Source organism: Lycorma delicatula, chromosome 4 (assembly GCF_047948215.1).
Source record: "Lycorma delicatula isolate Av1 chromosome 4, ASM4794821v1, whole genome shotgun sequence".
In the NCBI taxonomy this organism is placed as follows: Eukaryota; Metazoa; Arthropoda; class Insecta; order Hemiptera; family Fulgoridae; genus Lycorma; species Lycorma delicatula.
In genome coordinates, this window is record NC_134458.1 from 57,508,571 (window position 1) to 57,580,659 (window position 72,089).

The following is a 72,089-nucleotide window of genomic DNA, read 5'->3' on the forward strand; positions in this document are numbered from 1 at the left end:
CTCAAGTCCTGTCTGTTTCATTGCCACCAAAAGGTGATAGTTCCACGGAGGGGTGTCGCGCAAGGGGGATCTGATGTCCCGGGAGCGTCATTACCGCCATCCACCCGCGCTTGTACGGAGAGACGACGGCTCCATTGCCAGGCTGACCTCTCCCCCGAATCAATCGGCCCCGCATTGTCGTTCCTCGATATCAGGTCTTTATGAGGTCTTCAAGGCATCTTCTTGGTAGCCGGCATCTTCGCTCTTGGCGATCAGTGCTGTACTAAAACCAAATCATGTTGCGCAAGGTTCTCGGTCCTTACATCGCAATATTTCGTGGACAAAATTTTTAATGGTATTGAATGCCTCGTCCGACTTAAGCATTATTTTGATAATAATGCTGGTTTCTAAGGACCCAGTAACTCTGTACAAGTCCTGTCTTTGGGCTTCACATGTGTAACAGTGTAACATAACATGTGCTGGCGAATACACTAGTAGGCAACAGGAACACCTGTCGTCTTCTATACATATCTTCCGATGCAGGTATGTAATGAAACGGCCATAGCCCGTAAGGAACTGCGAGAGCCAAAAGCTCAGCTCTTCAGTCTTCCTCCCTCTTTCCTGTCGCTTGGTATATACTCATTCTTCAACATCCGGTTGAAGATACCTAAGATCTCAGTCGGTGTTTGTTGTACTACAATTTTGGCTACTGCAACTGGAATATTGTCTGGACCCGGGTTCTTCTTATTTTTAAGTCTCCCGGTCGCTGCAAACAACTCTTCGTGAGTAAAAGAGGGTATCTCCTCAGCCACCGCCAATTCTCGCCTTTTTGTCTCCTCCACACGTGGGAAAAGTCGATTCACTGCTTCATCAACGTGGCTAGGAGTCAGGGCCGGAAGTCTCCGATCCAACCTTTCAGTCGCAATTCGATATCCTCGCCCCCAAGAGTCTCTGTCTATATCTTCACATAACTGCTGCCAGGATTTACGTTTGGCTCTCAAGATCGCAGTTCGGAAGGTTTTTTTTGCTCGACGATAGATTTCACGAGCTTGACTAATCCCACATCTCTTAGCTCGCTGACTGGTTCTCCTCGCAGTCCAGGCGTTATCTCGGGATACCTACATCTCCGGTCCCCACCAATATGCGTCACTAGTCATCCCTTCAATTTTCTTGAAGAAGCCTATCTGATCGCATTCTTCTAAGACGATGTCTATCAGTTGTGAAGGAGTCTGAATACCACACTTGGCACTCCCAATTCTTCGAGAGAAGCGTTTGATCCCAACTTTAGATACGATGGTGCGTGCCGGCGGGAAAACTCCCACTTTAGTCGTCATCTCGAACAAAGTGAACCTGTGTTTTGAGAGGCTTTTACAGTCAAGAACCTCCCATCCCACAACACCGTCCGTCGAGGAGTCTGTGACGAAGGAGAGATCAATACAAGTACCGATCCCGCCCCTCTCAAAAGTTGAATCCTGGTTATTGACATAAGTACGCCCCAATGAGTGTATCACCTCGGCCAAGTGGAGACCTCTCACGTCTCTCCTTGAATCAGAAAACTTTGGTCGACTTTGAATTGAAGTTGCCCGGAAGAATGACGGGTCTTCCTTAGGTGGCGTGCACCTCTTCCTGTGGTAAGTCTACAAAGTCCTGAAACTCCTGGACCGTTGTGTTGGGAGAGTGGTAGCACGAGAATACCGCCACTCCCCCCAAGTCCGCCCAGACAAAACCCACAGAGGCTTCACTACTTACAACAGGCAACCCGCCTTTGGAAAGCCAATTGCTGCTGCCCTTCTACGTCCTGTAAGCCAGTGTGCTCCAGTTTTGGCAGCAACATTCGGCTCTGATAAGATTATTATATCAACTTATCTCTCTAGCGACAACTCTCACGCTAAGTCTACTGAGGCACGACTCCGGTTTCTATTGATTTGGAGGACCTTCATTTTTTATTCCGGCATTCATCCGACTTATGGCCATCCTTACCACATGCCAGACATGCCGCATTATTCTGACAGTCTGCCTTTCTGTGGCTAGTTCTGCCACAGTTGAAAGTTCGGCCCGTCATGTCAGGTCCCTCGCAGTTCTGGGGGTTGTCCCATCCTCCAGTACCTATAACAGCGGGCCTAGGGCTTTCGGATGTAGGCCGCATTGGACTCACCCGATCCGCACCCGCTTTTCGACCAACCTCTTAGCTGATCCAAGACTCATCACTAATGTGACGTTTTGCGTCAGCCCGTATGCCGGCCTCAACGCGGTCAACTTGAACTCCTCGCTAGTCTCTATAACCTGGGCTACTGCCTCTCTGACGTCATCCGTGGTGGCGTCTGCATCTAAGTCCTTCATGTGGACTACCGTTTGCTTCGAATCTCTAGTACAAAGATCCACATTAAAATCACTAACTTTATCCTTGAGAGGGACTGTTCCGACTGGCGGACCCCTTTCACCCACATATGTAAGTCTTCATTTAAACCTTTCCTGAGCGAAAGGATGTTCACCGTCTCCTCTTTAGGTACGCTGTCTTTAAAGGTCAGCGTAAGACTTCCCTTCAGCCCTGGCCATGACAGTTCAGCTGTCTGCTGGCACTGTCGGTGTCGCTCTACCTCTACTGAGGCTTCTTGCACCTGATCTATTTCTTAAGACTTTGTGTGCAAACACTCTACTCAGTGCATTTCCAGGTTTGCACAAGGATGACAAGATGCGCCTAACGATAGCTCCAGTTTTTTCTGCCGGTAAAATAAAAACCTGGTTATTCGCTTCTGAGATAATTTTTCTGAAAGCCTCTAGCAATGACAAACTCATTCCTTCCTCATTTGTTGAGTCAAAGAAGTCTGTTTACATACTGCCAAAAGTGGTGTCACCTCCAAAGAGCACCAACCTTCCTTAATCACATTACCAGCGTTGACCTTCCCAATTTTCAACAGCCGGTCAGCCACATTACCAATTCTATGTTTGCCAGCCATACCTCCACCACAAGTGGCGAGATCGTAAAAATGAATAATAACTAAAAAGTCCAGATAACCAACCAAAAGCAAGGAAAAATACAGAGCACTAAATACCACAACCACACAGACTGAGTATCTTAACTCAACTAAATTAAATATGATTATGTCAAATTAGGTGACCAATTTTCATCTCTGATAACTAATGATGCATTTGGATTTATATTCTTACTGGTATTTGAAATAAAATAACCTTTATTAAAGTGACCATTTTCTTTTAGATCTAAATAATTTTGCATAGCTTTCTCTCTATAATCAACTTGGTGTATATTATTGTCAGTTTCAAAATCACAATTTTTATTTATTATTTTCAATTTCTTTTGAGTATTAAATTTACCTGCTTAATAAATGGACAAATATTCTTGATAAATTTAAATCTATTATCTTCTATAATTTTATTAGTATTATTAACTGCTTTGTTTGTTTTAACTTCATCCATTTTTCATCTAATAATGTGTTATATTTCAAACAATGAGGGAAATAAAGCTCAACTGAAGGGATAGAAGATTAATTCTGAATCTGTATAAAATTCAGAAAACGGAGATTGAAATCAATGGCTTAGAGAAAGAGGCCAAAATAAGAAGGGGAGTCAGGCAAGGTTGCCCACTACACAGTTTCTGTTTAATTTGTTTATTGAGAAAGCTATAGTATAAATGAAAGAAAAAACAAAAGGAATCGGAATTAATGGAAAATCCATACATTGTATTCGACTTGCAGATGATATGTTACTGAATCAGCAAGAGGAATGGAGATTATGTTAGAAACACTATCTAAAGTACTAACAAAACTTAGACTGAAAATTAATAAGGAGAAGGCAAAGATTATGATTGTAGGAAAAACAAAGGAAGGTACAAAGGTTGACATTAAATTAGACGGTACTGTTGTAGAGAAGGTTGACAGTTTTTGTTGTTTGGGAAGCACCATCACTAGCCATAATAAATGTGCCACAGAAGTAAAAAGAAGAATAGCGCTGGTAAAATGAGCTTTCCAGGATAAAAAGAATATACTGACTGATAATGAGTATGCAAATAAGGAAACAGTTTCTGAAACTTATGTCTGGAGTGTTCTAACTTATGGGTGTGAAACATGGACACTTGGGAAAGCAGAAAGAAGAAGACTGGAAGCAATGGAAATGTGGATTTGGAGGAGAATAACAAGAACAAGCCGGGTGGATAGGAAAAGAAATGATCAAGTGTTAGCAGAAGTGAGTGAGAGGAGGCCTTGCTAAATGTTATACGAAGAAGAAGAGCGGAATTGATAGGACATATAATACGACATGACCAGTTCTTGATGAATATATCTGAGGGCAAGGTTTTGGGTAAAAAACCTAGAGGTAGACCAAGAGAAGCCATCATCAATAATGTTAAAGAAGAGGTGGGCCTTGGTTCATATAATGACTTGAAGAGAGAAGCGGACATGAGAGTGACATGGTTAAATCGACAAGGTGTAGCCTTTAGTGAATGATGATGTGTTATTTGTTTTAAAATAAAGAACTGGTTTTGGAGCTGTTTTAATATTTATCTCGTTTAAACTCCATTTGAAATTGATTTAAAGTTCAATATTTTTCTTGAAAAAATCATTAAATTGCAATTCAAGCTGTGTTGCAACAATGACATGTCTTCAACACAGTACTTATTTCATATGTTAAATCTTAAATTGATCTGAATATCTCCTTTACCTTTTCGTAATCAACTGAATACTGAATAAAATGAATGTGATAATTAAGTTTTTAACAAATGATTATTTGGCATACCAGTGTACAAATGATAATTTTCACTCAAATCATAAATACATTTTATTTCTAGATCAGGTTTATAAGTGTTCAGACCCATTTCTAACCTTAATGGTCTTTTAACATTAATTATTATTGTTAATTCATTGTAACTGTTTTCTTTTGCCCATACTGAATTTACAAAGAATGTATTTTCTTTATTGTTATTTAAATAAATAAGCAGACCTATATTGATACTCCTTTGACTTATTCATAAATATTTCATAGGCAAAACTTGTCATGCTTTAAATTAAAATCTAATGCAGATGAAATATTATTTTCTTTAATGTTTCTATTGTTCTTCATAACCAGTTGAAAATGATGCGGATTAAATGAAATGGTAAATTCAGTAAAAACCTTTATATTTGTACATTAATTACAAATTATACTTACTAAACAACACAAAATTCCAGTAATTTGGGAACTGAACTACTCCAATGGCACAATTTTCTACATTTGATTAACAGGATGCAGCTCCAAAGACACAATGTGCAGTATCAAATACTCTACAAAAATAGTCAGCATTTGCCAACAACCTTGTAAAAACATATCACAAAAAAAAATATCAAAATGTATTTTCAATACACAGTTCAAAAAGTATCACACCTTAACACTTTTGAAATATGCAGATACGTAATTGTGATGTACATTTCTAGAATAATACACTTTTTGACCACATTCTAAATATGTGTCTTTGTAATTTAAAAAATACATTGGCTAGAGGTGAGTCTATTAAAACAGGACTGGTCACTGAAAGGTACCCCTGAAAACATTTTGACATAAGTTAAATTTACATCATGTTTCACTGTTTTACTTTAAAAAATAACTATTTTTCTAATTTTGATTACTAACCTGTCATGAAAAATAAACTTTTTGAACTTAATTTATGGCAGTTTTAACAATACACAAAATTTAAAAAATTAATTAAATTTAAAGTTTAAGAAGTTAAAAAGTTAAATTTTCTTCTTTTTCTATTTTAATTTAGCAGAGGAAAATGCAGTAATGATGTCATTAGCTCTATTGGTAGATATAAAATTCTGGTTGGATGCTTTATTTGGTCATTTGTTTGACAACATTTAATCAAAACTAACAAATGGAAAATGCGATTTAGTCGTGATTCCTGGAGGTATGACAAGACAATTACAACCACTGGATGTCGGGGTTAATAAATCTTTTAAAGATCGTATTCGTACATCATACAATAAGTGGTTGGCTGAAAACGATCATCTAAGTCATTCTTGAAGTGCTGCTTGTCGAATGCATTGGATGGGTCTGAAGACGATGTACTTTAGAACCACAATGACGCAAATGAATCCGACCCAGATGAAACTGACAGACAACAGCCAACTCGACAGTAATACAGAAAGCTAACGAAACTAAGTGTTATGTCCACCATATCGGACAATCTCGCTGCTTCGCAGAAGTTCTGATTTGTTTCGAACATTCGAAAACGTGCAAACGTGCACGTGCATTGTGCAAACGTGTAACAATGCTGCACCTCGTTCAATTCCATTCAGTTTCAGTCGAATCGATCCTTCTACTGCTATCGAATCTATCGTGAATGTGTATGTTGTAATTTGTGTGTTAATTGCAGTTCACGGTATTATATATTCACAGCAGTAGATTTATACAGAATCATGGATAAATTTTTGAAGTGGGCGTAAGCGAGCATTAGACGATAGTGAAACATCAACAAGTGGACAGACGAGCGAGGTTCCGAAAAAGAAAATCAAGAAAATATTCTCAAGAATACTTAAATTTTGGGCTTACCAGTACTAAAGTAAATTAAGAAAGGCCCCTGTGTGTCATTTGCTCAAAACTTCTGGCAGCAGACAGCATAAATCCTAATAAACTTAAACGCTTTGGAAACGCTTCATAATGAGTACGTTAACAAACCTCGAGAATTCTTCGAATTAAAATTAAAATCATATGAAAAGCAAACATCAGTTTTAAAAAAAACTGTCTGTGATTGATAAAGCTTTACTTGCCTACAAAGTTTCATATAAAATAGCCAGATGTAAAAGGCCTCACATCAATGGTGAAGGCTTATCTTTCCAGCTGCAATTGAGATTGTATAAACTATGTTTGGAGATAATTTCGTCAAAGAATTGCAGTCCATACCTCTATCAAATGATACTGTCACCTGTTGAGTTGGCGATATAACTGAAGACATACAGTATCAGCTTTTCCGGAAGTTATGTGACAAATTGTTTTCAATTCAGCTTGATGAGGAAACATATAACAATAAAGATGCTTATTTTATTACCTACGTTCGTTTTTGTGATGGTATGTTTCAACATCCTACATTTGCAAAATCGGAATTTCTGCGGTGCCTGCTTTGAAGAAAAAATATAGATCTTAGCTAAGTGTAGAAAAAGAACTCAGAGTGTCTATTTCTAATATTAAACCTTCCTTCGAAAACTTTGCTCTGCCAAACAGGCCTAAAGGAGTCACTAATAATTATTAAACTTGTTTTTAATTTAGTATTGGTAAGTTAATTATTAAATACATTGTGCAGTACTGATACAATCCCATTTAAAGTGCATAACATCAGTGTAAATGTGTATTTTATTATCTATTAAGTCAGAATGTATTTTGTTTTGCTTTCCTTTCAGGAAATTAATACATTTTTAAAGTTTTACTGCTTTTGGCGCGTTAGGAGAACTGATCAAAGTGTATTTTCAGCGAGTTACGAAAGTTGCGCGCGCCGATGTAACACACCATGAAGATTTGCGTAGGCCCAAGTGGATCAGTTTGCACGCACATGCGTGTAGCGTCTAATTCAGTCAGTTGTTCAATGTTAATTAAGTGATTAGTACGTGTTGTAAACATAAAAGATATAAGACACAAAAAGAGGCAAAAGACAGATATTTTAAACTGTGAATATTGTTCATATACATAAAAAATTATTTATATTGCAGCGTATATATATTTTTTTTTTGAAGTTATTTTGTGAAAATTGTGTATCAAGATTCGATGTTATATTTATATATTATTTTTTATGAGTTAAATTGAATTTTTTAATGACAGAAATTAGCACACATCAGATAAATTCTTGATTTGGCATACATAATTTTAAATTTACCAAAAACAAATTTTTTGATAAAATATACTATTATAAAATAAAACTATTTATATCATATTTTTCATATCAGAAGCCGCTGGTAACCCTCTTGCCAATTCAATCGTCATCGGAAGAATTAATGGAACTAAACTAATCGAAATATATTCGATGAAGTTTGTTTTACATGACAACGAATACGTCAATACTTTTAAACTGTATAAAATAAACATTATTTAATTTAAGTGTTATTTATTTAAACTTTTATTTATGGTATCTAATGTCGTCTATCGATCGTTTGACTCAATTCAAATTTGTTTGAATGCGTAAAATAATTATTTTTTTATTCACGCCAAAGAAGTACAACTTCTTAGGTGGGTACATAAGACACACGAGCATTTTTTAATAATGTTTTCTCTTTGATATGTTCGTGCCCCTATTTGGTGTTATCATGTTCCTCTAGGGGAGCACGCTCCACAGGTTGAGAAACACTGCCGTACTTATAAAGCTAAATACGTACCTAGCTAAACTACATTACTTTTGAGGTACTATAATATAAAATAGTGTTAAGTGCTTTCAATTTAGGTGTTTTACTGGATATTTGGCTTATTCAATAAATTGTTGGAAGTAGCTACTATTTAATTTTGTATATTCATTTTTCAAAATAGGATTAACTTAATGAAAAATACTGATAAAAAAATACAAAGTACTATGTGACTTACTGTAATTTATAATAAATAAATTTTACAGTATTTTAATTTTTTTTTTCCAAAAATTATCTACTAAATTTAGGGTGTGTCTTAAATTTGAAGAATTACAGTATATTCATAAAGCAAAGCTTTTTCTTACAGTAAATAGACAAATAACCTGATAATGAATAAATGAATTATACTCAGTAGATAATTCATATAGTTTGTATAAAATGCAATATTTACAAAATAAAAATAGTATTTAAATGGGGGTAAAACTTAAAAGGAATGACACAATATTATTGAGAATTATGTAGAATAAAATGATCCTATAATGCAACGTACTGCGTAGATCACTGATTCTCAAACTTTTTTGCACACTACCCTCATTGAGAAACAAAGATTTTCTAGCACCCCCAAAAATTTTTTATTTACCATCTGTTAAAAATAATAATTGCAATTGCTGTTTTTAAGATGTGCTCTTAAAAACAACAATTGTAATTATTATTTTTAAATATGGCATATCTTGGGTTAAACTGAGAGCGAGTGATACATGTTGCAGTCTCAATCTTTAAAGATCTTAATATTTAAAGATTTCTTTCAAAAGAAGAAAGACTTTCAAATTTTGAAAACTTTTCTTCTCAATAATTTTTTTTTTAATTTGATGATTTTTGAAATCTGAAGTATACTGTCAAAAACTAGAGTATTGAAGCTTTAATTTTTTTTTATTCATCTTTCTAAGCCTCTTAGTCTCTAAATTAAGTAGTTTGAATACAATCATATTTTACCATAAAATATAAGTGTCCCTTTAATTTGTTGTACTAGTGTAGTAGGTATTTAATTTTAGTTTAAAATATCAGGAAAACATAATTTTTGCCTTTTTTTTAATCAGCCATTGCCTTCCTTGACTACCTGAATTCCCGCAATTTTCTGTGGGCCTTCTACCGCCTCTCCTGAAGGCCTCCAGCCCCCACAAGGGGGCATTATCACCCACTTTGAGAACAAATGGTATAGATGAACTGTACTTAAATTTTTAAACAGAATTATCTGTTTTGTTTTGCACTTTATTTATTAATATAATTAGTTCAATTTATTACTGATATACCAAGCAGTTTTTTTTTTTAAAACATTGTTTAAATTTTATATAGTGCTGGTGTATTAAGTTGATTGTTCTGAACTTGATGTGGTATTTTTTGTTAAAAAGTTGATAAAGAGTGGTAATGTTATTTGTATGCTTGATTATTTTGTAAGCAATTTATTGTATTCTATTTTATAATGTTGTGTATCTATTCCCAGATTAAAAAATGCCAATGAATTGATTGTGGCAATGTGTGTAGCAGTGGTGTCAAGAGATCACACATCCATATGTTGTAACAGTAGATATTGTAAAAATTATCGTCAGATTAACGTCCAATCAGCTCAACACAATTTACATTTTGTTGAGCTGAACATTTTGTCATATAAAATACAGGAGTGATATCTTCAATACATAAAAGACGATTTTGTTCCTACCTCTAAAATCAAACACCATAAAATAATGCTGACAACATGGTTGTAAGACTTTCCTGGAACCCGTCTTTAGCCGCAGGCAGCTTTGTCAACCGCAGAGGGCTGGATGGACATTCAAAATTTAAGGATTTCTGTGCCCAAAACGAAGTTTATGCTTCTTAAGGGTGCAGACAAATTATCGTAAGTCGTAAGTGGTATGCATGATAGATATTTGTTTGATAGGAGAGAAAAATAAGAAAAAAATAAGTAAGAGAAAAAAAAGAAAATGAAACATGACAAAGAGGAGGAATATGATGAATTATATATTAAGGTAAACGAATATTATGCACCAATATTAAAGAATTTTGTTATTTAGGCACTAAAATTATGAAAAAAAGACAGAGTAAGAAAAACATTAAATCAGGTTAGAGCAAGGAATGTGAGCTTTTATAAAGAAAATAAATTTAGAATTATAATCTGTAGATTAAAGGAATTCAGAAAAGTTTAAAAAATGTATGAATTGTATTACTTTTTTTAAAAAGAAAAACATGAATACCAAAGAGGTAGAAAGTACAGGCTTTTGAAATATGTTATAACATTCAAATTTTGAAATCTAAAAATGAATAGCTCCAAAGATGAACTGAAGAAAAAAGGTTTAGATTTATTCTTACTGGAAGAACTAGGTTGATGATATTTTAAGACATTCAAACTTAATTAATTTGGTAACAAGGGAATATGGAGGGAGGTAAAAAATTGTAAGATAACTAATAAATTAGAACACATCAAGCTATACTAAAGAATGTTCATACATACTTAGTATATGACTAAAATTTATTGACTTAATACTGGAAGGAAGTATAGAAGGTAAAAGTCGTAGGTGAAGATAGGGGTTACGAAAAAAATATATTAATTAAAGATGTAACATTTAACACAATAATTTTTGTAAATTCACGCATATATTATAATTGTATTTGATCAAATGATTTAGTTAAAATTTGCCTACCTCAATAGTTTTTTCTTCATTCCCTAATATATGACAGCAGTGGTACCAGACCTAGGTAACAGACAGTGGTCTGTCAGTCATACATTTATGGTGAAAGAAATTATTGGTGAGTTTTTTAATATGTTTCTTTCCTAATAACATAAACTATATGACAAAGGATTATTATAGTTGAGGTATATTATGTATACAGAATCTGTTAAGGATTTATAAGAGTATCACTAAAAGGTTTCCTATTGATATGATATAAAAAAAACTTTATTTTATTTTTTTTATTTTTTCTGTAAGTAAAAGTAGATTTAAAACATTAAATATGCTGCATTTACTGTTCTCTCTGTAATGTCAAAGCATGTGAAATTAATTGGAGACAGATTACTTTTAAATGAATTATTTTGAACATTGCACTGGTCCAGATCAGACTCATTTCTTATTTAACTTAAATGAATAGAAAAAAAAAATTATAGGGACAATATACTGATTAAAATGAAAACTATTAATATTTTTTTAAACATTAAAATGTCAACAAAATTTTCTCTTTTTCAATACTATGTTATGATAATTTAATTGAGAGGAATTAACATGATGTGAAAATTATTCCAAGCTTATCAGTGCCAAATCATTTCTTTCAAATATTTCACCGGTTCAATCTATTTAATTTTCTTTTGTGAAATCTAGAGTTGAGTTTTGCTAAATCTCAAATCAGTTGCAATATAGCTAATGCATTGTAAAGTCAAGAAAAATCTTCATTGACAATTTAGACATAGCGAACAATCACAGATATTACTAAACTTGAAGTTTTTACATTTTTATAACTAATAAATATTTAATCGATAACTTCATTTCTACTTTATTTTTTTAGAGTAAGGCTTCCCTTTGGAAAAGAATTTGTCAAAATTACAGAAGAGTGAAAAAAAAAAAAATCCTTTTATTTGATATAAATATTTATTATATAAAAAAATATTTAATTAAATAATAACAAAATTAATTACTAATATGGCTCTAATTCATATTTCTACTTGAACATATTTCTAAAATTTGTAGATTTTTATTTTTATTATTATACATTTTATTAGATTAATATTGATTTTGGCTACACAACCATCTTCAAGAAATTTATTATTTTTTTTACAAAATTTCTTAACTACATGAAGTATGTAAATTGACATATAAAATGTGCTTGAAAATACTGACTGTTTTGATCCCACCTTTCCTTTTCTGAATAAGACTCAAAATTATTTACTTTTTGATAAATGAATGCTAATGTTAATTTTAAGTAATAATTTTCAATAATAATGTGAGATTTTAAATTTACTTGTATAATGTAGCTGTGGAAATTTATGGAAAAATAACAGATTACCTGATGAAGGTTATATAGTCTAAACTAGAAGTAAAGTAATAAGAAAGTAAATAAAGATAAACAAAATAAATGACTGCAAACCATAAGTAAAAACCAAATATTTTCAAAATTATATATTTAAGAATATTATGCGTATGATATTTAAACCATTTATTAGTGTGTAATAATGCATCCGAGCAGCAGAATAAGTTAATAAGTAATTTCAAATTACTTACTCTTTTGCTGTATACTCTTCCTTTTTCTGATTTTAATGCTTTATGGTATATACTACTTCATCAGATAACAATAACGAATTATTAAAAAGTATTTGAAGTTATATGTTAACAGAACAGACAAAGCAAATTAAATAATCAATTTTTAATTAACATGACAGAAGGCATGTTCGCCGTCTCTACTCATTTAATCTAAACCTTTACTATTATAAAAGTATGAATTAATGTTATCAAATGATGAGTATACTATATAAGGGTTAACACAATAAAAAAAAGAACAAGAAACATTTTTAAAGTAATTCAGACTTAATAGCCACGTAAGTATGATGGTTGATGACCAGCAAGAGTAAAAAAACAAAACCCTCAAAATGAGAGGCACGTTTAGCTCTTACGTCATCTTCAGTCATGACTGTTATAACTTACAGATTTTTAATTAGGTATTCGTCACAAGGTGTGTTTAAATGATAAAAAAGTTTTTAAATTGATTAAATAAATAAAGCTTGATTACGAGTGAAAGCTAGTTCAGAATCAAATAAATTTTAATAATTTTTACCTTAAATTGTCAGTTTAAAAATGATTTCCTAATCTATATATTATTAACACCATAATATTTTTATGAAGAGAAAAATTTATAATTGATCACAGTGTTGTCTGATCTACCGTGCACAGGTTCAAAAGTGATAACTATAAATTTTAGTAGAATAATTGATGGAGTTGAGGAAGTGTCTTGTGAAATGTTACAATTGGATTGCACTTCTGTATCAATGTGAAACATGGACTAAGAAAGAGAAAAAAAAGTCTGGATACATTTGAAATATGGTCATGAAGGAAGTTGATGAAGATAATTCTACAGACAGCAAAAAATGAGGAGAGTGAATGAGAATATAAGCTTAATCAGAACAGCTCTAAGTAGGAAAGTTAATCAGCTGGGGTGTATCATGAGAGGAGAAAGATGGTTAAAAGAGTAGCAGGCACACAGAAAAGAATTTGGAAAAGATTACAGATGATAGATGATCTAATAGGAAACGGGGTCTATCAAGAACTAAAAAAAATCCCTTTTGGCCCACCAAAAGACGGAGGTAGATTTCACCAGTACTAAGTAGGGGATAAAAACGATTTCCACTTTAAAGTTAAGAAAAACTCCAAATTTACTCAATACGACAATGGTTGCATGTTAAAAAAGTTTCACATGTTTAGCATACGACAAGCCAATTCTTCTTACAATTCCAGCAAAATGTTGGTCATCCCTTGCCGTAAGGGTTGGTCATATCAAAAATTGTTTCAGACAAAAGTTTAAGGTAATGTTTAGAGGACTAGAGCCCAATTTAAACCGATTCGATACTGTGCCTACTAAGGGAGGTATGATTTTTTTTGTCTTTGAAATCCCATTTTTTCCACCCCCTGGGCTAATGGTTGGTGATATCAAAAAACTTTACTTTGATAAGTTTTAGGCCCTTATCCAAAGAATAGTAGGAACTTTAAACGAATTCTATATTTTACTTGATAAGAAAGTTATAGCGATATTTTGTTTTTTCGAAAAAGCTTCCCCCATTTTCACCCCCATCATCCGATTTTGCCCATTAACGAACTCGACCGAGATTTTGGGTCGTTATATTTTATGTATCAATTTGAAAGTATTGGTGCAAAATTACGGCAGTTATCGTGTCCACAAGAAAGTGAAATATATATATATATGTATATGTATATATACACAGTGTTTCTAAAATGGTGGGCTATACTTTTTTTTTTTTTTTTACTTATAAAACTAAACAAAAAATATCCTAAGAGATAATGGCAATTTCTCCTTCGTTCTCCCCCGTCTGCCATTTTGCTATTTTTATATAAAAATTTATATCTCAAGATTGGATAAACGAATCACATTAATAATTTGGTAAGCGTCTTGGATATAAAGTGTTAAAATTAGCAAAAAAACAGGACTTCAATACCTTCGCAAATTACAAAATGGCGGCTATGTTTATTTTTCAATCCGTTATATTTCCATAAATATTAGTTTTATCAAAATTATTGTTATTGCTAAAATATTAAGCCTTTTATTTTGAACAAAATGACATTTTATTTTTTTAAATCGGTTAACAAAGAGTCGAGTTATAGGAAAAAACTGATGTAATTTTGTGTCATAATTATTAGGTCTATTATTGCTTATATTATTACTTAATCTGATACTAATTTACAATACTAGAATTAACAATTAATATTTAATCGAATTGAATGTAAAGTGGAGGACATAAAAACAGACACAAAATTACAACAATTTCTATCGGTTATAATTTTTTTTCTATCTATTAAAATTTATTCTTTCTACTCATATTAAATTTATTCTTATCTGCCCTGAGGCAGCTCCCATGCACCATGTCTATTTCCATTCTTCTACTTCCAGCTAAGCTTTTAGGTAGATTTCATAGGAAAGCTACCTATTGTAACGGGTACTATGATTAGACTTCTGGAAAATGTTGATATATCTTCACATTTCACATCCCCCAGACCCCAAAACCACTGTCAGTTCAAAAGTTTACATATATATAAAAACACTCTGTATATATATATATATATATATATATATATATATATATATATACACAGTGTTTCTAAAATGGTGTGCTGGCTATACTTTTTCGGTTTCTACTTGTAAAACTAAACAAAAATATCCTAAGAGAAAATGGTAATTTCTCCTTCGTTCTCCCCCTGTTCGCCATTATGTTATTTTTATATAAAAATTTAATCTCAAATTCGGATAGACGAATCACATTAATAATTTGGTGTCTTGGACAAGAACTATTGTCTGATGTATCATAGAACGATCAGTCCTCCATGATCAGATACAATAGTGATAGTTATAAATTTTTCCCTCACAAAAAAATGATTAATGCATTAATAACAAATCCAAAATTTTAATAATTAAAACTGAAGATGATCTAAGGATCTTTTTCTTTTGGCTTTCAACTTGTGAGTTCTGTTTAAAAATGTATTTAGTAGTTCATTTATCAGTATTAATATCGATATATATGTATTGCTAATGCATACCGTTATTTTATGCTTGAAATGAAGAGAACAAAATATAAAGCTGTATAAAACCAATTTGTCTGTACATACAAATTTATGCATTAAGTTCAAGGCATATTTTACTGAAAAACTTTATGAAAAATAAAATATCTGCCAAAGAAATATAAGACATAACAACTGTTTAATAAAAAATATAAGTAAGAAATAATATATAATTTACTGTATACCAGCAAACAAGCAATGGGGTAGTTGTAACTAAAATAAAAAATATCACACTAATCCAAGAAAATATATATTTGATAGAACCATTTTTATAACTAGAGACAACCAGGACACTGCTACAGCTGAATTAGTGTTTGTAAGCCAGCAAACATTCTATTTTTCTCTTTACAAAGAATGCTGAATGAAGCAGCCTACTCTTTTTGTTAGTTTTTTGTACACAATTTCCTTTGACTGCACTCTCTGAGATCAAGTGCTGGATATGTCATGTTACTCATACATATGAGACATAAATATACATTATGTTTGAATAGCAAATGAAAATTAAAAATTTTAATCATTCTTGTCAGTTTAATTCACTCAGTATCCTCATTACAAAATGAATTATAAACAAGTATGTTTCATTTCTTTGATCTACAAGTAAACTTTTAGTCATAAGAAAACCAACATTTAGATTTGTCAGTTTTTCTTTCTTTTAAAATATCTTACTTTAAAAAAACTCATTTAAAAATTATCATTAACATCAGTAAATCATTGTTATTCATGATAACAGAAGAAATAAGTTTGTTTAATGGTTAGCATTATAATGAATACTCAGAGAATTATTTATACACACGACTGTAACACTATTCTGCTCCAAGAACAGTCATAACCTTTATTTCATCTTATTTGTAGAATTTTTAGTAGCAGAAATATACCAAGAAACTGTGCAATTTTGTGTAGCCAGAATAACCTGAAACAATTATTTTTTATTTTATTATTACAACAATATTATAAAAGTGTAAAAAATCAAATTGTAAAAAAAGGAGTGAAATACAAAAATTATGCTCTTTTTATTAGACCTTTATAAACTAATAAAAGTTACAAAAAAAGAGTATTCTAGAAAGAAGAAACATATTGAGGTTGTGATTCATTTAAATGAACTCTTTTTGGTAAGCACATACTGATTAAAAAAAGTACAACTTTTTGCAGTTCTGAAGAAAGCAAAGACAAATAAATGAGAGAATTGTTATGCTATCAGTTTAAAATATATTGCATCTGAGTTACTTATTAGGATGATTACTTTTTGAATGTGTTCATAAACCTATCCAATTTCAGAAACTGTATCAGTACATGGGAAGCATTATGGTTTTCAGATTAAGTTTGAAAAACAAGTTGAAGAAGAACCTGCATGACTTTTAAGACATCAAACCTGTGTGACTTGTATTTTTTCAAGGACTCTAACATTATTATCTTTTCTTAGATTTTAAGCATTTTAGCAAACCATTTCAAGAAAAAACTGGCAGAAAGAATTTGTTCAAATTTTTTAATTAAATTTTATTTAATAAAAGGATTTTATTATTAAAAAATAAAATGTTATTCAACATGTAACAACATCTTGTTAAATTAAAAAAGAAATGTGATTGGTATTAACAGTACATTTTTCAATTAACAATCTCAGTTTCTTCTATCAATTAACTGTTGCTATGCTTGTATTTTAATGAAAAAAGAAAAAGCAGAGTAGTAAGTAGACTATAATATTATAACTATTTTACTGAAATTAATCTTTCTAAGATTCATATTATTCTTCTGTACTGTTAAATTACATTTAAATTCTATTAAATAAACTACCTAGTACACAATATTGTGATAAGATAAAACTTAATTTTTCATGAAAGTACTTTCATAGGATACCACACCTTGTCATGATTGAAATATAACGGAGTTATTTCAATCATGACTGAGGATGTGGGATCTATGAAAGTACTTTCATGAAAAATTAAGGTAAGATATGTCTGATCTCAATATTCTGTACTAGGTGGTTTATTTAATAGAATTTAAATATAACATTTTAGTATAGCCATGTTTCTTAAGATTTTAAATGTGTTGTTAATGTGAGTGTTTTTCATCCTAGTGTGGTGTGCAGAACTACTCATTCAGAAACCTTTCATCCTAAGCACAAAAAACCCCAAGATTGTTATAATAGCACCTGATCACAAATGTAACAAAATAATAGTGGTAAGTACAAAAGAGAGTTAGTAACAGTCTATGTCTGTTGAAAATGTAATTGAAGGCCAATTTTGCACCAAACTCTTCAATTTTGGAAGGTAACTAATGTCTCAGTAGATATCAATTTCCTTAAGTGAGGATTAAATCATTATTTAATACTCACACATTTAGTAATTAAAGAAACTTTTAAATATATTTATTTGAAGTACAGTTTTTAAAATAATGAAGTGACAAGATATGTTTTAAGATACTCGAAAAAAGAGAGTAAAAATGGCAAAGAAATAGGTTTTTGAAATGTGGTATCGTATGAGAATGCTGAAAAACATGTGAGTTGATAGTTTGAATTTCAAAAGGTGCTTGTATAAATCACAGAAAAAATAATTTTGTGTTAATTCTTATAAAAAGTAGAGGAATGTCAGGTCATCTGTTAAGTCTAGAAGGTTTACTAAGATATTCTAACAAGATAACTAAGTCATGATCTGACACTGTATTAAAGAGTAATTCAAACAATTTTAAATTACAGTATAGGCTTTAGATGTGTATACAGTTAATCAGAAATAGTGACCACTGCATCATGCCACTATTTTGTTGTGTGCATGGTTCAAAAGAAGAAAATTATTAGCAAAAATATCAGATTAAACAAAATAATACTTCTCTGCCCCATGGGAACAGTGTGAGTATTGGGGTATGTGTATGATACTAACAACTATGTAACAGGTAGAAAGGCTGGGTAGAACTGTTTTCCACCCAGAATTTTTTTGGGTTAAATTACATAAATAGTGCATGGTATTCCTATTGTTAATTCTGAATGTTTGAAAACAAAAACTACAAAGGCTGTTGAATTGGTCAAACCTAATGTGCTTCATGTGTGTAACAAGTACTGAATTATCATCTAGCTGTTGCAATGGATTGATCACAAACTACAATTAATTTAAATCGCTCTAAATATAAAAAAAAAACTTGCTGAGTTATTGTTTATTCAGAACATATATGAAATGTCATCTTCAGTTAAAAATAAATAAATAGTTCAGAAAAATTCCATCATGACTTTATAGACACACTGTGTATTGTGATGTCAGTATTAATAAATATCATTATGTAAGGAACAATCAAAGGTGTATGTTAAACAAGGTATGATTAACAATTTGTATAGACTAAAGGAATGGTGAAGTAAGGGTGTTGATAAAATGACAACTGAATAACTACTTGAAATAATTTTATTAGGTGAGTAAGATCTAGTGATGGATTGCCACCAATCAGTTGAGGAAAGTATTAGAGGGAGCTGAATCAGTATAAATTCTAGCCAAAAAATATCAACTAATGTAAAAGTTATGAACAAAACCTTTTTTTATGTTTTTAAAATGTATATTCATAAAAAAAAATTAAAATTGTTTTCAATTGTAAGTGAAAAATAAAAATTTATGTACCCATGAGGCAACAATGCACATATAGTTCCAAAGGTTTGAAAGAGGGAAAATTATCAAACTATCAGTTATCTGCCTTTCACCTAATTAGTAATTGAAAAAAGGAAAGAAAAAAGACACATAAACTATTAGTCAGGGGATGTTCCCTTCTAATATTTGGTTTAATTTACAGTTTAAAATCAAATTTCTTTACTTGAAAATAAATTAAATTACAATTGATATACACATGTTTAATATCATATGACTGGCATAGGCTATAATCTGTGGTACATATGACCTAAATTTGTTATAATATCAACTAATACCAAAATTACATTATCTGATTTTGAAGAAATATTACAAAATAGAATAATTTTGATATATATCTAATTTGGCCTTTTAATGAAGAAAAAAATTTCAGTTTTAAATGTGAAGGACAGTCATTTGATACCAGTGCTATATTGCTGCTTTTTCATTAAAAAACAGTTCAGTTTTTCAGAATTTCCATTTATTTCAAATAATCATAACTGCAAGCAATTTTTTTTTTATTTCATTATAAATAAATTTTGAATGAGATCATTGCCATAGTATTAAAACAACATATACATACATAAGAAAAAACAGTAAAGTGGGGGGTCAATTTTAAAAAAATTTACTAAATGTTATTAGAAGTTAGTATGAGGAACATGTCAAACTTTAGTCAACTGACTTACAAACCAACTTACAAGAGAAAGATGTTTAAATTGCAATATTTTTTGAACATTTATATGTTTACAAGTTTGAACAGTTCTAGTAAGTATTCATATGGAACAGGTATCAAAGATGAAGAGTTCACAAAAACAAATTTTTTCTGTAGATGATTTTTTCAACAAATCTTCATGGTGAAAAAATACTTTTCTTAAAACACTAAATTTAAATTTAATTTTGGAAATAAGTAGTGTAGTTTATTTACCTTTTAAGTTTCCTTTTAGCAGAAGGTAATGAATCCAATGAATCTTTCAGTACAAATTTTCTGATTCCAAGCATGTAGTTTTTGACATATTCATCCCATTGCACTATACTGACATCAGTTTGAAATTCGGATCGATCACATTCAATCATATCTGATGCGAGTGATTTTTGGTTGTTACAGCAAAACTTCCATTCATTTAAAGCAAAGAATTCTCCTGTTTTTGCAGCAGACTTGAATCTACGAAATATCTTCATCATACTGGAAAAAACCTAATACTTCAGTTCTAAACCGATTGATGGTAGTTCAATTGTAGGTACACAATTAAACATATACATTATCTAACATGTGATAGGAGTATTTAGATTTTTAATTTGCATTCTATCTGTTTTTTAATACTATCTGTTGAATAGATAATCTAACGGTCATGCTTCAGACTTACATTAAACTTATGTAAAACATAAGAGCATCAGTGAGTGAAACCAAAAATAAATCCAGGTGGTAATTGAATTAGCAGGTGGTGAATTGAAATGCAGGTGATATAAATGACAGTTATCTAAACAAAAGGATGTCTTTAATTTTTTTCTCTTTTTGGTTATCACTATTTCAGTAGTATTGTTGCTACTTAGTTTTTTTATTTCTAATTGTGAAGAAAAATCACAGAAAAGGAAATATTGACGTTAAATATAAAGATAGGAAACAAAATACAAGAACCAGATGGATTGTTTATGTCAGTCAGATGACTGATGACAAAAAAGAAATGTTTTCACTCAATGATCAAAATATCAGTTACAAATTTCAGAAAAAATGAAGTAAATGGGAAAAAAGCAGGTGGCAAAAAACTTCCGATCTGCTGTTTTTAGAATAAAAACAGATTTTCATAAAGAGAGATGTTGTATCAAAATTGTCTGAATTAAAGAAAATTGTTGAAAAGAAAAGAAAAATTTAACTTTTTGATATAGCCAACAGTTATAAATTTTGTAAAAGCATATGGCAGGGGGCAGAGAAATTAATTCAGAAATAATAGTTAAAAGAGGATATGCAAAACATTTAATACATGAAATTAAAGGGAGGTATAATGACACAAATTTTGTTGTACAAGCTGGAAATATATTTTCTGAAAAAATTCTACTTAATCAAGGAAATTAGCAAGATTGTTGCTTGTTACTAACTTGTTCAGTATTTATCTGTAATGACTAATAAGATATCAGAAAAAATGAGTCCAGGGATGTAACTGAACAAAGAAATAATAAAATACACAGGTCTGTAAAGATGATCAAACGATAATAGAGTTCTGAGGACCACTTACCAGCAGGTAACATTTAATTTACACCTGTTAGGCTGAAATTAATAAATAGAAACATCTTGTTCTAAGACTAGGGCAATTACTTTTTATGTTGACTAACTAGTAAGAGTGAAAATTAAAATTATACACAATAATACAAGTTTGATTTTTTAAATTATCTCAGGATCTGTATAACATATCAACACATCTGAGATATTGTATTGATTTTAAGTTACAGTCCAATTTATATATACTACTGTAGGCTACATAGTACTCTCAAAGGGAAATCTACAGCAGTAGAGGAATTGAAATTTTATCAATTTATCACTGTACCTATAATTATGTAATGGTCAGAGAGTTGGGCCATTTTTTGCAAGCAGTTAAACTCACAAGTTACACAATGTATGAGATAAAATTAAGAATAGAATGCAAGTTTGTCGGAGGGGCTTGCATTACCCCTATATATTGCAGAGACTGAATATTTTTTCCTTGCTGCTGAATGATTATTATTTAATAGCAGGTAATGCAATTAAATAAAAAAAATGTTAAAATAAATAACTCTATCTTTTACTGCCTTTACACTTCAGCTGATAGACAATGTGATGTTCTTATAGTTCATTATGTTAATTTATATATACGATTCACTCTTACTGTTGTATTTAATTGTTTCTTCAATTATGAATTGTAGTATTTTGACAGGTGTTGTAGTATTTTGTAACTTTTTTGTGGATGGATGGTTGGATAGTTTTGATTCTTTTTTAGATCATAGATCTTGTGAAATTTATAGGTTTTGATCCAGTTGAAGAGTTGCAAAAGTTGATTTATTCTCCTTACAATATTCCCTTTCACTCTATCCTTTAAAATCCATTTTGGTTGTAGGATCTTAGGTGTCTAGCAGGAATGCGCCTGAAAGGGGCTGTAGTTTTGTGGAAGTGCTTATAAACTCTGGTTGCAGCGAGAGAGGTATGTGGTGGCTGGAGAGGATAGACTGCCTCTAAGTTCGTGAGTTTTGGGATGTTAGGAAGAGAAGACTTGGCTATAGGAGGTTCTTCTTTCTTTTCTTCTTTCAATCTTCAAAATTAGAAGAACTTGACACTAGATATTTTAAATAGCAGTATTTTAACAGCTGTGGGTGAGAAGATATAAAATAACCACATGAAAGAAAAAAGTAATTTTAAAACTAGGCCTATCTGATGCATAATCCTGGATGGAGAAGGGGATTTAAAAAAAAATTGCATTTTCTGCTAAAATTAAACTGGACAACAAAATTTCATTTTTCATTTGTTACAAGAATGTTAATAGCTGTATCTTATAATAACTTTCAATGCTGATTTCAAATACATAAGTGGTTTCTTTCTACCAGGCATAGTTATTTTGTAATTACCATTTTTGTTGTAAGAAAAAAGCATTGCAACGGTATTAGTGTAACAATATTATACATGTAATTTCTATATGTCTAAAATCTGCTTCTTTCGGATTTTCTGGTGTAGTTTGTTGTAGGTACATCAATCTTAAGAACCCAGCACTAGTCAGGTAGCATTCTTGGATTTCGTTTTAACTGGTAGTGTGTTTCCATGATGGATATTTCCTGGTGAAAGAGTTCTCCATGTTTGTCACTCACAGTTCAAGGATTGGTAACGAAAAAATCCAGATGAAAATCTAAAAAGTGGATCTTTAGTGACATTTCACATCCTAGAGTTTTATAGATTTTAAGAAGCTCAATTTTAAGTTTTTTGTAGTTATCTGTTTTGTGATTTACAATGAAGTTGTTTATAACCTTTTTGAAAGACTTCCATGCAGCAACCTCACAGTCATTCAAACTGTCTTCAAATTTAATATCATTCATTAGTTTTCTTATTTGCGGTCCAACAAATATATCTTAATTAATCTTAGCATCACATATATTAGGAAACTTGCTTTTTAGAAACTGAAATCCAGTCTTTAACAAAACTTTTCATTAAATCTACCTTAATGTGTATTCAGGAAAGTAAACTTTTTCAGGTTTTATTAGTGCTGGACTCACAATTTTCTTCTCTGCCATAGTCAATTTTTCTCTTTTTGGCTACTCTTTTAATGTAATGATTCTTCCTATCTCTGCAGTTGGTTTACCCAAGTTGTAAACCAAGTAACAGTGCTATCACTTCCAGATCTCCACAGATATTTCTCATACTGAATCATATCCAACACAAGTTTCATATTTTCATATCATATCTTCATGTGTGCTGCATGAGCTAATGGGGTTGATAGAATATTATTTACAAAATGAAGGACTGCTCTCAAACTATGCTTTCAGGGAATCTATGAAAATACACCATTCATTAGAATAGTGCATATGTCCCAAAGCTACCAGTAAAGATTCCACATTATTAGAGTAAACTAAGTCCTCATACTGGAAGAAGAAATGTTCAAATTCACACAGCCTGTTATGGAAAGCACTTATTTTAATACTGTATTGTAAAAGATTACATCCTTTCAGTTATGATGCGAGATTGTGTCTGCTTGATTCTTGGATAAAATTTAGATCACGAATGAGATCATTTAAATCTGACTGATTAAGTATGCTTCAGCATTTGTGTTTTCTTGAAAGTCTGGGTCTCTCCTTTATTTATCACCTGATAAATCTGCACAATCTTCAACATCAACAGCTATGAGTGAGTTATGTATAATATTTAATAATTTAAAGTGTTATGTTTTGGTATACTGTTCAGCAAATAGAATTATGTTAAGCCTGATAAATCTATACTAAAACAAGATGAATTAATTTGTTTCATAATATTAAAGAAAAACAGAGCTTTTTGTTACATAAGACTATTTGTTTATTATTTTTATTAAATTTTTTAGGTTCTGTATTTCTGTGTTAAATTTTAAATGTATTTGTTTATAATGGTGTAAATGAAATTATATTAATAATATATAAACATAAAAAAAACCATTAAAAAACACATGTACACAAAATCAAATAAATTTAAATTATATTATTGTAATATCAATACTCACATCGGCTTAGCACCTTGCGCTTTCAGTACAAGATCGATAATAAAGGCAGGAAGGAAATGAAAAAAAATTTCATACAAAAAATGCACGAAACGATTTGTTCTGAAACTAAAACCTGGGTACCACTGGACATGTCTTGAAGGTAACTCAAGAGCATGATGCTGTGTCATGTGTCCTAGTTGTTCCCATCGAATACCATTTTGAGTTCCTGAAGTACAGTTGTAAACTCTTACATCATTATACCTGGTTTAAAGGTACAAAGAATAAATTAAACATCTAAAATCAGTACACAATTAAAGCAGTACATCACTGAGAGTGTAATGCTTCCAAATTATAATTTCTGTTGAATATAAAGGATCCTGTAATTTTCTCTGGTGGTGTAATTTTATTTATCTTGAGACATATGAACTTCTTTTGAACATTATATTACTATGGTTTGTCTAATTACATACAGCAGATTATATAACCCAAATATAAGATTATTCTGCTTTTCTAATAGGATTTACTAGAAAAAACAATAGTTTGATTGTGTATTTAACCAAAATGTTTTTAATAAAATAAGAGTAAACTTACACCAAATTAAGCTGAAGTTGTATAACCCACCGGCTTGGTCTATTGGTGAACGCGTCTTCCCAAATCAGTTGATTTGGAAGTCAAGAGTTCCAGCGTTCAAGCCCTAGTAGTCAGTTATTTTTACACGGATTTGAATACTAGATCATGGATGCTGGTGTTCTTTGGTGGTTGGGTTTCAATTAACCACACATCTCAGGAATGGTCGAACTGAGATTACAAGAGTACACTTCATTTACACTCATACATATCATCATTTATCGTCTGAAGTATTATCTGAAAGATAATTACCAGAGGCTAAACAGGAAACAAAGAAGAAGCTGAAGTTGTATGGAAAATATTTGTTAAAAACAACCATGGATATAAAAGAGAATGGTATTAATCCACATGAAAAAGAAAATTTCTGTCATAAAAATAACAGGAAAATCAGAAGATTAGTAAGAAGATTAGTAATTATGAAGAAATTTGGATTAAATGTTGTATATATTTTGGTTAAAGATGTAAAAATAAATTTATCTAATAATATTAATTTAATACAAAATAATTTATGAATCTCACAAAACTAAAACTGACTTAAGTGCTATTGACAACAACAGTATTTTTAATAAATAACATTATGATGGAACATTCAAAGAAATCTGGAAATTAGGATACTAATGCTTTATAACATTTAAAAGTTTTTAACTCCTTAGTTTCTTCTAGTGTATTTGCATTTTATCTTATATCACTGAAATTGTTTCTTGTTTCATGTCAATATATATCTTCTTCCTGACCACCTACAATTCATTTAAAAAAATATGTTTAGTAAAAAATGGATTTTTAAATTATTTTATTGGGTAAGTAATTTAGTATTGTCTTTTGATGTAATTGTTATGCACAGTTACTATTGTGGTCTATGATTACTCCAATTTAATGACAATTGCTTCAACCCCTACTGTGGTCAAGGGCACAACATAGTTTTGTCTTGGTAAAACTGAAAGAGTTCACCCCTTTATATTCACTTTACACACACACACACACACACACACACACACACACACACACACACACACACACACACACACACATATATATATATATATATATATATATGTGTGTGTGTATATATATATGTGTGTATATATATATATACAGAGAGAGAGAGAGAGCGGGAGGGAGTGAAATATTAAGATCTACAGGAGTTCCGTTTAACTAATTTTGATAATGCATAAAAACTGATTATTGTAATTTGTCTAGTTTGTAGTTCTAAAATGAGAGCCAATGATGTAAAACACTGTTCATTATCTTTGCCAGATTATTATTATTTTATATTAATTTTCAGGAAATTATGGGCTGATACTTAAAATAAATTAAAAAGTTTCATATTTATCTTGTAAATTTAAATAATAAAATTTTATTAAAATTGGTCAACAATTTTTTGAGAAATTTATTCCTAAATTTCAGCAATAAACAAATATAGAGAAGGTAAAGTATTTTCAAATTATATCATAATGTACACTAAATATACAACAAAATTATTCAAATGATCTTAAAAAAATTTTTATTAATTATTGAAGCACAAACTTTGATTTTATTTTATTATCTATAGATCCATAGTACAATATTTTTCAAAAGACAGAAAAATTAACAGAACAGAGAGAAAAGTAAATAAAACTATTTCTTGTAATATTTTTTTTTTTTTAAATCATAGGTTCTTAAAATAATAGAAGAAATTTAATATTTCTTATTATAAAGAAAATGTTCAAGCCAACTTTGAGAAAGATAATTTTCAAAACTATCATCATTAAAATTTAGATACCAATATAAATTTGTATTATATTCAACCTTATATATAATTTTATGAGTATATAATTAAAAATTCACCCTTTATCAACAGCTTGTTAACATCTGGATAAAAAAAAACTATCACAAAACACTGGACAACAGCCCTCATTCATTTGCTTCACAAAAAAGCAGACAAAACAGATCCTAACAACTACAGGGGAATCTCACTTTTAGACACAACATACAAACTTCTTTCAAGAATTATCCTCAACAGGATCAGTTTACAACTTGTGAAAGAACTAGGAGATTACCAGGGAGGTTTGAGATTCTGGAGGAGCTGTTCAGACCAGATCATGAATGCCAAGCTAATAATGGATTACAACCAAAAAATAAACAGAGACATGGTGATAACATTTGTAGACTTCAAGAAAGCATACGATTACATCCACAGAAAATCCCTAAAAAATCTAAGACACCTCAGACTAGAACCCAAATTAATAAACATGATAAAACTGACTCTCACAAACATGAAGTCAAAACTGAAATTCAGAGGCGAACTCTCAGAACCATTTGATATCAAAACAGGACTGCACCAAGGTGATGGACTTTCACTACTACTATTCAACTACAATCTGGAAATGGTAATGAGGGAATGCTCAAAGAATGCCTCCCAAAAATAAAAATAGACCAAAAATCAAAACTAAATGCCTTGGTTTTGCCAATGATTTGTCACTGCTAGCAAATGAAATTTTTGAAGGTAAAACATAGACATTAGAACTTCAAAACATTGCAAATAAAATTGGTTTCAAAATATCATTCGAAAAGACAAAAATTATGCCCCAAAAAACCAGCACAAGTAAAAGAAGTAAACATAAATGGTAATAAAGTCAAAATAGTAACCCAGTTTAAATACCTTGGAAAAATAATAACAAACAATCTAAATGAAAAAATCTCAATCCAAACAAGAACAGAAAAACTAGCAAAAGCACATAAATTAACCTGGTACACAAATAGTAAAAAATGTCTATCCATAAATGTAAAAATAAGATTACAACACATTTATAAAACCAGAAGCCACATATGCAGCAGAAACACTGTTCCACCTGAACGAACAATCAAAGACTGACAGACTCCAGAAAATCAAAAGAAGCATTGGAAGAATCTGAATCAACAAAAAGTACCAGAAATACAGGCAGTATTGAACTGTGCCCAACAAAGATGTATACAAAAACTTAGAACCATCACTGATACTCTGAGTAACAGAAAACTAGGATTCTTTGGACAAATCATGAGGAAGCAAGATTCGAAACTTCTGAAACAGCTGGTACAGTATAATCTCGACTTGAAAAACATCAAGACAGTATGTGGATGGATCAGAGAAATAAGAGAGGATCTGAAGGAAATTAGCCTTACATCAGAAGATACCACAGACAAGATAAAATTAAATGAAAAAATCAAGGATAAAAACACTTGCTTCACACTCACAAGAAAGAAACTCACAACATGAACATTTTTAACACCTGGATAGTCACAGAGATCAGAATGTACAAAAAAATGCTGGAAGGGCTAGAAGGCCTGAACAGTCCCGTTGAAGAGACTTGGATAATGGACTGACAATAGTGATCCTATATAGTCATAAAAGATGAAAAAAAATTCTCCAAGTGAAATATACCCAAAAGGTATATTTTATTGATCTTAAATTAACAAAAAGAGCTGATAATAGTTGTCATTCCATATATTCAGCTAAAGCTATTTTTCTATAATTATAACATATAGAAAATCTTAAACTTGATGAGTTAATCAGTAACTACATGTTGCAGTAAGTCTCAATTTTCTGTCACTTAAGAATAATGCTGGCATTAACATAAAAATCTGGACATAGGCTAGATTAAATTCTGAGAAACATTTATTTTACATAAAAGATCAACATCATACAAAGGCCAAAAGAATGTAAATAGGAGTATGGTATGCAATTGCTTAAAAATGTAGAACCCCTGGGAAAATATAGTATTTTCACCTACATTCAAGGTAAAGGTATTTATTGAGGAATGTTATCAACCATATTATCACATATTCATCTACTGTAGATTGAAAAGTAAACTTTATTAACATCAGTGAATCTTTTATATAAAATTAAGAGGAGAAATAGTTGCATATATTTTTTGTTGTACAAGTTCAGGTAAAATCATCATGAAAATTAAAAAAAAAAAATCTTTTTTCAGAATTAATCTCAGGTGAAAAAATATTAAATATGATGATTACAAATGTGGTAGACAATTGTATTATTACTTTTTTCTGTTTTAATTTTCTCAAATGATTTTTTTTTCTAAGACATTAATTTTTAATAATATTATTAGGTGTTTGAAAATGTTGCTGCTGTAAACATATTATGATTTATTTCAACAGCTCAATGCTGTTTTACTTTCATAAATCTAGGAAAATTAAGTTGTACTTATGAAAATCGTCATCAAAAGAATTCTTGTAATAACTTCACATTGCTTATCATATATTTTTAAAACTCATAGGATGTATTAGATTTAATAGCATTAAAAGTTAATTGCAACTACCTGTAAGTTGCTGTGTGCCAGGCTGCAACTACCAGTGTATTGACAACAATATCAACTGGAATTATATCTACAATCAATTTTTGGTCACAAATTATACTTCTTATTGTCCCTCTACCTATTTCCATCATGATACCAGTGATACCACTGATATTATCTACCCATCCAGGAGCTGGTTCTTTCCAAGCAGCAGTAACTGAAGAACAAAAGAAATAAATTTACATAATTTTAATTTCATAAAGAATTTAGTAATTAATAATTTTATTTATTTCAAAATATAAAATTCATTGTAAATTAAATTAAACATGAATAGATTGGTTTTTTCTTATAAAACAACACAACTGAATTTATCAAATATGAATTTTAAACAAAAAATAAATTACTCTGCACTTTATTTTTTTGTCATCAGTTCGGTTGATAATTTTAAAGCGCTTCATCATTATTTTTTTTTATTTTGTACCAACTTTTAAGCTAAACATATTTTCTTTATCATACCTCTTCAGTTGTTGTTTTATCATAGTATCTCTTCCCTGCCTTATTGTTTCAAGTAAGTGAGGTTGATACCTTTTATAAATGCACCATTGTATTTCATGAGAGCTCTTTTGCTTTTGAAATAGACAAATTTTTTACTTGCCTAAAAGTAATTTTTTATCTTGCCTAAAAGGTGTAATACACAAAATCAGGAAGGATTAAATTTTACACCTTTGCTACTTATGAGTAGTCATTTCATGCTAAACATTTCCTTACCCTTTACTGTAAGGAGTATAATTTTACTGTAAGCCAAATTAAGGAACTATGGGGATTAAGAATGAAAGTTATCAAAACAGAGACGAAAATGAATCATTTTTCAGAATGGATTTGAATAGTGTATCAAATAAATGTGTGTGTGTGTGTGTGATTTATATTGCAGTTATTTCTTAAGGATTTGTGAAGGGTGTGTTGTACTAAATTATCTCCTTAAAGAGCTAATTGGGTTAATTAATTATGTATTAATTCCATATTGAGGTGTCCATAGCTAAGTTTTAGTTGTTAACATTTAGGAAGTATACATTTCTTGTTCTGGAAAAGGGAAACACTTATTATTAGGTAAGGAAAGATTTTGCCAAAATCTTTTCCAAAATATTATAAGAAATTAAGTTTTCAGGAATCTTCAAGAAAATTCAGAAAAAGTAGGCAGGAATGATTATGATAACTAATGTTTAATTTGAATTAACTTTCAGCATAAATTATTTATGTTTAACATGTTTGTTGCCATGTTAATGCTACATACTGATCCCATCTCTTTGTCCCTTTGCGTATTACATCATCCTGCAACCACCACTTTTAAAATCTTAATTCAAGGCAAGGAGATCGTGTAATTACTAATTTTAAGAAAAATAATATTAGTTTGAGTTGAATGTGTTTATCTCATCTGTAGTGATTGCTTTTTTTCTTTTGATGTGGAAATCTAAATAGCAGAATACTGAAATTTTGTTTCTTTGCAATAGTTGATTAAATAAAGATTTACTAGTTTATTGATAGTGCAACTTTTATTCTGTTAAAGCTAATTAGTCAATAGAAACACAGTATTTTGAATCTAATAATAGATAATGTGAAACATACTGTATAAATAATTATGTTGTACAATGAATTAAAGTAATATATATTTAACATCCTCATTATCCTCATTAAAGTAATATAAAATATATATATAAAAATACTATATTTATATATAGTATATACTATATTTAGTTTATAGTTTATACTATATTTATTTATTTATTTATAGTATATTTATATATACAAATATATATAAATATATATATTTGTTAAAATAATAAACAATTTTTTTTTATACACTATCAAAATGTCTGGCATCTGAATAATCATTTGCAGTAAAAAATATACTTTTTAAGTAAATTAAAAAAACTGATATTCAGCAGTTAGATGACTAACTTTAAACATTCATCATCACCATCTAAGAAACAGATAAAACTTGCCTATGGATGGCCGTACTACAGCAGTTGGAAGCGTATCAGCTTGCTCTGCAACTACCCATTCTGCCATCGCTTTTGTCAATGTGTAAGTATTTGGATGTTTAGTTCCAAGTAGTGTTTCAGTTAAATCTTTGATTGTATTCTCTGGTAATGTCTGGCACAGCTGCATAATCTGCTGTGGATCAGCTGGAGGAGGATAGACAGCTTCTTCCACAGTTCTTTTATCAGCATTACTATATGCTGTAGATACATGCACTAAAGCCTACAACATAAATCTTATTTTAAAATATAAATGAATAATAAAAAATATCAAAATTAGTAGAAATAACTAGGTTAAAAAAGAAAAGGACTATAATGTTTTCAGTCTGTACTTTATATCTAGTGCTGTGGTAGAGAGGGGACAACGATGTATATAAGAAGTCTATTCAGAAAATAACAGAACATTTTTAATTACACGACAACAGAAATATTTTGTGGCGAGCGGTTGGCAGCATTTTGCTCTGCTTAACCTCCTCTGTAACCACATGTTGTTAGATTGTTAAATCTAACAACATGTTTAGTTTGATGTCTCGTTTAGTTTTTGTGTCATTGTTATTTGAGTGCAACGTGCTTAAGTGTTAGTAGTGGTTTTTGTAATATGCGATTTTCAGGAGCAATGATACAACGTAAAATTTTGTGTGAAACTGGGGAAAACTTTCACAGAAACATTTCAACTTTTGAAGCAAGTTTATGGAGGTGATACTCTGGGTCGTACGTAATGTTACGAATGGTTTTCAGTGGTCGTCAGTCAATTGAAGATGACCCTCGTCCAGGAAGGCCTTCGACTTGACAACTATGATTCGTTCAAAAATTCAACGATCTGGTGTTTGCAAATCCCCGATTGACTGTCAGAGAACTTGCAGAAGAGGTTGCATCTCAATTTGATCATTCTATGACATTTTGACTGAAATATTGAACATGCATCGAGTTGTAAAAAGGTTTGTTCCTCGTTTGATGACTGAACAGCAGAAAGAATATCGAGTGGATGACGTTTGTCAGCAACCTTTTGAACAAACCAATGATGATGAATCATTCATGCAAAGGATCATAACGGGAGACGAAATCTGGGTTTACGGTTACGACATTGAGACAAAAGTTCAATCATTACAATGGATTGGCAAAATATCTTCACGCCCCAAGAAAGCATATCTGTCTCAGTCCAATGTCAAAGTGATGCTTTCTGTTTTTTTTCCAGTCTTAATGGAATTGTGCATTATGAATACTTCAAGGTAAAACACTGAACCATGTGTACTATCATGGCATTTTACAGCGGTTATGTGAAAAAATCTGCGAAAAGAGACCAGAGTTGTGGCAAGACAAATCATGCTTCCTTCGCAAAACAAATGAAAATGTGCCTGCACACTCAGCTTGTCAATTCGTCACTTCTGTGCCAAAAATCAGATGACTGTCATCCCTCAGCTTCCTTACTAGCCAGCTTGTGATTTTTTCTTATTTCCAAAATTAAAATCAGTAATGAAAGGATGCTGTTTTAAGACTATTGATGACATTAAAGTAAATTTGTCACGGACCTTAAAGGTCAATTCAAATGAAGCTATCCGGGACTGCTTCGCAAAATGGAAACGCCGCTGGGAAAAGTGTATGAATAGGAGAGGGGAGAACTTTGAAGGGGATAAAGACCAATAATATGTAAAATTTATAAAAAGATTAAAAAATAAAGTTCGGTTATTTTCTGAACAGACCTGGTATTAACTTCTAGCATATACAGCCAGCTAACGAATGAAAGGACAGAGTTAGAGTTACTACTCGTGTAATGAGTTGCCCTTATTAAAAGTGCCAACAGCCTCTTCACACAACAGATGAGCAGGGTTGGGTTCAGGGCACTCTGTTGCCCTGGATGTTAAACTGTACCCAAAAAAGTGGAACTTCTTTAGGAATGAATGGTTTTAGAATACAGAAGACAATAGAAAATCACTTATTAAAAATCCTAGTGACAATTCCGTACATTACAGTATGATGCTGACTTCTGTTAATTGTTCTGCAGTCAAAATTGCTTCTCATTTAAATCTCTAGGAGAAACAACAAAAGAAGTTAAATAACCGATTGTATTTAGAACTTGGAATATCAACACTTTGTTAGAGAGTGGAAAGTTAGAGAATCTCTAGAGAGAAGGGAAGATAAATAGAATGGATATGTTTAGGACTGAGTAAAGTAAGGTGGGAAGGACAGAGTGAAATGAAGAGTGGAGAAGTTACCATATTCTATTTTGGAAGAAAGAAAGGAAGAAATGGGTTGGCAATAAGCCACTTTGTACTTTATAAGGAATGAAGCAGCAAAACAGATGCAGAAAGTATGTTATATAAATGAGAGAAAAAATATCATTAAGGATTGGAATGTATCAATAAATTAAATTATAGCGCAAGTATATAAGCCACCTTCAAACTTTGAAGAAGATATTGAAGAGATGTATAAGGGTATTGAAGATGTAATAAAATCAAAATGTTAATTAAAGAAATATACATATGACAAACAGCAGCAATGAAGTAACTATTACTGTAAAATTAATATGACTGACTGAGTGGGTCTAGGTCATGGTGTTAGACAAGGATGCTACCTTTCACAGACACTGTTCAACGTTTACATTGAGACTGTTGTCAACATTTACATGGTAAGGAATACATAACAATATATTATAAACATCATGTCAGAAGTGGATAGATATGCTACTCCATTACTCCATGGTCAAAATAGCATCTTTTCTAGCCACTTGCCTGGCTGGATCAAGGGGGAACTATAAAATAATTTTGATCACAGCAGTGTCATAAAATACACAAATAATTATATAATAAAATTAAAAAAATATAAATGGTTCAATTCCATATTATTAATTAAAAAGTAATAAATACATGAAATAATAGTAAATTAAATATGTGATAGTAATAAATAAATAAAATAAGTATAATATAAATAACAATTCAGAAGGTATTTATGAAAATTATTTGAGCATATATTAATTATATTTTTATTTGTTTAATGGAGATGCAAACTATTTAGAATGAAAATTAATAAATTGTTTTTTAGTGGTTCTCATACAGTTACACTTTCATGCTCATTCAATGAATGGAAGTTATTTAAATGCATAATGTGCTCATATAACATGAATTCCCCTTGAAATCTGCTTGATATGATGATTGTTAGTCTACTTCGCCAACAAGAAGTTACATCTTACAAAATTGTGATGTCGCTTATTCTATTTCCGATAACAGTAGGTTAGAGCTTCTACGTATGCAAATAATTTTCAGTTACATCGTATATTCAATCTGCAAAACTGTTGTACAGTAAAAAATGAGTGATAATACGCATAATTAATCGTAGTCTATAATAAATACACTTTGTGCTCAGTTGAAGCAGTGCATGTAACACATTGTTTCAGTATAGTAATGGGTAAATTAACCTGTTGCTTTACACTATTTCTCCAACTGTTTTTCAAGCCTGTGATGAATGTAAAGCACTACAAGTACAAGATTCAACAGTCAGTGTAACTTTTTCCAAAAGTAATGATGTTCACTATACAGCCAATCTCTAGTAAACAGTAAACAGTCTCTAGTTACTCTAGTGAACAGAATAAAGGTGTTATTTGTAGGGATAAATATCACCTGCATTTTGGTTGGCTTGCTGATGTACATATGTTTGGCTTAATGAAGAAAGCAATAGTAGACTACTTCATTCCTCACCTGCCCTAGCAATCACAACATGTGTGCTTGTTATTCTTAAAGATTAAATATACATTAATATAAATAATATCCATTATTTATATTATTTACTTAGTAGAAAAGTAATTTAAACTTATTTTTAATCAGAAAAACTGTCATCAGGAACATTAACAAATGTATACTACATCACTGGTTTTGAGCAATTATTTGGTAGATTTTGTGTACATTGTATTACATTACAATGCATTAGTTCTTAATATTAATTCAGATGTCTTTAGATCTAATTATTTATCACAGTAACAATTTATGCTTTTTATTTAACACTATAACCTGTTTGATTAATTAAGTATGAAATTATTATATAAATTTACTACTCAAGCAGTTGTATTTATCTAACTGTTTAGGATTTTCATTGAATAGCCATCATTCTGAGTGTATGAGTGTAGTGTTAAGTAAATATTCACCAAAAATATTAAAAACAATAATAAAAAAATTTAGTCAGATTAAAATAATTAAAATGTGTTTTCATTTAATGCATCATCTTTAAAGTAAATGATTTCAAGTAATGCAGATATGTATTTTACTACTACTTGAATAAATCTGTTTTTGTTCTTATATTAATTTATATCTTTAATAATATCAGTATCAAAATAGATTTTCATATACGTATTTTCATATATATAGATTCATTCCTAGTTGTTTAACAATTCTTTTTTCATAATTTCATACCATTTTTTTATCGGTACAATGTGTAGCCATGTTAAAATCATAATAATTATTCATATATAATGACATCTTTAAAGCATGTAAAAATCAGTCAGCAGTAAATAAATAACCTAATGTAATCTAAAAAGAGAATTTTTTGTTATCTGTGCTTTTTAGAAAATACTTTTCTAAAAATGTGGAAAAAAGGAAAACAAATTTAAATAACATATTTATTTTAGTATAATTTAAATATGTTTGTCAAGCAAGTATGTGTTGACTATTTTTTAGTACATTATCAATTTTAAGAAAATAAAACTAGCATGTTTTACATAATTTTTAAAAGTAATATAGAAGTATAGATACAGTGAAACTAGTTTATAATTTTGTAAATCAAGAACAAAACTTTTCTTATAAAAGAAAAAATCTAAGTTAAAAATTGGGAATTATCCCGTATGTAAAGGGTCAGATCAGTTTTTCACCATTAAAAGAGTGACTGGGCACTGAAGGAAGTTCAGTGGGCAAAAACTAAAAAAAGACAAAGATTAAAAAATAAAAATGTTAATGTAAATGTTAATTATTCATTAACTGAAGTGGCAGGATGTAAAAAATTCAGTAATCAATTTAAAAGGAGTATAAAAAATCTAAAGAATTGGAAATATTTGTTGTACTAATTGTGTGACTGATTGCATTCTGCACCATAATTAAATTCCTTTTCTTACTGAACACTAAGGATGAAAGATGTAAAATATATATGTTTAGATTACAACTCCAGTTTAGATTTTTCATTTTCTTTATAAAAATAAAAATAATTAAATAGTAAATAAAAAAGTAATAGTGTAAGAAAAAAATTAAACAGTGATAAGTCTAGTTAGGTCTTCTTTGATATTTCATAGATTTTTTTTGAAAAAGAAATAATAAATTAATCAAAAATTTTCTATATTACTGCAAAAATCATTATTAGAACTGTGTTATTGTGCTGAAACATGCATACACGCAAGGCTTTGCATTCATGATTGTGTGAATGAATTATTGAAGATCTTAAAGATTATTGATGAATTTTTGATATAACATGCTACTTATAAAACAACAGTATTGTATTTTCCCATCATTAATAAACTGGGGCTGTATTAGCATATTAATATCCCAGCCCATTCATTTATTAGTTAAGGTAGTTCATTTATAAAATAAAAACTCTATAAAAATATTCAGATGCATTTTATTGTTGACCTTGTGGATTATGGGGTTTTAATTATTTTCCTTAATCCACATTTATTTGTTGTAGTTATATTAACACCTAACAACCTAAACATTAAATGTTGAATTATATGCTCAGTGTAGTCAATAAAATAAAAAATGTTTAACATAACTTACTGTCATATGAATACTGTACTTTATTCTTAAGTTCTTTAAGGAAAGGAGCTTATCTAAAAATTAGAATTGTTACAACTAATTTAAAGTTTTTAAACTTTTTTTTTGTCTTCAGTCATTTGACTGGTTTGATGCAGTTCTCTGAGATTCCCTATCTAGTGCCAGCTGTTTCATTTCGGTATACCCCCTACATCCTACATCCCTAACAATTTCTTTAACATTCCAAACACTACCTGCCTGCACAATTTTTCCCATCTGTCTGTTTCTCCAGTATCAAAGTGACTATTCCAGGATGCCTTAATATGTGGCCTATAAGTCTGTCTCTTCTTTTAACTACATTTTTTCCAAATGCTTCTTTCTTCATCAATTTGCCACAACACCTCTTCATTTGTCACTTTATCTACCCATCTTATTTAACATTCCCCTATAGCACCGCACTTCTAATCTTTTCTTCTCAGGTATTCCGATCGTACAAGTTTCACTTCCATATAAAGCTATGCTCCAAACATATACTTTCAAAAATGTTTTCCTGACATTTAAATTAATTCTTGATATAAGCAAATTATATTTCTGACTGAAAGCTCATTTCACCTGTGCTATTCGACACCTTAAGTAATTCTACTTTCCAAATAACAAAATCTTCTACCTCCATATTTATTTTCTCTTTCTATTTTTACATTCAGTGGTCCATCTACATTATTTCTACTACATTTCAGTAATTTCATTTTGTTCTTGTTTATTTTCATGTGATAGTTCTTGCACAGGACTTCATCCATGCCACTCATTGTCCTTCTAAATCTTTTTTACTCTCAGCTAGAATTACTATATTATCAGAAAATCGTAGCATCTTTATCTTTTCACCTTACACTATTATTCCGGATCTAAATTATTCTTTAACATCATTAACTGCTAGTTCTATGTAAAGATTAAAATGTAATGGGGATAGGGAACATCCTTGTCAGACTCCCTTTTTTATTACGGCTTCTTTCTTACGTTCTTCGATTTTACTGTTGCAGTTTGGTTCCTCTAAATGTTAGCAATTGTTCTTCTGTCCCTATACTTGAACCCTAAATTTTTTAAATCCTGAACATTTTATTCCACTCTACATTATCAAATGCCATTTCTAAGTCTATAAATCCCATATATGTTGGTTTGTTTTTCTTTAATCTTCCTTCTACTATTAATCTGAGCCCTAAAATTGCTTCCCTTGTCCCTATACTTTTCCTGAAACCAAATTGGTCGTTTCCTAACACTTCTTCCACTCTCTTCTCAATTCTTCTGAATTAATTCTAGTTAAGATTTTTGATCTATGAGTAATTAAGGTAATTGTTCTGTGTTCTTCACATTTATCTGCAACTGCTTTCTATGGTGTCATGACAATAACATTCTTTTTGAAATCTGACCGAACTTCCATTTTTTCGTAAATATTATCCACCAGGTTGTATAATCTATCGCTTCCTCACCTGCACTGCACAGTAATTCTGCAGGTATCCCATCTATCCTAGGAACCTTGCTGCCATTTAAATCTTTTAATGCTCTATTAAATTCAGATCTCAGTATTGTATCTCCCTTTTCATCCTCTTCAACTTCCTCTTCTTCCTCTATAACACCAGTTTCTAATTCATTTCCTCCGTACAACTCTTCAATATATTTCATCCACCTATCGACCTTTTCCTTTGAATTATAAATCGGTGTACCATTTTTATTTAACACATTATTCGATTTCAAAATTACAGAATTCTCCTTAACTTTCCTGTATGCTTCATCTATTTTACCAATGATCATTTCTTTTTCCAATTCTGAACACTTTTCTTTAATCCACTCTTCTTTAGCTAATTTTCACTTCCTGTTTATAGTATTTCTTAATTGCCGATAGTTCCTTTTACCTTCTTCATCACTTCATCACTACCATTCTTATACTTTCTTTCACCTTTTCTTCAGGTTTTTAAACCCAATCTACATTTGATTATTACTAAATTATGGTTGCTATCAATGTTTGCTCTGGATATGCTTTGCAGTCGATGAGCTGATTTCTAAATTTTTGTTTAACCATGATATAATCTACCTGATACCTTGCAGCATCACCAGGCTTTTTCCATGTGTATATTCTTCTATTATGATTTTTAAACTGGGTGTTGACAATTACTAAATTATACTTCGTGCAAAACTCAATAAGTCAGACCCCTCTTTCATTCCTTTTGCCCAGCTCGTATTCACCCACAATATTTCCTTCCTTGCCTTTTCCGATGCTTGCATTCCAATCTCCAACTATTATTAAATTTTCATCCCCTTTTATGTGTTTAATTGCTTTGTCAATTTCTTTTTATACACACTTTACCTCATCATCATCATGGACACTTGTAGGTATATAGATGTTAACAATCGTTGCTGGCTTAGGTTTTGATTTTATCCTTATTAAAATGATTCTATCTCTAAGTTTTTGAAATACTCTACTCTCTTCCCTATTTTCTTGTTCATTACGAAACCTACTCCTACCTGCCCATTATTTGAAGCTGAGTTTATTATTCTAAAATCACTTGATCAAAAGTTGTTTTCCTCTTCCCACTGAACCTTGCTAATTCCTACTACATCTACATTTAAACTATCCATTTCCCTCTTTAAATTCTCTAATCTATTTTAGACTTCTAACATTCCATGCTCCGACTCATAGAACGTTATTTTTTTATTTTTTGGTGACCCCTTCCTTAGTAGATCCACTCGGAGATCCAAACAGGGGACTGGTTTACCTCTGGAATATTTTACCAAGGAAGGCACCTCTATCTTTGTTACATGAAATGCAGAGAGCTACATTTTCTTGGAAAAAAAAACAACTGTAGTTTTCCATTGCTTTCAGTTGCGCATTACTAGATTGAGTGATCTTGATATGGCCATTTAAGTCCTCCTGACCTTTCTTTTTCCTGTTTAGCCTCTGGGAATTACCGTTCAGATATTACTTCAGAGGATGAATAAGGATGATAAGTATGAGTAAATGAAGTGTAGTCTTGTACAGTCTCAGTTCGACCATTCCTCAGGTGTGTGGTTATTTGAAACTCAACCACCAAAGAACACCAGTATGCACGATCTAGTATTCAAATCCATATAAAAATAAATGACTTTACTAGGACTTGAATGCTGGAACACTTGACTTCCAAATCAGCTGATTTGGGAAGATGCATTCACTACTAGACCAACCCGGTGGGTTAAGTCCTCCTGATCTACGCACTTAACAACTACTGAAAGAGCTGCTGCCCTCTTTCAGGAATCATTCTTAGTCTGGCTCTCAACAGATACCTTTCCAATATGGTTGCACCTTCGGTCCAACTACTCTGTGTCATTGAGCACTCAAGCCCCCTCACAATTGGCAAGATCTCATGATTCATAGACAGAGGTTTTTAAACTAATATTTTTTATTATTATAATATTTTGTAATAATAAATATATAAACTTTTGAGGCAGTTAGCTATCATTTAGTAGTTTTATGAGATAAATTTAAAGTATGCATTGATGCTCAGATGAATATTACCCTTACATCTTGTTTTAGGATTCTGGTGATTTATTTTAGGCTTGAGATTAACTATTATAGCTATAATATATGTTTATTCCAATTACAGAAAAGTCAATAAAGATAAATTAATCGAATGAAGATCAAAATTTCAAAGATTATGCTTCCAAAAAGGACAGCGATAAAATTATACAAATGAAATGAATTAAAGTTTTAATCTTAGTGGATGTTTTTATTGATGTTAAAATATCTTTTAAATATGACCTACATTAGTAAAAAAAAAAACATATTGATAAAAATAAATTTTTTACATTTTTGTCTATGTTGATTGGTTACACACATGCTAATGTGTTCATAATACCCAAAAACAGTTTTAAATCTGTAAAACTTCTGTTAAAATTATTATTTTGATTTGGTTTTAGTATAAACTAAATCTACTTGTGCAAGGGTGCTTCAAAACATTTAGGGAATATGTTTAATTTAAAAAAAGTAGTATTTATTAAAATGTTTTAGATTTTATTTCCTTTAAATTAGTTTCCTTCAACAGCTATATATTATTTTTTGCCAGTATTAATAATGATTTTTAAACATTTCTAACATCCGCTTTTAGAGATATCCTTCAGTTAATTTGTTATATCAGTGTCAACTTATGTGTTAAATATCATCAATACTCATGCATTATTCTCCTTTTGTAGTAAGTTTAAAGTGAGGAAAAAAGTAGGCAGAGTCAGAAAATTATTAAGGATGCTCCGGAGGTGTTACATTCTACCATGTATGTTGGTATTTCTTGAGCAGCATGAATTGATATGCTGGTGCACTGTGTTGCAGAAGAACTTGTTTTTTCTATTTTTTAGGATTTTTAATTCTGATTGCATTTTTTAGATGATGAAGAATGTAGAATTTGAATACATTATCTTGTTCATTGTACTTGACTATCTGTACTGAATTCATAGTGAAATGAATTCAAAGTAATGAATTTTTACCTTCTATAGTAAAATAAAGTTTAATTTAATAGTGACATAAATAAAATAAAAAATAAAAAACTTTTCTTTGGCCTTGACTAAACTAAATTATCATCTGATGGTTAATATTTCATCCATAGATCATGTAAAAACACAATGTGTTGCTTCCTGTGATTATGTTGTTGAGAAAAATTATATTTTATCAATTTTACTAATTATGTCTCTGTCAGTGACATGGCTGTTTTTTCTGATCTGTGATAGAAAAATTTAACACATTGTTCATAATTTTTGGAATATGCTGACAATGCAATGCATTTGCTCATCATTGCAGGGAGAATAATGTAGCAACTTACAGTAATATCCCAACTTCTGACACTATTTCCTTAACAGATTTCTTTCTATCAGTTTAAAAATTCTTCAGTAGTAATAGTAGTAGTAGTAGATGGCTGGTCACTATGAAGATCATCAACATTAATACAATATGGAAATATCTTGTTAATGTTTCACCAGTAACTTTAAATCACCAGTAAAGTTTATAAATGGTTCTTGTTCCTTTTATAAATTTGTATCCTTTTTATTGTTGTTTCATTATATGCTTTTTCAGACTAAATTAATGTCTATCACAATTTTTTAAGTGGAATACACAATTTGACATTTGTATGTTATGTAGTGTTAAACAATTTGAATTGTAATGTCATATGCACACCACTGTTGCTATTATTAGAGAAGAAAAAAAAGTCGAACACCAGACATAGAGTAACATAAAATCAAGCATGTTGCAAATTTATAAAACAATAATTTTCTTGTAACAATTATTATTATAAAAAGTTCACGGAACCATTTTAAGCTTAGGATAATTGTAATTCTATTGTTCACTGTTATGAAAAATAATATTAGAAAATAAAAATTAAAAAGCTAACCCTATCAGTTGTATATGAGGTAAACATGAATAAAAGTATGAAACAGATGTTTCACGTAAAAATAAGATGTTATCTGTCTCATATTTGTATTCTTATCCCACTGGCTCATTCTTCACAATTCACGTCACTGGTGGTTTAGAAATATATTTAATTCGTGAAAATAAATATTTATTACTTCTGGATTGGATGACTTCTTTAAATTTAATATTGTAAAAAAGATCATTCATAACTAGTATAATAATTAAAATTATGTAACAAATAAATTTTTACCTCTCTGTTGTTGACTCACACATATGGCTCATATTAACTGCAATTAGGTTGATTAATTATAAATCATAAAAAGTTTAATATGGATGTAGTAAAAATTATTGATTAGATTGGATTACCTCTTTTTTAAATTTATTTACTGAAAAATCAAATTAAAAAAAAAACACATTATTTTAACTTCAATTTCAAAGAAAGAAAAGAGTACAACAAACCTGTAATTTTTTAATTGTAAGACAGAATTGGATAACATTCTGTGTTGCTTTTGTGTTGAGTCTCAAAGCATCTTGTAATCTTTCATTAAATCTGACTGTAGCAGCTGAATGGAAAACAATATTTGCTTCATTTTTTAATCTTGCTAGATCTTTTTCATTCAGTCCTAAATCAGTTTCTGTCACATCTCCAGCAACTGCTATCACTTTTTTTAACACATCTGGCTTCTCTTTTTGCAAATTGCTGAAGATCTAGTATTTAAAACAAATATGAAAATTAAAAAAAAAAAAAATTGTTAGTATTGTTAGTAAATTGTTAGTATTAATGCGAACAGAGCCTTTAGTTTAATATACTTAATATTCATTATTACTTATAATGCATCACTTTTTTAAAACAATATTTAATATTGATAAATGTACAGAGTGATTAAGGAGGAAAGGAAAATAATTTGGGAACTGATTCTAGAGCTTGAAATAAGAAAAACAGTTCATGTAAACATATGTCTGCAAAAGCTTTATTATTGAGTTACATTTAGTGAAAAAGTTTACTGATTTCAGTCCCCTGGTGAAATGAGGTCATAGTGAAATTTTTAAAACGTTATATAAGTGATAAAGTTGATGGCTTCTTATGTTAGAATAAAAAGTAAATAAAATACAGAATAAAACAAAAAAAAATTGAATAAAAAAGGTCCCAGAACTGTATTTCTCGTAGTTTTCATGATATCCAACAAAAACAGAAAAATTTGGTGACAAAAAACACATTTTTTTAGGTTTTAAGTAACCTACAATAATTTTCTTAATGACTAATAAGTTCGTAAATTTTATTATCAAAACTTGTAGAGAATTTAATTTTGAGTAACCATCAAGTTTACTTCTTAAATAATGTCTTAAAAATATCAGTATGAACTCATTTCACGGGGGGAACTGAAATCCAGGTGAAATTTTTTGCTAGCCGTAATTCAATAACAAAGCGTTTTTGGACATGTTTGTAGGGACTATTTCCTTATTTCAAGCTCTAGAATCAGTTCCCAGACTATTTCCATTTCCTCCTGAAAGACTATGTTTGTAGTAAAATCTGTCTTAAAGCAGCTATTAATGGTAAGTTCATTTAAATTTTAATTGTTCGAGACTAGATTTTATTACAAATTTTAGCTGCTCGGGAATTATCTTTGATTTACATTAAAATTTTTGTTAAGATATTGATTCAGTGTATAATAAAGTTAAGAAAATTTTGGAACATATTTATAGCATTTTCTTATACATCAATCATAAAAGCATACTAAAAGCCATATACATATTAATCATTGGTTGAATTTTGCGTTGTGGGATTCATATCTGGAGTGGTGCTTGTTATATTGATTCAAGAAAATTGATTTTATTATATTAAAAAAAATTTAATGATAGTTTCAGAAAAAGAAATGTATCAATTAAATAACTTACAAAGTAGTTGTTTTACACTGCCAAGTAGGTTTTTATAAGTACTATCTATTTTACAAAATTATAATGTAGGTTGTTATAAAAAATTTGAATAAAAGTTATGATTGGAAGGCAGAATTTTATTATATCAACATATCTTAAAAAGTAGGGAAAAACTAAATATCCAATATCAACATTAAATAACATCAGTTCACCAAGGATTATTGATTTCAAGAGAAAATATGACAGTTCTGAAGTAGTATTAAGTTAGATTGAATACATACAGGATGAATAAATAATATTATACCTTATATAAAAGAGAATAAAAATAATATTAAGCAGGGATATGAATGCTCCTTTTATAAAGAAAAAACAATTAAGAGAATCACTGATCTAAAATGTTGTTTGAATTATTACAATAAAATATATATGTTATCAACAATCATCTCATTTTATTGTCATATGAATCTATTAAAAAAAAAAATCTCCCTAATATTCATTGATTGTTATTGTATGCTTGTAAATTGGTTAATTTAGGCATAAAATAATTTCTAAAATATATTGATATTTTAGAAATTATTTTCTTTTAATTTAATGATTATATTTTTACTTAATTATTTTTAATTATATGGGAACATTATGTTAAGCTCTCTAAAACTTATCAGGATTTGACTGGCTGGTAAAAAAAAATCATTATCTATACTTAATCTTCTCTGTAAGGGTGATCTTAACAAACTGAGCTAAGTTAGAGAGAAGTTTACATTGCTATTCTGATTTGACCAGTATTTGAATTATATGACATGTTTTGAGATTGTTGTTTTTTGAATATTGTTGAGAATATATAGTAAGAAGGTGTAAGTCTTTTTGATGTCACAATAGAGATTTAGGAATGATCTCTTTGACTTACAAGATGAGCGGGATGATTTCAATTACCTCTTGGTGCCAAATATGTTTGATTTCTTCTGTAGAAGGAAATTAGAATGGTATCAGTAGATTCTGTAAACATTGTTTATTATATTGTTTTTCAAAATTCTAGTCACCAGGGGTTGTTATGATGATGTACACATTAATAGCATTTGTTATATGCTTGGAGTTGAGTTGTGTATGGATTATTTTTTTGGTAATATTTAAAATGCTTTTTTTAGCTGTCTTTATCTAGAATTCTTTGGTGAAAGAATTCTTGTGAGCTATTCAACTCCTAAATATTTTTGTCTCTGTGACTACTTCTACCGCTATGTTCTCATGATTAATTTTAATTTTTCCATTATGCATATATTTTCCTCTCTTTATATGCACCATTTTACAATATCTATTTATTATATATATATATATAATTTATTACAGTACACTTTTATACAAGAAAAGTTCTAAAAACATAAAAGTTTCCAAAATAAACAAAAAGGTACAACAATATCTTCCTTGGATACTTTTCAGTAAATTTATGAAAAAATTGAAAATTGGTGAATCATAGAAGAACCATGAGGAACTGAAAATTTGCAAGCCTTGGTTAATAAATTTAGAGAGTAGATTATTCTTTAGCTAGTCAATATCAAAGCCAGTGAATATCTGTTGTATGATTCTATTAATGATTACTTTCTTCTAATAAAATTTAAAAAAAAAATTATGTTATTACACTGTAACTCACATCGACCAATATTAATATGCATATTATATTTTTATTATATTTTATATTAATATTTATATATGTAACAGTTAGTACTTCACAAAATATTTTTATAGATAATAATTAAAGGAAAACATTCAGAAAGTGTAATGTAATTCACAATGTAAATGAAAAAAAAATTCAACAAGTAATAAATAAATATAACAATAACAATAAAATAAGTAGTAATAACAATTAGTAAATTTATTTAAACCCATATAAAAAATTTAATAAATCTAATGTTAAATACTTACTGGATTTTTTAATAACTCACGAAATCGTGTTTCAACGTCAACTCCTCTTTTTGAACGTATCAACAGAAAAATATTTACAATGCCTGGGCAGGATCTCAATAGTTTTTCAACTAATGCTTTTCCAACAAATCCTGTTGCCCCAGTAATTAAGACTGAACTGCCAGAGTAAAAGTTCTGTATTGGGCTTTGAAAGATGTTTTCCTCATTTTTATTTAGATTAAAATCTACATTAATGTTATTGTTATTGTTATAGTTGTTGTTATTGGTTCTGTTATCGCTGGGCATCATTATTTATCTATTTATTTGTTTATTAATTCTCTGAGGTTGCTGTAAGAATATTTTTAAAAATCATCACACTACCTCAACCTGCAACAAAAACATAATTTGTATGTGATGCTGTGCATGTATTCATTCAGTAAGAGAAAATATGAAATAGTTGACAGAAATTTTTTTAACTGATTTATTGGATTTTCAAATAAAGTGGCATATTCTCCATTGAATATTTCTGAAATTATTAAAAAAAACAAAGATATATTTCTGACTTCATAAGCCATGACCAAAATTTATCAAAAATTAAATCTTTGACTGATTGTGAATTAACTATAATTCAAAATTTCCTTACATAATAATATTATTAGACATCCTACAAACTAGTAACTAAAACACATAATTGTTTTTTTACAAATTTTCTAATGCCATCATGTGAATAGTAGATGGTGGTCAGCTCTTCCCTGTTTTAAAAAGTATACTATTTCCTAAATATCAGTCTACACAATTCATACATATGGGAACCAAAAAATGATCTGAAAACATATTTTTGTTATCTTGAATACAGTTTTTAAGTGGTCGCAACAGATTATATTATATTTTAGAATAGAATATACATAAGCATAATAAATATTTAATAAGGATGACAAGCTCAACATTTTATTAAGGCGCATCAAAGCAAAACAGTATGACTTAATTTTGTTGCAAACAAAATCAATTTGATCATTCCAAGAAAACTTGTCATTTAATAAAAATAATTATTCAAATATAATTATATATCATAAATATAATATACTGGGTGGTCCATTTAAATAGAGACACATCTATTTCTCAAAAACTACACATTTTAGTAAAAAATGTTTCCTATTAAAGTTTTTCCATTTCAAGGGGAAAATACATTCACAACATATGTTGTCCTTGATAACATCGAATAAAGGTCATTTCAAGATCAAATTAATTTTTTTTTTAATAGGAACCTGTAGTTTTTATTGCGGAATCAAATTTTTTGCAAAAAAGAATTAAAACTTCATTTCAGACTTTTTTTTTTCTAAAATTGATAGCTTTTTAGTTATTCATCTTCAAAAATGCTGTAGGCCTATAAATTAGTGTTTTTAGTTTCATTAGGTCTGGCCCAGCTAATGTTAAATTTAAAATAAAAAACCACTAATTAAAGGATAAACTTAAATAAACTTCCATTTACGTTTTAATGAATCAAATAGTACATACCGGTAAAAGGTAAAAAAGCAAGATACATAGCCTACATGTGTTACACACTTTACTCAGTTAAGTTATGTCGACTCAATCAAATTATTTGACCTTATCAAGGACAACATAGGTTGTGAATATATTTCCCCCTTGAAATGGAAAAACTTTAATATAGAACATTTTTTCCTAAAATGTGTAGTTTTTGGAGATATAGATGGTCTCAATTTAAATGGACCATCCGGTATATGTATAAAATTAGTATAATTATCGGGAAGTTCAAATGAATAATGAATAAAAATAACTACTGAGATACTCAGCTTTTTGTGTTATCTAAATCTTTTGTAAAGAAAAATATTCTATATCAGAAAAAACATTACCTTTTTTCGAAACCGAATGATCGGCTTGTTAATCAAACTGCAGTCGAAAACGGGCAAATAAATGATTCAAAAGGGACAAAAATGTTCCAACATATCCTAAAAACAGTTAACTTATTGTGTTAATTAATGATAGGAAATATTTCGGTATTATAGCCAGATAAATTAGTTTTTTACTATGTGTGTTTGAACACCATGAAACACCATAAAAACCCTCGTACAAGAATGGTTTATAAAGTTTTTTCACCGGTTAAAAGTTTGTCCTGGACAACTTTTTACGGGAGGAAGAACGGATTTTTCAGTTACTGTTGTATTTTATTTGACCATTAGGGTAGTCCATAGATCACAGGACCAGGTTAGATGGTAAGGGAAGTGAAGCGTAGGCCAAATGATCTAATAACTTACATTAAACTAAATACATTTAACCGGTTCGTACGTTTGTGCTGAATATTACTTTTAACCGCTTACAGACTGATGAGAAAGTAAATCTGACCAAAACATGAATGGGTAGAGGTCTAATACCTTCCTCGTCAGTTCGTATCCTGATACGGTTAGTTCTCCATCAGGCTCCATCTAATTACATTTATTAATATTTAATGAAAAAATGAGATATCCTTCTGCTAACTAGTCGTAACAGTCCATTTATGTAGACTGAAAGCAGTTATTTTTAATATACTAGACGGTTGAGCGTGCGAGGCGAGACCGACTGTCTACCTCGGTGAGTCCCGGGGCCGATCCAAGGGTCCCCAGGAACACAGAGCTCGTTTCGGTCGCCATTTCCGTCTGTCCAGGACCCCATCAGTGTTCGTTACCCTCATGGGTGTGAGAATAATACTGATTAATAACAATTAAAGTATTATAGAAACCTGAAAAAGAAATTAAATTACAAAAGACAGAATAGTAGTAACTACGGTAACTAAAGTATACAGACCTTTGACGAGGAAAACTTCACAACCTATTTCTGTTGTCATGGTGATAGAAATTAATTTAATTTTTAATTATTAATTTTTTTCTCCTTTAATGAATAATTTAAATTGACAATTTCACCCTCAAGGGGGCTAAGGCCTCGGTCTGTGGCTTAAAACCTTCCCTGGGTTAACACGAATGTATAGTGAAAATTTGAAAGCAATCAGTCGGTTTGTTCTCGGGTGATGCGAGAACATACAAACAAACAAACTTTCGGCTTTATATATAAGTCCATTTCATTTATTTATGAAATGGGATATATGTTACGGTTAGAACTTTTATTTAATTGTTTTATCAGTCAAAATAATAGTTTTACAGTTTATTACCGGCATTTTATCTTTAGCTGTGTATCGACTGAGTATCTGGTTGACCGTTATATTTTACATCCAGTAAATAACTTGTATATATACTTACGCGCTTGAAGATTCAGTCAGATTAACTGATAAAGAATGTACCCCGTCATCAGTCTACGCGCTGAAACTAACCTCAACCATCACCGATAAAAACTGTCTTCGCTATAAGGACGTGGCTCTGCTTAAAGGTATTCGACATTCGACATTTAACGTACCGTTAAATAAATTTTTAAGCGATCCCCCTCCAGGCTGTAAATATTCTGTAAAAAATCGATTTCAATACGATAGTGGTGGAGACATTCAAAATGGATTAACGGCATTGATATGAATAAATAAAAACCTACGGTTTTTTTAACTACCGTCATCACGGAAAGAAAATGTCTTGAATTTTATCGGTAAATAATTATGTTATACGTAAATACTTACTTAGTCAAAAAATATTTTTTAATTCAAGTCTTGCTTCTTGCGACTCGATTTAAAAAAAAATAGTAATTCTAGAGCTATATAAAATAAAGTTAAAAAGTAAAATCTACTTCAAAAATTAGACAAAAAAGTAAATTATACTTAACTCTAAATTAGATTTCGAAATATTTAAATCTTTGCCAAATTAGGGGCTAGTAATTTTTTGGTTGTTTGTTTTTAATTTTATTTAAAAAAGATTGAATAACTGAATACTATTATTTTTTTTCCTAATACTTTTTTTTGTCTGTTTAACTACAGTTCTTATAATTTTATTTTAAGCATGTATCCACGCTTTCATATTTAACGTTTTTTCATATTCAGCAGTATGAAAGAACTGTTTGCTAGAAACGCAAATAATGAGAACCTGCGTTTTAATAAAAACTTGAAATAGGTGCGGAGAAACGATGTTAAGTAACTACTATCGAGTGTACACTAATACTGCCTGAGATGCGGGATTATGCACTATTTTTTAAGTTCAACTTTTCTAATTAATTTTCTGGAAGGTTTCTTCAAATCTCAGTAAACATCCCTTCAAATTTTCTTTGGGAAGCAATTTGAACATTTATTGTTGAAAAAAATGAGCTTCCAAAATCTTTTAATTCTTGAAATTAAAAGATTTCTAAGTTTTCTTGAACTGCTTCAAATAAATAATATCAATCTGTCTACCAGAGTATTATTTATTTTACACTAGCTCTTTCAATCTTTGCAATCTCTGTTAAGCATCAGAGGTACAAACGGCATAAACCCGAATTTCATTCTCTAAGAGTAATGATATTCATTTCATAGCCTGTCACTGTGATAACGGAGGGAAGGTAACATTCCTAGATCTGCTTATCACTTGTATTTTAGTGTAATGATAAACGGCATATATTAGGGTCAGTGAAAAAGGTACCGAGAAGTCACTTCATTTCCCATTGTCCTTAAGCCGGACACGGGATTCTTGTTATTCCTGGGAATGGCTATGCATTTTCAGGAATAACTTTGTCTTGTGCCAGATCGACTACAATCCGTTTTGGTTTTGGCAGTTGACAAGCGTACAGCAGTATGGCATTTAATTTTATAATTAATCTGTAAAGAATTTATAGTTACGTATATGTTTTTAATAAAGTTTTACTTCTTTTAAAGGAGAAACTGTTACGAGTGTGTTACTTCTTGCGATCGTAAAGTGAAATAAGAAAATTGATGCGGTTCGTTTTCCCTCGTGTCACTTTTTGCGTGATTTTAGCATTTTTATAAATTTGTTGCTGATATCCCAAAAACAGTCATCGGTAAACGGATTTCATCTTCGTTTTTCTTATTAAATTTTATATAAAAATCATTTATTACATGATCTTTTCGCTACTGAAAAGTCGGATTCAAAACGGTTCCAAAATGAAAAAAATATTTGAAACTTTATGTATTTTTTATATACTAGTATTTTTTTTGGTTTGTTCCGTCTCTATCGACTGGCAAAGTTCGGATTTTAATATCTACTTTTAATATATTTTAAAAATTTTCTAACTCCCTATAGAATAAAATAAAATAAGTAGTATTTGGTTTTTATGTATTTATTTCCCCGCCCTTATCGTATCAGGTGCACAATGAACCAGTACTCTGCTTCTAGGTTACCGTCGACAAAAAATAAAAATGTCCTGTCCAACATTTTATGTAGATTTATCGGTTTAATGAAAGAATCAGATCGTATCGATAATTTAATTTTCACGGTCGACTTTTCCCGAATTAAATTTTTTTTTCCATTCCGACTAACGAAAAACAGCTTACAGGCTTATTTCTCGCAATAATCTCTACTCTTAAGCAAGTAGTTAGAAAGATTATTTTATTTTTCATATTAAACTCTGGGCATTATACTCTCAATCTTTTTGAATTCTATTTTCTACCTTTACAAAAACTAATAAAAAAAACAAAAAAAAAACATCGAAATCGACATATTCCGTTGTAAAGTTTGAACATACAAAAAAAATTCGTAGGGGTTAAAATTAAGAACGTCCTCCTTTTTTTTGAAGTTGCTTAAAAGAAATTTTGCTAAATATTGAGATTTTAATCCAGTTTAGAATTGTCAATGTGAAGATAACTTTGAAACTCTACTTCGACTATGGCACTAATATTTTCCTTACGATAAAATATTTTAGCGGTCAACTGACAATGGTAAAATTTTTCCTATAAAAAAGGAAATAGTATTAATCGGGTTATTTCAGGAATTAAGTTGCGAAATTAATGTAAAACAAGGTTATTTTTCTAATTATGTCTTTATGTATTATTCAGCGCTTCTAGTTAAAGCGTCTTCTTAACGTCCTTTTCGACCTATTGACTTACATATTGTAAAATCGGTTTTCTTTAAACGAATTTAAAATTTATATATATTTCGAAGGGAAAAATTAAAGTCAATCGAATTAAAAATAAAATTTATAAGAATACATCTTTACAGTTTGTTACGGAATATTTCCGTCATTTACTCCACTGGAATTTATTTCTGTTTATTAATCAGTTATGGATTTCAGCATGGTCTTTTTGTTTTGGAAAAACAGCTTATCGAACAAAAATTGAAATAATTTTACGGGAAACATTTTTAGGTACTCCGTCGAGTAATAAAAAATTATTCCTACACGGATTCATGTCAGGTAATTTTACGAGTTTTTTAAAAAAAAAATTATTATTTTTTGCACGAAATATTTTAAATCTTTTATGGCCAGAAATATAAAATATATCTAAGTTCAACCAAAACAAGTTTTAATATTAAATTTAGAATTAATTTCCAAATTAATTCTGTTTATCAGTGTTGGCAAAATAATTTACTCGAGTTCTATCGTACCATTTATTTAAGATAATTTTTCGGTCATGATCTATATAATGTATTATGTACCGATCAAAATAAAGACTTATCTATTAATGTTTTATAAAAATCTTTTTTTAGGGCATTATTACGAAACCGAATTGAAATATCATTTACGAATGTAATTTAAGATATTGTATGCATATCATTTCTATTAGATTAGATTATATTGTAACTTATTATACTACTTTCATGTATATGTATTTATATATATAAATTGAATATTGAGTATTATATAATAAAAAGATCATTTGGATGGACCACCCCAGTCTGTTACTTTCTCTGTCAACATTTTTTTATACATTCAGTTCCAGAGGTAAAATGAATTAAAACCGATTTATAAAAGTATCGGGCCGAGATCTAGCTCTACTCGGCCGAACCGGAAATATAACATTATGAAACTGCGTTTTTAAAGAAAAGTCTATAAGACTGCTGTTAAGCGTCAGTTCCTTGTGAGGAAACCGGTTATAATCTTACTTTACCGACCGCTCAGACCGGTCAGTCGTAAACAAGCCGCCAGAATTATAAAACTTTTAAGCCATTTGTATTTCTTCTGGTTTTTTATAGTGTGAATTTCTTCTCATATTTGTCCTATCGTATTGTTTACTTCTTTTAATTCCAAATACGTCGGCCTACAATGAAAAGCTTTATTATTCTTTCTTTGGCATTTTTAATAAATTATAATTCGATTTAAAAGATCTTCATCAAAATTCATTTAAAACTAAATGGTTTCATTCAATCGGATTTAAAATAAATATTAAAAATTAAAAAACAGGATTGCCAAAATAAACATTGCTCTTTAATGTACAATAATTAAAGAGCGTGCGGGTGACAATTTTGTATGTAGCATAATTTTTTTAAAAAGTTTTTAAAAATTTATTTAAAAAAACTTTTATATATATATATATATATTTATTTATAAATATTCATATTTATATAGCCAATGACACTCCCCGTAACGTAAGGATTCCAACGCGGGGTCATAATCTAAATCGGTTCAGCCGTTGAACTGCTGGGGTGGAACAAACAAATAAACATACATACACCCTAAATATATTACAATCCTTTTTGGGCATTCGTGTAATAATACGCATTTAATAAAAAACAGAATTTTCTACATCCTAGTTTTAACTATTCGAATAATTCAATAATCGCCTTAAATATCGATATTTATTTTTATACTCTCTCTATGAATCATGAGACCTTGCCGTTGGTGAGGGGGCTTGAGTGCTCAGTGATACAGAGTAGCTGGACCGAAGGTGCAACCATATCGGAGAGGTATCTGTTGAGAGCCAGACTAAGGCATGATTCCTGAAAGAGGGCAGCAGCTCTTTCAGTAGTTGTTAAGGGCGTAAGTCAGGATGACTTAAACGGCCATATCAACATCACTCAGTCCTCTGTGTACTGCGCAGCTGAAAACAATGGAAAACTACAGCTGCTTTTTTTCCAAGAAAGTGTAGCTCTCTGCATTTTCAGATAGCAATGATGGAGGCTCCTTCCTTGGTAAGATATTCCGGAGGTAAACTAGTCCCCGTTCAGATCTCCGGCTGGGGACTACTAAGGAAGGGGTCACCAGAAAATTAAAAAATAACATTCTACGAGTCGAAGCGTGGAATGTTATAAGTTTTAAAAAGGTTGGTAGGTTAGAAAATTTAAAGAGGGAAATGGATAGGATAAATGTAGATGTAGTATGAATTAGTGAGGTTCGGTGGGAAGAGGAAAACGACTTTTGGTCAGGTGATTTTAGAATAATTAACTCAGCTTCAAATAATGGGCAGGCAGGAGTAGGTTTCGTAATGAACAAGAAGATAGGGAAGAGAGTAGAGTATTTCAAAATGCATAACGATAGAATCATTTTAATAAGGATAAAGTCAAACCTAAACCGACAATGATTGTTAATGTCTATATACCTACAAGCGCCCATGATAATGATGAGGTAGAGTGTGTATATGAAGAAATTGATGAAGCAATTAAACACATAAAAGGAGATGAAAATTTAATAATAGTTGGAGATTGGAATGCAAGCATCAGAAAAGGCAAGGAAGGAAGTATAGTTGGTAAATACGGGCTGGGCAAAAGGAATGAAAGAGGGGACCGACTTATAGACTTTTGCACAAAGTATATTTAAAAATCGTAATAGAAGAATATACACTTGGAAAAAGCCAAGCAATACTGCAAGGTTTCAGGTAGATTATATCATGGTAAGCACAGATTTAGAAATCAACTTGTTGACTGCAAAATTTACCCTGGAGCAGATATTGATAGTGACCAAATTCAATGATAATGAAATGTAGATTGGGGTTAAAAAACCTGCAGAAAAGGGGTCAGATGAATCGATGGAATTTAGAGAAGCTTGATGAAGAGGAGGTAAAGAAGATTTTTGAGGACATCGCAAGAGGTCTGAGTAAAAAAGATAAAGTAAAAAATGTAGAAGCAGAATGGGAGAATGTTAAAAAGGAAATTCTTAAATCAGCAGAAGCAAACTTAGGTGGAACAAAGAGAACTGGTAGAAAATCTTGGATTTCAGACGATATATTGTAGCTGATGGATGAACGGAAAAAATATTAGAATCCTTATGATGAAGAAAGTAAAACGAACTGTAGACATTAAGAAATAATAAGAATAAGAAATAATAATTAAGAAATACTATAAACAGGAAGTGCAAACTAGCGAAAGAAGAGTGAATTCCAGAAAAATGTTCAGAAGTGGAAAAAGAAATGAACATTGGTAAAATAGACGGAACATACAGGAAAGTTAAGGAAAATTTTTTGGTAATAAATTAAAATCTAATAATGTGTTAAACAAAGATGGTACACCGATATATGATATGAAAGGCAAAGTCGATAGGTGGGTGGAATATATTGAAGAATTATACGGAGGAAATGAATTAGAAAATGGTGTTATAGAGGAAGAAGAGGAAGTCGAAGAGGATAAAAGGGGAGAAACAATATTGACATCTGAATTTAAGAGAGCACAATGAATGGCAAGGATGAAGTCCTACGCAAGAACTACCACATGAAAATAAATAAGAACAAAACGAAAGTAATGAAATGTAGTAGAAATAACAAAGATGGAACTCTGAATGTGAAAATAGGAGGAGAAAAGATTATGGAGGTAGAAGAATTTTGTTATTTGGGAAGTACAATTACTTAAGATGGATGAAGCAGGAGCTATATAAAATGCCAAATAGCTCAGGTGAAATGAGCCTTCATTCAGTAATATAATTTGTTTACATCAAAAATTAATTTAAATGTCAGGAAAAAATTTTTGAAAGTATATGTTTGGAGTGTCGCTTTATATGGAAGTGAAACTTAGATGATCAGAGTATCTGAGAAGAAAAGATTAGAAGCTTTTGAAATGTGGTGCTATAGGAGAATGTTAAAAATTAGATGACAAATGAAGAAGTGTTGCGGCAAATAGATGAAGAAAGAAGTATTTGGAAAAATATAGTTAAAAGAAGAGTTATAGGCCACACATTAAGGCATCCTGGAATAGTTGCTTTAATATTGGAGGGACAGGTAGAAGGAAAAAATTGTGCAGGCAGGCAACGTTTGGAATATGTAAAATAAATTGTTAGGGATGTAGGATGTAGGGGGTATACCAAAATGAAACGACTAGCACTAGGTAGGGAATCTTGGAGAGCTGCATCAAACCAGTCAAATGACTGAAGACAACAAAAAAAAATTTATATTGATTTTATTTATCCTTCATACAGCAATTTTTACTTTATTCTTTAAACATAATTTTTTATTATTATTTAATTATTAATTCTGATTTTATGATACTGTAATGATCAAGATATTTCCATAGTTCCTTTTAAATTTTCCGGTAAAGGATGGAGCATTATATGTTCGTGGATCGGTACATCTTTCCTATTCATAATCTTCTTCTTTTCTCAAACAAGGTTAGACTACAAAGCCTGCTCCAGTTCTCATCTGCGTAGTGGTCTACCTCTATATTTTCTACCATGCGGTCTTTAATTTTGTAGTCTGACTGGTAGTTGCTCCTCTGGCATTCTTTCCGTATTTCTATACCAGTATAATGTGGTATATGTCTGTACCTGTATAATTTAATATCATCGAGTAATGGGGCCGCTTGTAATTCTTGCCGTATATCCTCATTTCGCTGTCGATCCGATCTTGTATAACCGGCCGTCGCTCTCAGAAACTTCATTTCTGCATCCTGTATTAAAGTTTTTCCCGTGCCGTTGCAAGCCAGGCTTCATTATCGTATTTCAAGACATATGACCATACGGTCATTGTCTTATAAAAATTCATTTTCCTTTTCCTCCTTCTTTTATTTTTTAACGTCTTATGTATTTTTTTTTTTTTTCAAACCAGTCATTTGACTGGTTTGATGCAGCTCTCCAAGATTCCCTATCTAGTGCTAGTCGTTTCATTTCAGTATACCCTCTACATCCTACATCCCCAACAATTTGTTTTACATACTCCAAACGTGGCCTGCCTACACAATTTTTCCCTTCTACCTGTCCTTCCAATATTAAAGCGACTATTCCAGGATGCCTTAGTATGTGGCCTATAAGTCTGTCTCTTCTTTTAACTATATTTTTCCAAATGCTACTTTCTTCATCTATTTGCCGCAATACCTCTTCATTTGTCACTTTATCCACCCATCTGATTTTTAACATTCTCCTATAGCACCACATTTCAAAAGCTTCTAATCTTTTCTTCTCAGATACTCCGATTGTCCAAGTTTCACTTCCATATAAAGCGACACTCCAAACATACACTTTCAAAAATCTTTTCCTGACATTTAAATTAATTTTTGATGTAAACAAATTATATTTCTTACTGAAGGCTCGTTTAGCTTGTGCTATTCGGCAATTTATATCGCTCCTGCTTCGTCCATCTTTAGTAATTTTACTTCCCAAATAACAAAATTCTTCTACCTCCATAATCTTTTCTCCTCTTATTTTCACATTCAGTGGTCCATCTTTGTTATTTCTACTACATTTCATTACTTTTGTTTTGTTCTTGTTTATTTTCATGCGATAGTTTTTGCGTAGGACTTCATCTATGCCGTTCATTGTTTCTTCTAAATCCTCTTTACTCTCGGCTAGAATTACTATATCATCAGCAAATCGTAGCATCTTTATCTTTTCACCTTGTACTGTTACTCCGAATCTAAATTGTTCTTTAACATCATTAACTGCTAGTTCCATGTAAAGATTAAAAAGTAACGGCGATAGGGAACATCCTTGTCGGACTCCCTTTCTTATTAGGGCTTCTTTCTTATGTTCTTCAATTGTTATTGTTGCTGTTTGGTTCCTGTACATGTTAGCAATTGTTCTTCTATCTCTGTATTTGAACCCTAATTTTTTTAAAATGCTGAACATTTTATTCCAGTCTATGTTATCGAAAGCCTTTTCTAGGTCTATAAACGCCAAGTATGTTGGTTTGTTTTTCTTTAATCTTCCTTCTACTATTAATCTGAGGCCTAAAATTGCTTCCCTTGTCCCTATACTTTTCCTGAAACCAAATTGGTCTTCTCCTAACACTTCTTCCACTCTCCTCTCAATTCTTCTGTATAGAATTCTAGTTAAGATTTTTGATGCATGACTAGTTAAACTAATTGTTCTGTATTCTTCACATTTATCTGCCCCTGCTTTCTTTGGTATCATAACTATAACACTTTTTTTGAAGTCTGATGGAAATTCCCCATTTTCATAAATATTACACACCAGTTTGTATAATCTATCAATCGCTTCCTCACCTGCACTGCGCAGTAATTCTACAGGTATTCCGTCTATTCCAGGAGCCTTTCTGCCATTTAAATCTTTTAATGCTCTCTTAAATTCAGATCTCAGTATTGTTTCTCCCATTTCATCCTCCTCAACTTCCTCTTCTTCCTCTATAACACCATTTTCTAATTCATTTCCTCCGTATAACTCTTCAATATATTCCACCCATCTATCGACTTTACCTTTCGTATTATATATAGGTGTACCATCTTTGTTTAACACATTATTAGATTTCAATTTATGTACCCCAAAATTTTCCTTAACTTTCCTGTATGCTCCGTCTATTTTACCAATGTTCATTTCTCTTTCCACTTCTGAACACTTTTCTTTAATCCACTCTTCTTTCACCAGTTTGCACTTCCTGTTTATAGCATTTCTTAATTGCCGATAGTTCCTTTTACTTTCTTCATCACTAGCATTCTTATATTTTCTACGTTCATCCATCAGCTGCAATATATCGTCTGAAACCCAAGGTTTTCTACCAGTTCTCTTTATTCCGCCTAAGTTTGCTTCTGCTGATTTAAGAATTTCCTTTTTAACATTCTCCCATTCTTCTTCTACATTTTCTACCTTATCTTTTTTACTCAGACCTCTTGCGATGTCCTCCTCAAAAATCTTCTTTACCTCCTCTTCCTCAAGCTTCTCTAAATTCCACCGATTCATCTGACACCTTTCCTTCAGGTTTTTAAACCCCAATCTACATTTCATTATCACCAAATTATGGTCGCTATCAATGTCTGCTCCAGGGTAAGTTTTGCAGTCAACGAGTTGATTTCTAAATCTTTGCTTAACCATGATATAATCTATCTGATACCTTGCAGTATCGCCTGGCTTTTTCCAAGTGTATATTCTTCTGTTATGATTTTTAAATTGGGTGTTGGCAATTACTAAATTATACTTCGTGCAAAACGCTATAAGTCGGTCCCCTCTTTCATTCCTTTTGCCCAGCCCGTATTCACCCACTATATTTCCTTCCTTGCCTTCTCCAATGCTTGCATTCCAATCTCCAACTATTATTAAATTTTCATCTCCTTTTACGTGTTTAATTGCTTCATCAATCTCTTCGTATACACACTCTACCTCATCATCATCATGGGCGCTTGTAGGCATATAGACGTTAACAATCGTTGTCGATTTAGGTTTTGATTTTATCCTTATTACAATGATTCTATCGCTATGCATCTTAAAATACTCCACTCTCCTCCCTATCTTCTTGTTCATCACGAAACCTACTCCTGCCTGCCCATTATTTGACGCTGAGTTAATTACTCTAAAATTACCTGTCCAAAAGTCGCCTTCCTCATCCCACCGAACCTCACTAATTCCTACTATATCCACCTTCATCCTACCCATTTCTCTTTTTAAATTTTCTAGCCTACCAACCTTTTTTAAGCTTCTAACATTCCACGCTCCGACTCGTAGAATGTTATTTTTTAATTTTCTGGTGACCCCTTCCTTAGTAGTCCCCACCCGGAGATCCGAACGGGGGACTATTTTACCTCTGGAATATTTTACCAAGGAAGGCGCCTCCATTATTGCTATGTGAAAATGCAGAGAGCCACATTTTCTTGGAAAAAAAGCAGCTGTAGTTTTCCATTGCTTTCAGCTGCGCAGTACTCAGAGGACTGAGTGATGTTGATACGGCCGTTTAAGTCGTCCTGACTCACGCCCCTAACAACTACTGAAAGAGCTGCTGCCCTCTTTCAGGAATCATTCCTTAGTCTGGCTCTCAACAGATACCTCTCCGATATGGTTGCACCTTTGGTCCAGCTACTCTGTATCCCTGAGCACTCAAGCCCCCTCACCAACGGCAAGGTCTCATGATTCATAGAGGAGGGTCTTATGTATAACATCACAAATAGACCAAGGAGTTATTTAATTTGTTACCAATATCCTCTAAATAGGACACGTCACAACCAAGATAATTAAAATTCGATACTTATCCAAGAATGACGTTTTTAGTGACTTCATGAGTAAAAAACGTTTAACCAAATAAAAGGCCTCCAGTGAGATAAAATATAAAGTATTTGAAAATCAGAGACAAAATATATAATATATACAGAGTGTCCCAATAAGAAATAAAGAAACTTTCAGAACATGTTCTACTGGTGAAAATAATGAAAAAAGATCATATGAACATAGTCCAGGAACGCTTTTTTTCGAGGTATGGCTAACGAAAGATTTCGCCCGGATTTCAGCTCTTCTAATAAAATAAGTCATACTGTAAAATTTGGGTCCCAAATTAAGGAGTAAAGAGCTTATGGTTCCTTATTAATTTGAGCTGAGAAATAGGATAAAACAGGTTCCAGAACTCTAACTAGAGTAGTTTTTAAGATATCCGACTTAAAACAAAATTCGGTGTCACAAAACAAAGTTTTTTTAGGTTTATAGTACAATAGCTTTGTTAAATGACTAGTAAATGCGGAAGATTGAGTAAGAAAACTTGCAGAGGATTTAATTCTTGGAAAATTAATGTAAATACAGCCAATAAAAAGTGAATAAAAAATTTAAAATATCGACTTTTTTAAGCATAACAAAGGAAAAATAAACAGAAAATCGCATTATTCTTTCTGTACCTAATAAACATTCTTTTTAAAAATAAAAACGCTATGTACAAAAAAAAAATTAAAAGAAATACAAAATTTATAAAGCAATATTTTAGCTGTGTATATTTAATAATTTACACAGGTAAAAAAGAATAATTACGTAAAAAACTAAATTGAAATGTATGTTACTTTAGAAATGTTTAAAAAAAATTATTGTGTAGGTTGGCAATACTAACAGCTGGTAAACAATGAAAATTGTGTACATCGTTTGAATCGTTGTCATAAATTATCATACAGAATGTCAGTATTATCATATCGTAATGTAAAAATGCCGTTTCGATTTTCTAACGAGTAATATGTCGATGAAATATTTGTTTATGAATTTTGTAACGGAAATTCTGAAGCTGCTCGACGTGAATATCAGGATAGATTTCCTGGAAGGCGGAGTCCAAATACGAAATCCTTCTCTTTGGTGTATCAGCACTTACGAAAGAAAGGGTCATTTCCATCGCGTTCGTTTTCCGTTGAACGTCAATTAAATCATCGTGTTAATGATGAACAACTTGTAATTCAGCATATCAGCGTAGCCCAGGCACTAGTACAAGGCGAATTTCATGTCGCATTGGTTTGTCACAGAAAAGTGTGACGCATTCTACGATAAGAAAATTTTTATCCTTCCGCCTGCAGAGGGTTCAAAATTTGCGCCCAACTGGTTACCCCTGGCGGTTAAACTTCTGTTATTGGCTTCTAGACAACGCTGATAAGGTAAATTCAATTTTATTTACTGATGAAACCATTTTTACGAGAAACGGAATCTTCAATTCTAAAAATAGTCATTTCTGGAGCCTTAGCTCCATTATGTTTCCATCTATTATGTTTCCACATAATACTGTGGAAACTAGTTTCCACAGTATTTGTGAAGCATTATTTATACAGGTTTTGGTGAAGCATTATTTATGACAAAATTGGACGATTTGTTTTCAACGAAAATCTTAGGGAGATGCGTTTTCTGAAAGATAATTTGCCGGCTCTTTTAGAGAATGTATCTTTATAAACTAGATTGCGTATGGTGCAACCAGCACGACGGTGCAACGACATAACTTGAATGCTAATTTTTTATATTATAACATATTACAAACATATAAACGAAGTACATGGCTGGTATAAGGTATCGCAAGTGGAGGTGAAGTATTAACACTATGGTCATAATTTCTTTGATTACATCCTATAATATGTTCTACATCAGTTATTCGATAATACCTTGTTCCTCGTTCATTTTTTAATAAAAATTATTTTAAAATAATCATGATTTACGTTATAGTAAAAAGATAAGTTTTGCTTATGTTATTAAAGAATTTTATTTCGTTTCATTTATTTAAAAAAAAAATGGAGTAATATTTAAAATTAACTACAAATACTATGTTTATATACGTGCTCTATATCTATAAATTGCTGTGTTTTAAACTTCAGTAAATGCTCTCTGCTAACAGATATCAAATGATCACGGAATATTTACATTACGTTTTTACGAGTATATACCCTTTATAAAAAAAATTAAAATAAAACGATATATCGAAAAAAATATTACACGTTTTCGATTATATCCCTTTTATTTAATGACGTAAATTATAACCGAAGGTTCATTTTAAAGCTGAATTAAGGCCACATAAATGATTATTTAATATAATTTTTATTACATTTCCGATAAACTGAACACAGATAAGGACATATGGACTGGAAGTTTTTCTGTCTTTTATTTGTTTTTATTTGATATTCTTTAATTTAGTTAACTGTTCTTAAGTTCTACTGTTTGTCCAGTACGTTTTTGACGATTTCAAATACGATTTTTTAAATTCCAATATGGTAGAATAATCATTACCTTCGGGTGGTACATTTCACACCGCTAAACAGGGGGCCCAGCTCTCGATAGGAGCGACGGGAGGGAGTAATTTATATATTTAAAAAATACACTATGTTTGAGATTTCCATAATTCTTAATGAAATTATTAGCATTCTATGACGTGACTTCAGAATTTATTACGTTGTAGTAATGTCGTAAAATATTAAACGCTTTTATTTTAGTGTTTTCAGGATTAAAAAAATCAAATGTGAATTTGAAAACTTAACATTTCTCTATTAAGATTTTTAAAGCTTTAAAAAACCGTAAAATATTAATAAATTTATGAATTTTTTGATAGAAAAAAATTACAATTTATTTAATTTATGAACAATAATTAATTGGAATAGCATAAGGAAAAATGCCTAGGACTTTTTTTTCATTGCGATCGATAAAACTTTGAACTGATTTACTGTTTAACTAGTTTTCAATTTTTTAATACGAATAGTCGAATAATAATTTGGAAAGGTTAAATGAATACCCTCGCAAAATGCAAAGTAATTTAGATTAAAATGACATTAAAATAACACAACACATCATAACATTAACACATTGTGTTAAACATAGTTACCTCACCTCGATCTACATGAATGAAATTAAAAAAATTAATAATATATTTCCTGAAGGAAAAAATCAAGGGGAGTTAAATGGGAAGAGTATGGTAGTCGTTGTACCGAACCGCGTATCCTTATCCGACTGAAACCAAATTTTCTATTCAACCGCTGTTTTACTCAGAGAGCAAAAAAGTCATGCGTGCGGTCCAACATGAAAATTGGATTTAGATCAGGATTTGTATCGATTAATTGTTCTGAAATCGGTGATTTTTCGAATCAAGTTCATAAATTTCTCTCCTGACAGATTTCCTGTAATTAAAAAACGGGCCTACGACACATTTGTCCGAATATAACTCTAAAAACATTAAGGTTTTTTAAGTTGTCTGTAATGATTTTAAATTATTTCTCAAGGATTAACGCGACTGTAATTAAAAAATTTTAAATTTCACACATTCCTCGCTTTGATAAATCGGAAGATTAGTATGTTTTTTAATCAGAAAATTTGACCGAGTGAAAGTAAATTAGCGGTGTTCTACGTTGGTACATTCAATTAAAATTTGGAATGGGGTGTTCCGTTAATCTAACGGTTAATATTATGTTTTTAAAGTTTAGTATTTTAGTTAATATAAGCGTGAGACTGCATTCGCTGATAAAAATGATGATTTTTTTTAAATTTACTATAACGATTAAAAATTATTTTTAAAAATGCTGAATTTTTTACATCTTCCTAAAAACTTGAACGGTAAATTTGCTAAACAACGTTCATTATCACATTCTGAATTGTTTATTTTGTAGTGATTTTTTTATTTATTTTGTCTCTTCCCATTTTTAATTTACTATTATTTCATGTGTTTATATGTTAAATAATTAATATGGACTTTAACCACTTCTGTTTTTTATTTTATAATTAACTGTGTATTTTGTGATGTTGGTTTGATCGAAGTTTTATCGTGGTTTCCCTCGATCTATCTACGCAAATACCGTAGCAGTTCCTTTTTTTTTCGGTGAAGTAGTATAAAAACCCGTTCCTGGCACGATTTATATAAGGTGTTATTTATCGATCAAACTAAAATATTTATTTAAATTTCATAAAGATAATTTAACTCGTTTAATTTCATTTTTGTTTGTGTAATATCTAAGAAAACATTACACAGATTACGCGTAACTTCTCACACCGTTACACTACTTCGATTAGTCTAGCCCAGACGAACACAGATAGAGATCTTTTAAAAATTAGTTGGACCGTGACAATAAAATTTTTGAAAACTGGACGCTGTAGTTAATTATCACAGCTGCCCATTCGATATTAATCGGTGATTAATACTGATCACCGATACTAATCGATATTAATAGGTGATTTTATATAGTCTCAGAAAGAAAGAAGACTTTCGTATATATTTTTAAAATCAAAATTAAAATGTAATCACGTGAATAAAAATTGCGCAACTGCATATATAAAAATACATCGTTAACTTCTGTACTAGAATTAATAAAATTCACTACAAAAAAATCCATTATATTTTGTAAGGATCATTTTTTATAATTTTAAACATAAAAAATCATAAAAACAAAAACATAAAAATTATATTTTGTAAATATATTCTAAGTTTAAGAAATCCGTACAATATGGGGTGGTTTAGCCAACACGTATTGTAGGGAGTGGTTTAACCGATCAAATTTATTACTGGTTACACAATCTTTTAAAATATTTTTTTTAAACTATAATTATTTTGAAAGTGATGGAATCCGAGTTTTGAATAAATTATGTACGACTTCGAATATTTTTTAAAATCGTTCGCTCATTAAATACAATAAAAACAATAAATTTATTTTTTATTTTATGTAAAAAAAATAAAATAAAAATTTATAATTTAAATAAGAAATTAACCTGCAATTAGTTTTTTGCCCCTGCAATTTATTAAATTGGCTGTACAAAACACTTCTAGTGAAAGCAAGATCATTAACGCATACGCGTGAATCGCTTATTATTCTAAGAATAATAATTTCTTGTTAACATTCGCATATAATTTTATATACAGTATACACGAACATGAGGCGACTAACGTCTACAAAACGGGATATTTTTTCAAATACTTTTTCAGTACGTTCCTCGGTATTCAGATGTTATTTAAAAAAATAAATTTGTCATCTGTACATTTATTTTTTCCTGATTTTCTTAAAGAATATTGAAGAATATGTTTTAAGTGTTGATTCTAATTTAAAAAAAAAAAAAAAAAAAAAATGACTGGATCGAGTGGTGAGGTGAGATCGAGGGTGATACTACAAAAAACATAATATCATTGAAAATAATATCGCAAAATAAAATGCCTAGAGGTCTTCTGACGTTTAAAAATGTGATTTTTATACATATTTCACCGTTCAACCCATCGACTTGGAATTTTTAAAAATTATTATTCTTTAAATGAGACGTTGTCAAGTTATGAAAAGTTTTCTTTACTCGTAACAAAATTATGAACTAATACTCTCCTACCTTCGTAAACCTTTCACAGCCCCGATAATCGACTTGAATTTTTAAAAATTATCTTTTTCTCAGTCGTTGTCAGGACGGAAATTATTTTCAAAATTTATCACAAAGATTATGGATAAATTTATAAATAATGTTTTTTCTCAAATTGGTCAAAATACTGGTATTTTGAGTGTTTCAACTACATTTTTATGATACATAGTGGATTTTGAGTTTCCAACCTGAAGTAAAATTCCCCTTTCCAAAAAAATATTTTTCTAGAAAAAGGCTCGGTGATTATTATTTCATTCCTTTTAATCCTACTTTTATACTATTAGTTATGGACGAGGATATTATTGGATTTTCACCCTTTGAATTTATAGGTTAAGTTGGAATATTTATAATATAAATTAAATTTATATAAAAAACACTTTTTAATCAGGTTTTTTTTTTTATATGAGTAAATAGTTAAATCTTCCAAAAAAAATGTTTTAATAATATTTCAGTTTCATGTAAATTATTAAAGATTTTTATTTAAATTAAACTTATTACAAATCGTCAACATGAGTCATTCAAATTACGTGCATTTTCAGCGTTAAATACACTATAACAAGAACGACTAAATTAATTCAGTCCTGTAAATAAATACTTTTTAGAAAATTCAATGAATATTTAATGCCGATCCGATTTTGTAAATTTTTACGCTAATAAATCTTCTTTATCCAAATCTGAATTCGTATAGGATAATCAAAAATATATTTTCTATAATCATACATAATTAGCCATTATATTTTACATTAAAGATTCTCTTGATTAGTAAAACATATTCCCGCGCTAGATAATATTGTTTCGATAGTTCTCATCTGTTAATACCGACCGAGTATTTACAAAATCGATTGTGTCGTTACTCTGGCGGTAAAAAGTAGGTGTTTTAAGTTACGATCATTTAAAATCTGGAGAATAGGTAATTAAATTTTATGCGAACAACAAAATCTGAAAAGATTATTGGAGCTGGAAAATTTATATCCTAAAAATCTTTTCAGACTGTTAATTAAAAAAAAATAACTAATATTATTGATTTTTAAACATATTAAACTATCTAATTATTTTTTTCTTATAATATTTAGTTTAATAAGTTAACGATTAACTAATTTAATAAATATAATTAATTTAGTAATTATGGAACGATTTAAAATATTAGGCACTAAACCGGTTTTGTTTTTATGGATTTTTATAATCTTAGTCACAGTTTTCATCAAAATTAGTAAATTACTTACTGTTTGTATTTCATTCACGCAAGATTTATTAAAACTTTTATTTTGTATTAATGTTTTTTTGCAGCAGGTAATACGGTAATAAAAAGTAATGTTTATATGTTTGTAAAGTACATTTATGAAATAATAAAAATATCAAAGAAAAAAGTAATGAACGGTGAAAATATAAAATAGTACATACCAAAATTTAGAAATAAAAACAATGTTCCATATTTATTTGCATAAAACTTCCGATTTTAGAGATATATGAGAGAAGGTCGATGAAGTATTCTCTTAAGTATAGCTGTCACTCCTGTTTCCTGTAATGATGTTCTTACCGTGAACACTGAAACCGAAAGTAAATCGGTGAGAGCAGTACCTAACAACAGAAGTCACGGTGATCGTGCTGTAGTAAGAAAGGAGATGAAATGGAGGGGGGTTTGAGGAAGAAAGTACCCGACTTTTACTTCTCATCGCTGTCCATATTAAGCGTTATCGTGTTCCTATTCTCTTAAGAAAGAGACAGATTTATCAGAATATTGTAAAATAAAAAAAGAAAATTTACTATTGCTCTAAAATATAATTACTAACTGCTTTAACTACAAGGTCTTGGAAAATCCGAAGAAAAAATATCGTATAACAGTAATTCGACCCTGTTCCTCGTATTTAATAATTTTTTGGCCTACTTTGTACCCATTATTCGGGTTAGTTACGGATTTACGTTTACAAGCGGCTTGTTGGGGGAAAGCCCCTTAGTATTTTTTAATAGGAAATATAGTATCAAAAAACATCTGATAAGAAAATATTAAAAAAAGATAAATAAATTAAAATTTTATCTTAATGTAAACTTACGGGTAAACGGTATCGAGATTCTACTGTTTATACAGAATTACGGGTAGAAATCAAAGCCTGTTTTAACGAAACTTAAGGAGTAAACTTATCTCGACTAGATGTACTAGTTACACGATCGAAATCTTACCGATATTCTGATAGTCTGATATTTTTGCAATTTAAAAAAATTACAAACAGGTCAGGAACATTTTGGTGATTAACAGATTTTTGTCATTTATTCGCTTATTATGCACTTCCAAAAAAAAAAAAACGAAAGCGAGAGAATAAACCAGTTTCCCTTTCGGTAAAACGGTTTTAACATTCTGAATGTATTTCAACAAAAATTTCAAGCGATGATATCAAACAAAATTAATTTATATATGACTTTCACTGAAAATCAAAACGGGGTTTTTTGCCCATATATTTCGGAGAGAGTTGTTTCATTATTTATACGCGTGTGTGAATTTTAATAAAAGTTTTCATAGAATTAATAGAAAAGGGACTAAGGAGTAAAATAAGACTACCCTCCCTATTTTTTTACCGTTACTATAAAGCCTTTGATTAAATTTCAAATTAATCGGCACGGGTAGTATAAAATGAATCATTTGTCGAGTAAAACTAAATTAGATATCGATGTGAACACGAGGCCTTGGTTAATACTCCATACTAAAATGATCATAAATATCTACGGCGATGATAATACAGTTTTGTTTAATTATGCGCATAAAAAAAAGAGCAAAATACGAAAAGGCTGTTTTACCGATCAGGCATGGTGTAACTTAAAATAAGTATATCAGAACAGTCAAAAAGTGTTATTGTTTATGTTCATAAAATAAAATAGATATGTTTACCTGTACAGGTACGCATGCAGTAAATTTTTGATACGTACACAGCAACGCGCTCGAGAGTAGACACGTGGGTGTTGCAAATTGAGGGATTGTAGTGCAGTACTGCACTATATGAACGGCGGAAAGTGTTGAATAAGCCTCATACATATAACGCTATAAAGAATACTGAATTCGCTGTTACTGAACAGTAACGGTACTGCACCGGCACGAGGGCTGCTTCTTTCACACAACATACAACTACTTCTAGTTGTATCTAGCTTCTTTAAAAAAAAAATAACATCTTAAGAATAATCTAATGATTTTGATACTTTGAACGCAATGATGTAATCGGAAGTTTTAGATAAAAAATAAATGATTTTTTACTGAATAACTCGGTAGAAAACAATGTGTTTTTAGAAATCTGCTGTTTGAAAATAATCAAAAAGTGTTCTTGAAGAGATTTATGTTTTCTATTCCAGCAATAATTTAGCCGATAATAATAACTGTAATCAAGTTTTTTTTTATTTTTGCGAGAAGATAAAAAATAAAATAAAACCGCTTTTGCTTAAACATATATCGATCAAAATCGGTCGGAATCGGTCAAAATCTGTGTTAACCAAAAATCCTATTTAATTAGAGGAAATATTTATAAAAAGATGAATACTTTACGCGATTAATATTAAGAAATCGGCTTAAAGAATTGTTTAATTTTGGTAGACTTTAATATTCCTCAAATCAACTTGGGCGGATTCGTGTTCGATCAGGGCTCCGCTATCGTAAACATATTGCTATATCTTTATTCCGGTGTGATGTTTAATCGTTTAGTTCAATAGTAATGACCGACTCCTTGAATTGGTCATGTCTAAATTAATGGTAACAGTAAATTAAATTCAACGGGACGAGTTCGCAGTTGATTCGAGAGTGCTACATTCGCTGATTAATTTGAAATTTAATAACCAGCTTGATAATAATAGGATAGTCTTATTCTACTCTTCAGGCCCTTTTCCGTTAATTGTATGAAATCTTTTATCGAAATTCATCTATAGCGTGTAGATCAAGAAAAACGCTTTCTGAAACACGGGAGCGTGAAACCCCGTTTAAAACTTAAAATCTGTTTTTCAAAGTTTTATATAATTTGGTGGAGAAGAAAACGACCATTTTTGGTGACGAAAGAACTTATCTACCGTTACGCGAGACACACGGTAGTTTTATCCCCGGATGGACACCGATTACTAATTTAACGACAGAAAGCGTCAAGAATCTAGATGGTGGAGTTCGAGTAAATATTATCTACACTGATTTATCAAAGAATTTTGACAATTTGATTAGGTAACATCTAATGAAGTAAACAGCTGTAAATTGGATTTAGTAAATGTTAATTTTTATAATACATTCAAGAAAATCAGTACACTAAAGTCACCGGATTACTATCATATTATCAAAATATCTCAGGTATGTCCTAAAGAAGTCTGTTCCCTTTTTTTTTTAATTTAAAAACGACTTGTCTGCTCTACAAAACTCTCTTAAATGTTTGCGGATGATGTCAAACTGTTTTCAACAATTAGATTGGGATAGCTCTGTTTTGTACTTCAGAATGATATGTGCAAGTTAACATTTTTAAAATAAAGCGATGGCTTATTCTTATAAAAGATATTTCTTCGTTTATTTTTACGATTGATTAGTGCGAACCTTATATCGTCAGGGTGTTTAATAAATTACATGATCCCTATTTGATAATTTCTGATCTTTTCACAGAGATTATCTAGGCTTACACGCAGAGATTTTCCGGGTGAATCGCCACACGCCACACGTTTTCCCTCAGATATTATCCGCGAGCTTTCGGGTTACACTGATTATATGACCACCACTTTTAGCTCGTGATCGACTGATTTCACTTCTCTTTATCTAATATTTTTCTTGTTTTAATAATTGTAATTGAATTTTATCTTTTATGAAATACTGTATCCATTTATGTGTCGTCATTGTTTTAACAGCTTCTATTTCTTAAAATGCAGAGGCAATATTTATTATTGCAAATTCTGCAGGATAGAACAATTAATCCAATTTCTAACTAAATTGACTTTTTTTAATAAGTAATAGATTAAGATTTGTTTTTAGCCGATCTCCGTGGCGGAGTGGTAGCATCTCAGCCTTTCATCCGGAGGTCCTGGGCTCGAGCCCCGGTCAGGCATGGCATTTTTCATACGCTACAATTAACATTCTCATAGGGAAAATTTTTTTTTCTCAAAAAAAAACTCATTTTGTTAATAATTTTCATATATTTACATTTTTCTTAATATTTTCTAATAAACATAAGTAATACATTTTTATTCATTTTTAAAAATAAATGTCAAGGTAATCCTTCATATTCATGACGTATCAGCTTTTATAAATAAAAATTTAAGTCACGACAGAATCGTTGGTTATTTAATAAATAAAACCAGAGCTTTTTACTCTTCCGCATCTATAAACAGGCAAGACAAATGCGCACTCTTGTCTGTCGATTTTCCTACCGTAATAAATTTTTTATGTTCACGTGCATATTTAAAAGATAATGCAAAAAATTATGAGGATTGCGCTTGCTGATAATCATTGCGAGCCAAGCTAGTAACAACGTAAGGTGACACAAAGATTTCTAAACAAAAAAACAGCAGCTATTAACGTTGTTTATATTATTAAAAAGGAAAGAAACAATTGATGCGGTGAAAAAATGTTAAATAAAGATTTAAAATTTTAAATTGTAGGTGAAGAGTACACAAAAAATACGATACAATTAATTTTTTAATTGAAAAGTCCATTGAACTACTGTCTTCTTTAAAAAGGTATTTTCTCTTTATTTTATAACTTAACTGATTCAACATACAGTAATAGATTACAAGGGATTACATACACTAAGAGATTAAGGGAAATATATGATAATTACTGGACCCAGAAATATTATATTATTAAATACAATTAAATATCGCACAATAACCTATTTGCTCACTACGGGTCAAGATATTGTTGCACAGACCGATATCGACACGTTCTAAACCGTATGGAATTTATTAGCCTGGTAGTTAAACAAAACACGCACAAACTGATTGTACTGTTGAATTGACACGATCATATACGCGTGAAAATCTGGATGTATTCCTTCCCACCGAATTAAAATTGAACTAACGCTAAACAGATGTGATTTATATAAAAAAAATCTGTAAATTTTCGTGTTGATAATACGCTGCTATATTTGTAA

The 72,089-nt window shown here is 30.4% G+C and overlaps 1 protein-coding gene across 1 annotated transcript; it reads right to left on the reverse strand.

The window, feature by feature from the left end:
- Nucleotides 1-16,406: 16,406 nt before the first annotated feature.
- Nucleotides 16,407-46,596, reverse strand: LOC142322858 (putative fatty acyl-CoA reductase CG5065). Its single transcript, XM_075361943.1, has 7 exons — nt 46,264-46,596; nt 42,934-43,182; nt 31,291-31,549; nt 29,315-29,507; nt 24,417-24,656; nt 20,138-20,395; nt 16,407-16,526 (listed from the first exon to the last, which is right to left on the reverse strand). Exons 1-7 carry the CDS (start codon nt 46,549-46,551, stop codon nt 16,454-16,456), a joined length of 1,560 nt encoding a protein of 519 aa, XP_075218058.1. The 5' UTR covers nt 46,552-46,596; the 3' UTR covers nt 16,407-16,453.
- Between the last annotated feature and the right edge of the window lie 25,493 nt (nt 46,597-72,089).

Excerpts from the sequence above, each read along its gene's own strand:
- LOC142322858 (XM_075361943.1), bottom strand. The coding sequence starts at position 46,551 with ATGATGCCCAGCGATAACAGAACCAATAACAACAACTATAACAATAAC. Across the intron at positions 31,550-42,933 it reads TTACAATTAAAAAATTACAG|GCTTTAGTGCATGTATCTAC; the intron begins GTTTGTTGTACT and ends TTTATGTTGTAG. Across the intron at positions 20,396-24,416 it reads GCGCAAGGTGCTAAGCCGAT|TATGATGAAGATATTTCGTA; the intron begins GTGAGTATTGAT and ends GGTTTTTTCCAG.